Source organism: Nicotiana tabacum, chromosome 12, assembly GCF_000715075.1.
Source record: "Nicotiana tabacum cultivar K326 chromosome 12, ASM71507v2, whole genome shotgun sequence".
NCBI classification, from domain to species: Eukaryota; Viridiplantae; Streptophyta; class Magnoliopsida; order Solanales; family Solanaceae; genus Nicotiana; species Nicotiana tabacum.
In genome coordinates, this window is record NC_134091.1 from 36,589,503 (window position 1) to 36,661,591 (window position 72,089).

The 72,089-nt window shown below is 39.1% G+C and overlaps 1 pseudogene; it reads right to left on the reverse strand.

Annotated features, from left to right (window-relative positions):
• Positions 1-10,080: 10,080 nt before the first annotated feature.
• LOC107761913 (sugar transport protein 5-like) lies at positions 10,081-41,004 on the reverse strand (annotated as a pseudogene).
• Between the last annotated feature and the right edge of the window lie 31,085 nt (positions 41,005-72,089).

A 72,089-nucleotide genomic window follows, 5' to 3' on the forward strand; every position in this document is an offset into this window, starting at 1 on the left:
TCACAACATTTTCAGTGGCTTCTTTTCTTTTAAATCTTTTGTCAGGAACCAGGTTCCTTTTGGCTGCTTTGTCTGTATTGTGCTTGTACTGGTCTTGCTTGAGGAGGGGACAATCCTTGATGAAATGTCCTGGCTTCCTGCACTTATGACATAAGTCATATCCTCTTGGCTTGCTTGATCTTCCCTTCTTTGGAATACCTCCATTTTTGCGGACCATCTTCTGAAATCTCTTTGTAAAGTAAGTCATATCAGCATCTTCACCACTTGATTCATTGTTGTCTGTCTTGATGACCAGGTTCTTCTCCCTTTTGGGATCTCTTCTCTCATGATCCTTTTTCTTCTTAATTTCATAAGTTTTCAAATTACCAATGAGTTCATCAACGGTCAGCTTTTGTAGATCCTTTGCCTCCGTGATAGCATTTACTTTGCTTTCCCAGGAACTAGGTAATACACTGAGTACTTTTGTGACAAGTTTGTTGCTTAGAATGATTTTTTCCCAGATAATGGAGCTCATTGGTGATAGAGGTGAAGCGAGTGTGCATGTCATGAATGTACTCATCGTCCTTCATCCTGAAGATTTCATACTCAATGGTTAGCATATCAATCTTCGACTGCTTGACTTGTGTTGTCCCTTCGTGTGCTATTTGGAGAGCTTCCCAGATCTCCTTGGCAGATTGACAGGTAGAAATCTTATTGTATTCATCTGGCCCAATGCCACATACGAGGATTTTCTTTGCTCGAAAGTTATTATCTATAGCCTTGCGGTCAGCATCGCTGTATTCCTTCCTAGTCTTAGGAACTGTCACTGCTGGTTCCCCAATGGTTTTCATAGGAATGACGGGACCATCACAGATAACATCCTAGAACTCTGAATCTTTCCGTAGTATTGGCCATTGAATCTTGGTGATCTGTAGGTGGATTGAACTTCTTAGAAGTTTGGTGGAGTAGCCATGAGGATCTTTTCTAGGTGTTAGCCTGATAGAAAGAACCATCTCTGATACCAATTAATAGAAACTAAGGGTCCACCAAACTATATAGAGAACCATGTTCTCTATTAGTTCTCACAGAACACACACACACAACAGTAAGTAAATAACACAATAGAGTTTTACGTGGAAAACTCCAAACTCACGAGATTAAAAACCACGACCTATCTCGTAGGATTTCAACTTCACTACTGAGCAAAAATCAGATTATAAACTATTGTAACCTAGGAATTAACCTTTTAATCCCTCACTAACTTGTAATAACTCTATTACAAGCCCTTTTGTAATAACTCTATTACAAAGCTTACAACTCGACTAACTCTAGCCAAGATACAAATGCAAGGTTTATGGTTTTACAAAAAGGTTTCCTACACAATGCTTCTAACTAAGCTAAGTAGGAATTTCAAGTAAATCACTTTAACAAAGGTACAATACAACTAAGAACATATAATGACCCAATGCAGGAAATAAGTCCTTCGTTATGTTGTTCTTTGTTCTTGATGCCTTGAATGCCACTTACAAGTTGGCAACACACTTGAGATGAAGCTTGATGAATTATGGAATGTGCAAGTGTGATGTTTTGCCTTTGCTTCATGTTAATATTATATAAGTGACATCACTTGAATGATGTAAGCATGTTTGGTACACGGGCATTCCTCATAAAGTGACTGCTCCACTATTTGCACTGTTGTGTATGTACAGAGGAACAATTGCAACCACTTTACAGCTGTCAGGAGTTGACTGGTACTGTCAGCAAGGGAACTGATGTCAATATGTTGCCTCTATTGTTTCTTGGACTCTGAATGTTGGAACATGTCCTAGACTTGAAACTTGTTGATCTTGAGCACTTTGAGGATGTGGAACAGGTTCCCCATCTAGTTCTTAATATTAAGTTTGTTAGATCGTTAAAATATAACAGGACACATAACTTATCAATACCCTAGCTGCTATCACATAACCTCCGCAAAAAATGGCACATCTATACATGCGACGGTCTGTCTAAAACTCTTTTTGCTTAAACTTTTCTCCAATTTAGCTCTAAAGTTAAGACATCTTGCCCATTTTTTATATTCTCCAATTTCAAAGTTCTCACAAATCTTCAGAACCTAAAAATATACCATTCAAAGCACAATTATCCAATTTATTCCAACAAATGGGGCATTAAACTCTATCAAAACATAAGAACAATTAGCTAAAAGGCTAACGAATCAACTCTCCCAAACTTACACTTTTGCTTGTGCTCAAGGAAATCAAGACTTAGACTGCTACTAAATATTTAAGCTCACAAGCTAAAGCTAGCATCACAACCAAGCGAAAAAGTATTCAAGCACAAAAACTCATGACTTCAGTTGGTACCACAACTATACTCAACTACATGACTCCTCAACAACTTCCATAGGATTCAGTTTCAAAATCACATGAGTACCAAGCAGGTCAAAAAGATTTTCAAACTATGATCTCAAAGCTTCTAAAGTTATCTTTAAGTCACAAGGACACTATCTTTTGTTCATGTGTCTCATTTGAGAAAAGAAACATTAATCACACTCGAGTTTTCATGTGCCCACACAAATAAAGAGAGATTCCCACACACGTTACTATATTTTCAAAGGAAAAGTGGGATATGAACAAAAAAAATAAGCACTCTCTCTCACAAAAGAATTTCAAATGAACAAAAACAGAACAATAGGCTTGCCCATCGCGTAGATCTCCACTAATGTAGGTGTGTCTAGTTTAAAATCATTTAGGACTTGCGGGAATGTGTTGTAGGCTTTTGGTTGGAGGTAGGATATCAATATGGGTAAAGAGTGGCTACTACCTTCCGAAGCACTATAATCTTGACAATTCAAAACACAATTCTTTTCAAAATTTCACTATTTTTGCTCTCCTTTTCAACTAGGCGATATGATTAAATTACACCATTAGAGCTCCTTAGTTCGTAAGGATTTCTTTTTGTGATCACCACCTTTGTCATGAGTCTAGTATTACCTTTTTATTTCAACTCTTTTTTTTCTTCAAATTTCTGTCTTTTTATATATAGATTATTTTTAGTGCTCTTGTTGCTTCACCTTCAAGTAGCTTCCACATCACACTTTTTTTTTCACCTCCTCCCCCAAGCTTAGGCTTTTGGTCTAGATTATAATTTCACGTGCGTAAGAAAGTCGGGGCATCAAAAGAGGTTATCATAAGAAGGGAAAAATGGCTTGTATTGTGGTTGACAATAAAAGGCTAAATGATCAAAAGGGTCGACTAGGATAATCTTGTCCTGGGTAGGTAATTAAAGGCGCAGGCGGTCCAAAGACAGCCTCAACTCATTTTCTAAACCAAGCACAACTAGAATTTCGCTTCGAAACACACTTGGGGCAAGTTCTAGACCACAATTGACACATAAGAACTCAACAACAACCTCACCTCATATGACTCATGCATACTCAAAGCAAATGTATGTATTCAAAGCCCAATTGAAACACATAAATGCAAAAAGTTGTCATAACCTAAAACCTATATAGTGACATTAAAGCTAACAATGGAACCTAAGGATCATGCCAAGAATAATCAACTCAACTAATTTCTGGAATTGTCAAAAGCATGCATTTCATGGAAAGTTGTTTCAAGGCATACACATCTAAGAAGTGTTGGTACCAAAGAAGTCACAAGTTGACTTTTCGACTCCTACACTATTTTATTCATTACTACCTACTAATCAAAAGCTAGAAACAATTAAGATTGCCAGTTTGATATTGCATCTTTGGGAAAGAACCATGGAGAAGAAAACTGAAAGAGGTTATTGCTAATTCATAGAAAATACAAAACAAAATATAAACAAAAATAACAAAAAAGAAAAGACAAAAAAAAACTAACATTAAATAATGGCATCAGAAAGTGTTAAGCATACCAAAACTCATCAATGCCTCTCCCCCGTACATAAAAATTTCCATTGCTCTCAATGCAATTAAAACAAGTATAAGGGCAGGGTAAAGAAATACTCCCTCAATCCGAGCAGGGTGGCAGGCTCAACCGCTGCCAACAGTTGATGAAACAGTGGCCAATGATTGGTAGTGGAGCACAGATGGAGCAAGCTGGAAATTGACACGGTTTAGCTCACGGTTTGGTTCAATTGTTCCCATGTTGCTTTATCTTTTCTTAGATAATTTTGCTCAACCTCTTCACTTTGAACCTGCACCCTACACACATTTAATGCCCAAAATACATCAAAACAAGGGGAAAAAAAGAACATACTACACTACCAATACAAAATCAAAATGCAAGAATAAAAGGAAAAAGAGCTTGGGTTGCCTCTCAAGAAGCGCCTTATTTAACGTCGTGGCACGACGCAAAGTCCAATACCAATCAAGTCATTAGGGGTTCCCCCAATTGAATTTTTGAAACTACTTTCCTCTATCAAATTGGCCTAAATAATGTCGGATTCTATGCCCATGCACTTTGAAGATTCTAAGACCATCCCCATATTTTAAATTCACGACACTAGAGGGATAAATATGCATAACCTTGAATGACCCAGGCCATTTTGATTTCAACTTGCTCGGGAATAACTTAAACCTTGAATTGTAGAGAATAACTATGTCCCCGGGGTGAAACTCCCTTTTGATGATCTTCTTGCTATGGAGGAACTTCGTTCTTTGCTTATACAAAAAATCACTCTCATATGCTTGAAATTGAAATTCATCCATTGCATTGAGTTGAGGCACTCTTAAGTTTGTTGGATCAATCCAATTTGGCTTGAACTTTAGTGTCTTAATGGTAGAAGTTTTGGTTCGAGGAATAACTAGATTTTCCAAGTCAAGGGACATCTTCTCGAGCTTGTAAGAATATGAACTGAGTCCCTCCTAGACATCACGGCTTCATTGTACCCTTCCATGGACTCATTATTCGAATTGATGAGAACCGCTTGTAGAGCTTCTTCCATGCAAATATCTTCCATGTCATCGTCAACCACATCATCCACCACATCAACTATGAATATCACACCATAGTCATGTGTTTGTTTCATTGACTTTTGTATATGAAAAATTGCCTCTTCATCATTCAATATAAATTTGAGCTATCCCACTTCAACATCACAAATAGCTCGCCCGGTAGCCAAGAAAGGCCTGCCAAGGATGATTGAAATTTCTACATCCACTTCACAATCAAGAATCATAAAATCTGCGGGGAAATAGAATCGATCCACTTTGACAAGAATATCATCAATCACACTAAGTGGTCTCTTCAAAGTACGATCCGCCATTAATAATTTCATTGATGTAGGCCTTGGGTCACCCAAGCCCAACTTCTTAAAAAGGGCATAAGACATCAATTTGATACTTGCCCCCAAATCACACAAAGCTTTTGCAAAGCTTGTAAACCCAATAGCACAAAGAATAGTAAAAGTCCCCGGGTCTTCCATCTTCTTAACCCCGGTTTGTGAGATGATTGCACTACATTGGTGGCTAACCTTGATGGTCTCAAAATTAACATTCTTGTTCTTAGTGACCAAGTCCTTCATGAATTTAGAATAACCCGACATCTTTTCAAGAGCATCCACAAAAGGCACATTGATGGTGATTTGATTCAACATATCATAGAACTTTTGAAATTTACCTTCTTGTTGTTGCTTTGCAAATCTTGGTGGAAACAGAGGAGGCGGTCTCGGTAATTTCTTGTACACTCTAGGTGTCTCCTTGCTTTCCTCATTGCTTGGTTCGTTCTCTTTTAAAGGAACTTCTTTGGCATTTTGAGAAGTGCTTGGTTCTTGGTGCACCTCTTCAACAACAATTGGACTCACTATTGGCACTTCATACTTGGGAATTTCAACCACCTCGGGTATCTCATTGACCATGAGAGGTACATTTTGCTTAGGAACTTCATCAACTTTAGGAGGATCATCAACATTGGGAAGAGAAACCTTAGGAACTTTGGGATTCTTGACTTTATGAAAAACATATTTGAGAGGCAACTCCTCTTCGTCATCATCATCCTCAACCACAATGGATCTCTTCTTTAAGATTTTGCCCCGCCTTGTGGTAATGGAAAACAAGCACTTTATTCCCTCATCTCTCTTTGGATTTGGAACTGTATCACTAGATAATGACCTTTGTGATCTCACATTCAATTGAGAAGCGATTTGACCCAATTGAGTCTTAATTTGCTTGATTGAAGTGGTATGAGAAGTCACCACTTGATTCATTTTTCGCCTCTCTTTATCGGATTGCTCTTGATTCTTGAGCATCCTTTTCATCATCCCTAAAAGTTGGTTATCACTTGAAAAGTTACCTTGGTTGTTGTATGGAGGAGGTTGGTAGGATCTTTGTTGATGTTGTTGGGAAGATCCACTACCTCGATTACCTTGATTACTGCCACTCCAACCTTGGTTTCCTTGATTGTTGTTCCCCCATTTTCCTTGACTGTTAGTGCCCCAATTGCCTTGGTTATAACTCGGCCTCCATTGTCCTTGAATAGATCCTTGAAAGTTACCTCGTTTATTTTGATAGTTACTCACAAACCGAACTTCCTTATTTTTCTCTTGATAAGAATCATCTTGAGTGTAGCGTCCATCATCTTGTGTGTACATCTTCTCTTGAGGTTGGCGTTGATTACCTTTCATCTTTTGCATAGAACCCAAGACATGAACATCTTCCATGGCATGTACTTGCCGTGATGTTTGAGTTTGTTGAAGTTGCACTTTTGCATGTTAATTCATAGTGGTGGTCAACTCGGTAATGGCTTGACCATGATCTTGCAACTCTTTATTGAGGTGAATCATATTCGGATCCCCTTGAAGAACATTTGCTTGCGATTGCCAAGCGGATGATGTCTCCGACATCTCATCAAGTATGGCACAATCCTCAGGGTAAGGCGTGGTCATGAAATTTTTACCAGCAAATTGGTTCACTACACATTGATTGGTTGTGTTAATTCCACGGCAGAAGGTTTGTTGCAACATGTTCTCGGTCATATTGTTATTAGGACATTCATTCACCATGGTTCTATAGCATTCCCAAATTTCGTGTAGTGTCTCATTCCGTTCTTGCTTGAATGCCAAGATTTCATCCCTCAAAGTAGCCATGTGCCCGTGTGAGAAGAATTTGGCAATAAACCTTTCGCGAACTCATCCCAAGTATGGATAGAATAGTTTGGTAAGCGCTCCAACCAATCTAAGGCTTTTCCTTTTAGGGAGAAAGGAAATAACCTCAATTTCAAAGCGTCCTCGGACACATTTGTTTGATTACTTCCCCAACAAGCATCTACGAATCCCTTTAAGTGCTTGTATGCATTTTGATGAGGTGCTCCGGTTAAGTAGCCTCTTTGCTCAAGCAAAGTGAGCATGAAATTTGTAATTTGAAATTTTTCCGCCCTAATATAAGGGGGGACAATTGCACTTGCATAGCCATCATTTAGTGCGTCATGTTGTTGAGCTGGTTAGCCATGTGAAGGTTGTGGTGGTGGAGGCGGCGGAGGTTGGTGTTGGTTTTGACCTCAACCACGCCGGTTGTCGCTTCTTCATCTACCATATCTTCATAAATGGCCCCAAAAGGCAAATCACGAATTTCATTGTTGTTTGCCATTGGTAACCTATAACAAGCACACACGAATCAAAGTATCACGAAGAAAAAATAAGAACTCAAGAAAACACACAATAACAAAGTAACACAAGAACACCGTACTCCCGGCAACGTCGCCAAAAATTGGTGTCGTCCAATCCTACTCTCTATATGAAAGTAGCACGGTCGTTAGCAATAATAAACCCAACAAAGGTTGGGGTCGAATCCCACAAGGAATAGGTGTGTGTTAGAGTATCCAAATGCATGCAAACTCAATGATTCTTAATGTAATCTTCAAACAAAGAGTGGTTATTCAATTATGTCTACAATTACTACTAAAGTTTGACTAAGGATTTCTATCAAACACGTAAAGTGCAAATAAGATGATGTAGTTCTAACAAATAAGAGAAATACGCTAGGGTTGCTTCCCCTTCGTATAGGCTATGCTTTTGGGTATATAAATGTTAAATTCTAGTTAATTAAGCATGTCTTATGGCCTCAATTTCTATTCTACCAACTTAATGTCTTCCAACACTAAAGAGGTTTTTACCCCAAATCACTCTTCCAAGTCAACTAAGGCTCAATGATGAACAATTGATTAGCCCAAGTGAAAATCACATTATTCCTAGTTACATTCATTAATCAAGTGATTAACCTACCTAATTCCTTTCTAATAACCTTATACCTAAGCTAAGTTCCACTTTTCCAAGTTAGAACAAGCAAAATAGGCATGGATTTAGTGTTTGTAACCACAAAATCAATCAATAATGCATGGAGTAATTAGAGATGGAGTAATTAGAGAACACAAAGCTTAATCAAATATAGACATAATATTAATAACCCAAAAACATAACCACACTTAAGGTTCACAATCCTAGCTTAATAAACTTAGCTAGACCTATTAAGAAAGAAAATACAAAAAGAGATGAAAATCTAAGCATAATAGCTAAAGAGGAAAGAAAGATTGTGTAGAACAATGGTGATGACTAAAAATCCTTTTGCCTCAATTTTTCTCCAATTTTAGCTCTAAAGTGATGACTTCTTGCCCATTTTTTATATTCTCCAATTCCAAAGTTCTCACAAAATTTCAAAACTTGAAAATACACCTTTCAAAGCACAATTATTCAATTTATTCCAACAAATGGGGCATTAAACTCTATCAAAGCATAAGAACAATTAGCTAAAAAGCTAACGAATCAATGTCACTGGAAAGTTCTACGGTGATTTCTAAAACAATTGCCAAAGACCATCAACACCAAAAAGCAGCATCAATTTGATAGGCTATCATCTAACAGCAACAAAAGATCTACATAGATCAGCTAGACATGTTGCCATGTGTGTTACCACTTAGAAAGGACTCCTCAAATTTGATGGAACTGAGTTCCGCAAAATATTCACTGTTGGATGATTAGTTACTACTAACATTACTGGTATGGTCTTATTGTTCTGAAATATTGATGCTTTTTTGTGTGTGCGCGTGACACAGACTTTGAGCAGGGATGATGAACATATTAACCCTTTATATATTTTCTTCATTCTCGACAACATATTATTTATAGCTCTTTTAAAATGCCATTGTTGATGTTATAACACGAAAACCTAGCTATTGTATAGGGTATAGTCAGGACAGATCAGATGTGATGTGTAAAAGGATGCTTGCGAAGGAGTCTCAAATGACATGCCCATATGCCCCTCAACAAAATCATATACACCCATCTTTCTTTATGTGCTGCGGAACCAAGTGTAATTCCACTCTGAATTTTAGTTCCCCTTCACAAGCAACCTTTTTCACGTTGTTGAAAAGCATATAGACGATTGAATTTTGGTAAAATCTGGAATTCCCTTGATTTAGTAAACTATCGGCAGAGAGAAAAGGGTCAAAACTGCCCAAAAGACAACACAATATTTACCATAAAATTGCCACCCGACGATATTGATTAGAACATGAATATGCCCTTGCACTGTAACATAAGTATTCATGGTTATAACATGACAACAAGGTAGGAATAATACATTTTCCCTCTACAGAGCTATACAATCCGGTATAGAATTTTGGTACTATAAATTACCAAGATTTTGGTGTAAGCTTTATACCAATTTTAGTTAAGCTAATACCAAGAGAAGGCCCATATGAGGAAATATAGACACTAGTAGAATCAGGTGAAACAAACTGGATAAAATCAAAACAGCAAAAGGGTTCAGTATTCCCTCTTTCGTTTCTTGGAAATGACCATCGGAAAAAATAAATTACAAATCTTCGATGCCTTTAAATACTTCTGCACAAAGTATGTTCTTGCACTTTGTATGTATATGACCTAAATGCATATCGAGTAACATCAATGGAATACTACTTTCCTTATAGATACATTTATTATCAAGGGATGATCGTGAGCATTTTAAAATGTGGGTACACCGGTGATAAAAAGAAATTTAAGTGAATTATACTTAGCAAACTCTAACTTAAAATTCTGAATTAGTCTTATTGCAAATATAAAGTTTTATCTGTTAGAGAAAAAATACTTTTACTTAATTATGTGTTTATCATTGACCCACTTATGATAAATCTTTCTAGATCACAGGAACATCTAACAGTATAAAACTTTTGTATAATCCATTCAACTTCTTTGCTCGCTCTGTTGCGGCACTAGCTCAGATCTTTAACATATCTACCCCAAAACCAGTGCCGCTCCCACAGTTGATGCATGGAATTCAAAGCAACACCTTTAGTCTCTGGCATAAACATCACAGCAAAAATGGTCATAACAGCAATCCAACCAGCAAAGAAAAAGAAAGCCCCATACTAGAAGTGACAAAGCATGGCCAAGAATGTCTGAGACAACACAAAAGTGGTGGCAAAGTTCACGGCCACACTAATGCTCTGTCCCATTGATCGAATGTTCATCGGAAATATTTCGCTTGGAATGAGCCAACTTAGAGGACCCCATGACCAACCAAAACCAGCAGCATAGATGCACATCAGGTTTTGCTAGAGATTGTTTTGCCTGCTCCAATTTTCCACGCTCAACTAGGCTGCTAGGTGTGTCTGAAATGAGAAGTGCACCTGCACCCTAAAGTGTGACTTTGTGCCAATAAACTGTAATAAATAGAAGAATTAACTCAAATAGCCACTCACACAACCAATTAAACTAAAGATAGCCAGTGGAGGTATAATATATGCATAGTTCATGTATTGTATGTGTATAATCGTGTATAACTAATGTATAATCTATGTATATGACTAAAAAAAAGTAAACAGTGAACCGGCTATTTGTGTAAAGATCCCTTGTTTTTTATGAAGTATCATGGTTCAAATCTCAGGAGAGATAAACAAACGCTAAGTGTATGATATAACACGGTTCCTGTACTAACGAGAAATAACATATAGGCAGTGAACTAACTAATCGAGGTGCGTACAAGCCGATCTAGATGCCACTATTATATGTAAAGGAGAAAATGAACAAAAATAAATGAGAAGTGCACCTGTGGTCATTGTCGCGGCTGGAACTATGGCCAGGCCGAGGGAGAGGCGCCATCCCCAGCTGAGCTTAGAGGTGACATAGTTTATGCAACTTGCAATAACAATGCCAAGGCCTATGAAAAATTGGAAGCCTGTGCTGAATGCACCTAGCCATTTTGAAGGTGCCATTTCTGAGAGATATACAGGAGTAGCCTTCAAAGGTATACATAATTAAAGAGAAAGTTAAATTACTACATAAGTCTTGATTTTAGTTCACGGAAAGACAGGATTGTGTCTAGAAAGAGTAGGCTGGGGAAGAGGCCTAAAACGCATACTCTTCTCACCCCAGTTTGTTTAACAAGTATTAATTTTCCAAATTACATAAACTCTGTCACTCGTTACCTGGTTAGTAAAGCCAACACCAAAGCCTAGTAAAATGCAGCCCAAAATGAGCATAGAAATATTTTGAGCAGCACCATTCATAGCAGCACCAGCAAAGAAAGTGCATCCTCCTACTACCATTATGTTTCTTCGTCCTATGGCTTCCGTGAGGCGACCAGCTACTAGAGACGCAACCAAGCCAGCAATGTAGAGTCATGAAGTAAATGCTGTTAAAACCTTGCTGTCGTACACACAATACACGTTTGTTTCAGCACCAGCAGATGCTGCTTTCTTCAAAATTGATGGGAAGAATTTTTCAAGGAATGGCCTCATTGTTGTCACTCCTCCTGTTGTACAAATTAAAGTGATTAGACGAAATAACATACACATCATAGAAATAACGAGTCCGTATAGGAAATTATGTAACAAATGCGGCTACGGTGGAAGACACATTTGGAGAGTTGGCAAATTACCTTTGGGACCCCGGAAAGATGCTTATATATAGAAGAGAAACATAATCTATTAGGGATCATGCTATGTAATATGGCCAAATTTTCATGATATTTGCTATGACATAATATCCATTATAACTAATTTGTGGATCATGACATTTGCCATGACATAATATCCATTATTAGGCCAAGGATTTCTTGCTATAAATAGAGAAGTTTCTCCTTATTTGTAAACACACCAATTCAAGAGCTTTTCACTCTTGTCTTTCTTTCTCCTCCTTTATTTCATTATAGAGCATTTTGTAAGAGAGTAGTGTTGGAAAACACTTGTGTGAACCCTTTCTTTGGAGTGATATTGTGAGGTTATTATCTTGGGGTATTTGGGATTAATTAGAGTATTTACTCTAATTTTGTACTCTCTTTTGTACTCTTGTTGGTATAGTGAAATTGTTCATCTCTGCTTGTGGACGTAGGTCACCTTGACCGAACCACGTTAAATTTGTGTCTTCTTTATATTCTTTAATTGTCGTTATTATCAACTTTCATTGTCTTTGTTATTGTCATTATACCCTTGTTTGGCTAAATTTCGTACTACCCGGGTTCCCGATCCTAACAAATTGGTATCAGAGCCAGATCTAATCGGGTTAGTTTAAAAGGCCAAAATGACTCTAACAAAGTCTTATGTTAAGAAATTTGACCGAAGTGCAAACTTCGGAATGTGGTAATTAAAGATGGAAGCTATCCTAATTCAGGATGGCTTAGATTTGGCACTGCAAGGAAAGGAGAAGATGCCGGATAAAAAGACAGACGAAGAGTTTGTCGTCATAGACAAAAAGGCAAAAGCAGGTATTATTTTAAATCTTTCAAATAAGTTTTTGCGTGAAGTTGCAGCAGAAAGCTCAGCCAAAGGCATATGGGAAAAGCTTAAAACCCTATATATGAAAAGAACAGTAGAAAACAGGCATTACCTAAAGCAAAAACTCTACACTTTTCGTATGGCTGAAGGTACCTCTATACTTACACATCTTGATACTTTTGATTCTCTTCTTATGGATTTAAGTAACATAGATGCTGAAATCAAAGATGAGGATCAAGCTGTGTTATTGCTTGTTTCCTTACCCCAGTCGTTTAAACATATAAGAGATACTATGCTTTATGGAAAGGATAATATCTCTTATAAAGATATCAAATCTATTTTGAAATCAAAAGAACAAATAGATAGAGATATTACTGGAAAAACTAGTGGGAACCAAGGGGAAGACATATTAATAAGAGGTAGATCCAATAAGAAAGATTCAAGTAGTGAGAAACCTAAATCAAGGTCAAAATCCAGATACAAAATGTCATGTGCAAATATTATCACAAGAAAGGTCATATTATTTCTGAATGCTTTAAATTGAAAAACAAAGAAAAGCATAGAGAAAAGAAAAATGAGCACAAAAATGCTGACACTGCCGAAGCAAGTGTAGCTGCTGATGAGATTGAGGGAACGATTTTTTTAGCAACTAATAATAATTTCAAATCTAACAATGAATGGATTTTAGATTAGGGTAGTTCTTATCATATGTGTCCAAGTCGAAATTTATTTACCACATATGAATCTATTGGAGGTGGAGTTGTCTTGATGGGCAACAATGCTGCCTGCAAAGTTATTAAAAAATGTACAGTCCAAATCAAAATGCACGATGGTGTGGTGAGAACTCTCACCGATGTTAGACATGTTCCTAACTTGAAGAAAAATCTCATCTCTTTGGGCACTCTAGAATCTCTTGGGTGCAAGTACACAGGTGAAGGTGGAGTTCTGAAAATTTCTCATGGTGCTCTTGTGATCATGAAAGCACGCAGATCTGGTACGTTGTATACTCTTTTGGGATCTACTGTTACAGGTGCTGCTGCAGTTTCAATATCAGAAAAATCAGATTCTGACATCACCAAATTGTGGCATATGCGATTGGGGCATATGAGTGAAAAAGGTCTTTCCATCCTCAGCAAAAGAGGTCTCTTATGTGGTCAAAGTACCGAAAATATGGAGTTCTATGAACATTGTATGTTTGGGAAGCAGAAAAGAGTCAGCTTCAAATCTCCAGCGATTCATAGAACAAACGGTACTTTGGATTACATTCATTCATATCTTTGGGGTCCTTCACGTACCCCATCAAAATGTGGTGCCAGGTATATGTTAACTTTCATTGATGATTATTCAAGGAAAGTTTGGGTTTATTTCCTGAAAAATAAAAGTGATGTTTTCTTAAATTTCAAACAATGGAAAGTTTTGATTGAGAAGCAAATAGGAAAACATGTTAAACGGCTTAGAACAGATAATGGCTTGAAATTTTGTAATGATGAATTCAACGAATTTTGCAAGAATGAAGGAATTGCTCGACATCGTACTGTGAGAATGACACCTCAGCAAAATGGTGTGGCAGAAAGGATGAATAGAACTCTTTTGGAAAGGGCTCGTTGCATGATTTCAAATGTTGGGTTGACAAACGCCTTTTGGGCAGAAGCTATCTCTATAGCTTGTTATATTGTCAATCGAGCTCCTTCTGCACCTTTGAACTTTAAGACTCCAGAGGAAATGTGGTCTGATACTCATGCTAATTATTCTGATTTAAAGATATTTGGTTGCCCTGCATACATGCATGTAAATGATAGAAAACTAGAGCCAAGGGCTAAAAAGTGCATTTTCCTTGGGTATGCATCTGAGGTGAAAGGATACCGACTATGGTATCCTGATCCCATGGCACCAAAATTTATAATTAGCAGAGATGTAACCTTTAATGAATCCTCTATGTTACATTCTAGAAAAGAGTCTTCTAGTTCTTGTGATACAGATAAAGGAAAGAGTACACCGAACCAGGTGGATATTGAGATTGGCATTCCTTCTGAGCCAAGCTCATCAACTTTGGAGCAAAATACAGTTGAAACTCCTGAAGTTGAGACAGAAGCTGAAATTCCTGAAGTTGAGACTCCTGAAGTTGAACGAGAAGAAGAGGAGTATTCTATAGCCAAACATAGACCAAGAAGAGAAGGTAAATAACCATTAAGGTTTGGAGATTATGTTGCATTTGATTTTTCAGTTGCATAGGAAACTGAAGAAATTGGAGAACCATCAAAATATTCAGAAGCAGTTTCTGGTGCTGACTCAACCAAGTGGCTGATTGCAATGAATAAAGAAATTGAGTCTCTCCACAAGAATGGTACTTGGTCTCTTATGAAGCCACCATCAGGAAAAAGAATTATTGGTTGCAAATGGGTCTTCAAGTAAAAGTATGGCATTTCAGGGGTTGAAGATGCAAGGTATAAGGCACGATTAGTTGCAAAGGGCTCTAATCAGGTACAAGGAGTTGTTTTTAATGATATTTTCTCACATATTATTAAACATAGCTCTATTCGTGTCTTGCTTGCCTTCGTTGCCATGTATGATCTGGAATTAGAACAACTTGATGTTAAGACAACTTTCTTACATGGCAAACTTGAGGAACAAATATACATGCATCAACCTAAAGGATTTGAAATTGAAGGAAAAGAAGATCATGTTTGCTTGTTGAAGAAATTCTTGTACATATTAAAGCAATCTCCAAGACAATGGTATAAAAGGTTTGATTCCTTTATGTTGGGTCATAGTTATTCTAGGAGCATGTATGATAGTTATGTTTACTTACGGAAGTTAAATGATGGTTCATTTGTGTACCTATTATTATATGTTGATGACATGCTCATTACTGCTAAGGATTTAACATAAATTCACAATTTGAAAAGTCTGTTATAAAGTAAATTTGAGATGAAAGATTTGGGAGCAACGAAGAAAATTCTTGGCATGGATATCAAAAGAGATCGAAAAGCCAACAAGCTATTTTTGACCCAGAAGAAGTACTTGGAGAAAATTTTGGAGAGGTTTGGCATGAAAGATGCTAAACCAGTTAGTACCCCTCTTGCTGCTCATTTTAAGTTATCAGCTGCTCAGTCCCCGCAGTCAGAGGAAGAAGAGAGGTACATGGCACAGGTTCCTTATTCCAGTGTCGTCGGCAGTATTATGTATGCAATGGTTTGTACACGTCCAGACATTTCACAAGTAGTGAGCATGGTAAGTTGGTATATGGCTTGCCCTGGTAAAGCACATTGGTATGCTATGAAATGGATTCTCAGATATTTGTGAAGAACTTCAAACACATGTTTGGAGTTTGGGAAAAATACTAACACTTTGGTTGGTTTTGTAGACTCAGATTATGCAGGTGATCTTGACAAAAGAAGATCACTGACAGGCTATGTATTTTGCATCGGTGGTTGCACTATTAGTTGGAAAGCTACATTATAACATGCAGTAGATTTATCTACTACCGAAGCAGAATATATGGCAGTGACCGAGGCGATCAAAGAAGCTTTATGGTTGAAGGGTCTATTTGCAGAACTTAGTTTACACCAAGGTGGTATTACCATTTTCTGTGATAGTCAAAGTGACATTCATTTGACTAAAGATCAAATGTATCATCAGAGGACGAAGCACATTGATATAAAGTATCATTTCATCCGAGAACCAATTGCTGAAAGAAAAGTCTCTGTTAAGAAGATCAACACTAGAGACAATCTTGCTGACATGTTCACAAAACCTCTTCCAGTGTCCAAGTTCAAGCTTTGCCTGAACTTGATTGGCATTTATGAAGAATGGTTTTGCCCATTGGGGTTTTTGCGGAGAAGGTGGAGAAAATTTACTGTATATAAGCCGAAATTAGGCCAAGGTGGAGATTTGGAATATGGCCAAATTTTCATGACATTTTCCATGACATAATATCCATTATAACAAATTTGTGGTTCATGACATTTGCCATGACATAATATCCATTATAACAAATTTGTGGATCATGACATTTGCCATGACATAATATCCATTATTAGGCCAAGAATTTCTTGCTATAAATAGAGGAGTTTCTCCTAATTTGTAAACACATCAATTCAAGAGCTTTTCACTCTTATCTTTCTTTCTCCTCCTTTATTTTATTATAGAGTATTTTGTAAGAGAGTAAGTGTTGGAAAATACTTGTGTGAACCCTTTCTTTGAAGTGATCTTGTGAGGTTATTCTCATGGGGTATTTGGGATTAATTAGAGTATTTACTCTAATTTTGTACTCTTGTTGGTATAGTGAAATTTCTCATCTCCGCTTGTGGACGTAGGTCACCTTGACCGAACCACGTTAAATTTGTGTCTTCTTTATATTCTTTAATTGCCGTTATTATTAACTTCGATTGTCTTTGTTATTGTCATTATACCGTTATTTGGTTAAATTCCGCACTACCCGGATTCCCGATCTTAACATGCTATAAAGTCGTCTCTTTATATTCTTAGTTGGTTAGATTAACTCTGGAACCTCCCTCCCTTCTTCCTTTTCTGTTTCTTCTTTCCTTGGAAGTTGGAAGATTTGGTTATTAAATTGGAGTAATTGTAATAGTTTGAAGATGAACTCTTATATTAATGTACATGATTTCAATTCTCCCTAACAATACAATTCCTCCTCATTACAAATTATCAGTTTTTCTTTTTGTTCTCTCATATCTTCATTTGATTTATACACCAGTCTGATACAAAAGAATGATACAATGTCCAGATTGTTTTTTCTATAATTTCGAGGAAAGTTGTTTATCGGAAATGAAAAATGTATCTTCTCTTTCCTTGAATATGGATAACTTATAGTTACTTTTTGGATGACTCCATAGTCAGAGGCGAAATCAGAATTAAAATTCGGTTCATCTTTTAAGGTTTTTAATATTGAACCCTTGGATTTTTAAAGTTACAAGTTCATATCTAATAAGTTTGTAATTTTAATGAATTTTTACATAGAGTAAAACTTTTACTCATGTCCAAAGTTATGAGTGCAATTGAACCCGTTATTAATACACTACATACACCCATGTTCATAGTGTTACACTATCACCGCATAAAAGTTAAGGATGTATGAGTTTAACTTCTATACACAAATAGTACACTATCATATCATCTAAAAGATAATTATAGGTACCTAACCATTAAAAGTGAAATTAATAAGCCAAAAAATAATAGTGTAAATTTTTATACTCTGTATACACAAGTTAAGTCAAATGATATAATTAAATAACTCTCCTTCATAGGGACTTTTTCATAGAAAACACTGTTGATCATGAGCTACCCCTAACACAAAAATTGGAGTGGAATAAAAAAATGAAAAAGTAAACACTTACCTGAAATTCCAGTGTCAAATCCAAATAGATGCGGATCCAGGATTTAAATCATATGGGTTCAATTTTAAGATTTTTAACATTGAACTCATTATATTTTTAAAGTTATGGGTTCATATCTACTATTTTTGCAATTGTAACTTGTATTTATTTAGTACGCAGCAGTACTGCAAGAGAAGGGTAGGTAAGAGAAGTAAAGGCCGAATAACAGAAGAAGATGCACAAGCGGAAAAAGATCAGAAGTGCTTGTTGTGAAACTAGATGTCTATTTTCTTGGTGTCATTTTTCTAAGTTGGCTATTTAGTTTTACTCTATTCTGAATTTGGAGATGTCCACTTACACAGAAAAATGATAGTGGGACGAATTTATCTTTATAAACAATAGTGACTCTGTCACTTGGCTCGAAGCAATTATGTAACGACCCAAAATTCAACTAGCCGTGATGGCACCTAATCTCACCCGCTAGCAGAGGCGGACCTACGTTACATGTAGAGGGGTCACGGGACCCCGTTAGTCTCGAAAAAAATCTTGTAAATATACGTTATATATATCTGTACATATATATATAGGACCCCTTAAATATTTTAATTGTGCCCCCAGACACTAAAAGGTGGACGGAAGAAGTGGATATATTGGGCGCTTCAATTCCCTTGTTTGCTGGATGATCCGGCTTAGAATCCCATATTTAGTTTTTTTAGTTAATTGAATACAACATACTTTCATACTTAATAACATATTATTTTATTTTTTTCTTTAGTCTTTTTTTTTTTTTTGAATTCAATTATAGTTTAGTTCTAACTTCTAATACATAATAGTCAACTTAATTTTAAAAAAAAAGTTTAAATTTATCCCTTAAAATTAAAAGCTTTAAATTGCAACTTATCACTCCAGAAATAGAAAAATACAAATACTTATGCCTCAACCTTCTTCATCAATCACTTTGACTCTGACTCGGCAGTGGAAACTAAGAGTTTAAGACTTTTCTTTGGTTTTGTTTTTTACTATTAACATACCCTTAATCTTGATTTCTTTAAAGTTTGAATGCCCTTTTGATCACTGGTCCTTCATTTTATTTAAAAAAAAACTAGAAATTTTAAAATGCGAAACATGCTTAATCAAACATTTTTCCTTCCCATAGCATCCATTTTGCGATGAAATCTCTCTTTTTTCGATGCTTTCTTTTCTTTAGAACTTCTTTTGTTTATATGTGGATGATAAGTCATTATAATCATTAAGTTTTCAAAGAGTTGCGCGCCGAATTTTATCGCTAGTGATTAGCACACAATGGTGCCCCCGTCGTGCTCAAATATTGGGTTCGCCTCTGCCCGCTAGGTAAGTCAAATAACAACAATCCAATTCAATTAATATTTAACTGACTCTAATACACTCCCAAAGACTGGTAGTACAAATCATGAGTTTCTAATATTAGAATTTACAAATGTGATGTGAAATACAAATACGTCATTTGTTTGAAATATACATGAACAGATTAAAAATTCTAAAGCTACCGTGTGCAAGAGGTAGCAATGACTGGAATGCAGGTACATCTTCAGATCCAACTCCCGTCGTACACAACTACATCAACATCAGAAATATGCACGCAAGGTGCAGAAGTATAGTAGAAGTACAACCGACCCCGTGTACACAATAAGTAACAAACTTAACCTTAGGTTAAAAGTAGTGACGAGTTGGGACAAGGGTTAGAGTCCAACTCTAATAACTAATAACATCTCAATAATAATACAATTTAAAGCAACACAAGTAGTAACTCAATAATAAAATGACCAGCTCGTAAAAAATTATAAACATTTTCTTTTCAATATAGCAGTAAAACTCAAATATTTTTGCCGAAAGTCACTGAAAATATGAGTAAGTCAAAAATATGTGATTTTTCTCAAAAACTTTAACGACAGATAAGAAATCTCATTATCAGATGGCATGATGAAAAATGCTTCTTTATGCCTACATGTCAAGTATGCATGTCTAATGCAATGCAACGCAGTGATGAACTCGTCTACTCACACTCTCAGTTGAACCCGTATATAGTATACTACATCCGCCTGAATCCAAATATGAGGCCACCTGATGCAGCAACAATGCTAGTGATGACAATGACGAATGTTATCTTCCCGTTAAAGTGGTTATCACTACCTTGTCCCTCAGCAGCCATGCCCCCAATTGCCTTTTTTTCTTCTCGGCTACTTGAAGAGATCGAAAACAAAGGTTTACAGAGTTTAATTATATTTCCTATAGTCTACAGAGCGAGTAGCTTCACATATATACGAACACAAAGTTATACACTAAAGTAAGAAGTTGCTAATTGATGGCATATAGAAACAGAACATGTGCCACCTAGGTCAATAAATTAATGAACTAGTTAGAAGTATCTTGACATTTTAAACATTGTTAAAAATGGAAGTGATGAAGGAATTTCTGATGACTTTTAGCTCTGTGCAACTTCCTCTTCTGTTCATTTCCTCCCCCTTCTATATACTATAGCTTGTATTTATTTAGTACGCAGCAGTTTTGCAAGAGAAGGGTAGGTAAGAGAAGTAAAGGCTGAATAACAGAAGAAGATGCACAAGCGAAAAAAGATCAGAAGTGCTTGTTGTGAAACTAGATGTCTACTTTCTTGGTGTCATTTTTCTAAGTTGGCTATTTAGTTTTACTCTATTCTGAATTTGGAGATGTCCACTTACACAGAAAAATGATAGTGGGACGAATTTATCTTTATAAACATTAGTGACTCTGTCACTTGGCTCGAAACAATTATATAATGACCCAAAATCCAACTAGTCGTTATGACACCTAACCTCGCCCGCTAGGTAAGCCAAATAATAACAATCCAATTCAATTAATATTTAACTGACTCTAATACACTCTCAAAGATTTATAGTACAAATAATGAGTTTCTAAGATTAGAATTTACAAAGGTGGTGTGAAATACAAATACGTCATTTGTTTGAAATATACATGAACAGATTAAAAATTCTAAAGCTACCGTGTGCAAGAGGCAGCAATGACTGGAACGCAGGTACATCTTCAGATCCATCTCTCACCGTACTGTGGCGACCCGGCCTGTCGTTTTGAATATTATAACCCCGTTCCCACATTTACTGCTCAATTTATGTCTTGCAATTGATTTATGACTTGTTGGGTTAGTTGGTTCGGGTCCGGAAGAAACTCGAAGTGAAATGAACACTTAGTCTCTTAGTTAGAAAGCTAAGTTAGAAAAAGTCAACCATAAGTTGACTTATGAGTAAACAAATTCGGATTTGAATTTTTATGATTTCAATAGATCCGTATTAAAATTTTGGAGCCATAGCAAAAAGAATCGTCGAATTCGGACATCGTATGAGAGAGTTATGCCTATTTCTGTATCGGAGGAGATTTTCCGTCGCCGCGAGTGCCCAGGGTAGCGTGGGGCGCTAGCCCTGGCGCTGAGAATTTTTTGGGTCCTGGAAACTGCGCCACAAGCAGCGCCCCACGCTACCTGTGATGCTCAAAACACCAGAGGCTCTATAAACGGGTTTTTTGACCATTTTTGACAAAAATAGAGTTGGGGAGCTCGGTTTGGGCGATTTTCACGGGTAAACATTAAGGTAAGTGTTCCTTATCCTATATTGATTATATTTCATGATCCAATACTCATTTACATCATGAATCCGTGAATTTATGGAAGCAAAATCAGATTTTTGTAAAATCTTCCAAAAATATAAAATGAAGATTTGAAGGTCAATCTGATATCGGAATTTGATAAAATTGGTATGGGTGGACTTGTAATTGAATGGGTTATCGAATTTTGTGTGTTTTGTCAGATTCCGAGACATGAGTCCCACGGGTGATTTTTGAGTTAAATTTCGGATTTTGTTGGAAAAATTTGTATTCTCATATGGAATTAATTCCTACGATTCGTGTTGAGTATATTGAATTAATTGTGAATAGATTTGGAACTTTTGGAGACCGTGTCCAGAGACGAGGGCATCTCGGAGTAGGATTTTACGCTGTTTAGGTAAGTAACAGTTTTAACTCTGGCTTTGAGGATATAAACCTAGAGATTTGACATCACGTGATTGTTTGAAAGTGATACCCACGCTAGGTGACGAGCATGTAAGTGTGCACCATGAGGGATTGAGACTTGGTCTATCCTGTGAGGTTGTGAGGCCTAATGGCTATTATCTGTGGTTATGTATTTATTTGTTGTTGAACTTGTTTGCCTTCACGTTAGAGATCATTCTTAGACTTTATTCATGCTCACATTATTGGTACTAAGTCAGAGAAAATATTGTACATGTTACCTCAGTCTCTATTATTTGCTATAATGTGGTGGTACTTGATGTGAGCTGTGTTCCCTTATTTGTTGGTGATGATGAGGCTAGTGAGGTACATGATTGAGTGAGGCCGGGGGCCTGGTTGTAAGGATATTAATACCATAGTGCGTGAGTTGTCCGCGTAGCACGTGAGTTGACCGTGCGGGTCCAAGTAGTGATACCATAGCGCGTGAGTTGTCCGCGTAGCACGTGAGTTGACCGTGCGGATCCAGGTATTGATATTGATTGAGTGAGGCAGAGGGCCTGGTTGTGAGGATATTAATACCATAGCGCGTGAGTTGTCCGCGTAGCACGTGAGTTGACCGTGCGGGTCCAGGTAGTGATACCATAGCGCGTGAGTTGTCTGCGTAGCACGTGAGTTGACCGTGCGGATCCAGGTATTGATATTGATTGAGTGAGGCAGAGGGCCTGGTTGTGAGGATATTAATACCATAGCGCGTGAGTTGTCCACGTAGAACGTGAGTTGACCGTGCGGGTCCAGGTATTGATACCATAGCGCGTGAGTTGTCCGCGTAGCACGTGAGTTGACCGTGCGAATCTAGGTAATGATATGATGGCACGTGAGTTGTCCGTGCTTAACGCTTGGGCTTTGGGAGCCCCTCCGGAGTCTGTACACACCCCTAGTGAGCGCAGAGTGTTGAGTGTTTTGAGTATTGAGTGCTGAGTACGAGTGATGAGTGATGGAGTGACACTGCTGTGAGGTTGTATTTATTTGTGTTGTTGCTGCATTTAACTGTTAAACTTCTTTGTGGCATTTACTGAGTTATGGAATTTACCTGTTTATTTCCGTTTATTTTTTTAAATGGTGAAAATAAATAACTGGACTATTTTAGTTAGCTCGTTACTATTGCTCAGTTCCTTAGTTATTTATGTTACTTGCTGAGGTGGTTGTACTCATGCTACACCCTGCACTTTATGTGCAGATTCACGTGAGTTAGAGCGCGGCGATCGTTGAATTCTGTGGAGATTGCAAGGTAGCTGCTAGCGTTCGCAGGACCTTGTTACGACTTTTATCATTTCTTCTTTTGGATTGTATTGACAATTAGACAGTTTTATTTCTTAGTTCATAGATTTAGACGCTCATGACTTAGTGACACCCCGATGTTTGGGGCTCATTTTCGTATTTCTAAAAATATATTTAGAGTTGATTTAGTTATAAGAAATTCAAGTGTTGAAATATTTTATTAAATTCTTATAATCGGGTTAGTAGAAATATTTTGGGAAGTAGGCTTGCCTTGTAACATGATAGGCGCCATCATGAGCATGGTCAGATTTTGGGTCGTGACACGTACACAACTACATCAGCATCAGAAATATGCACGCAAGGTGCAGAAGTTTAGTATAAGTACAACCGACCCCGTGCACTCAATAAGTAACAAACTTAACCTTAGGTTGAAAATAGTGACGAGCTAGGACAAGGGTTAGAGTCCAACTCTAATAACTACTAACATCTCAATAATAATACAATTTAAAGCAACACAAGTAGTAAATAATAAAATGCCCAGCTCGTAAAACATTATAAACATTTTCTTTTCAATATAGCAGTAAGACTCAAATATTTTGCCGAAAGTCACTGAAAATATGAGTAAGTCTGAAATATGTGATTTTTCTCAAAAACTTTAACGACAGATAAGAAATATCATTATCAGATAGCATGAGAAAAAATACTTATTTATGCCTACTTGTCAAGTATGCATGTCTAACGCAATGCAACGCAGTGATGAACTCATCTACTCACACTCTCAGAGTACTAAATCTCATAATATTATATATGGTCAATCTATCCCATGGAAGATCCATCCCAAATATATATACATAATAACTGACATTCAGTCACTCAGTACTGTACATGGCCAATCCAGCCCAAGGAACTCCATCCCAAATATAAAGAAATAAGGCAACTCCATGTCCAAAAAACTCCATCCCAAATATAATGTATAGGACAACTCCATACCCAGGGAACTCCATCCCGATTATAATGTATAGGGCAACTCCATGCCCAGGGAACTCCATCCCATAAGTGAATATATATGGCAACTCCATGCCTAGGGAACTCCATCCCAAATATATTATCCATTGCGCTCACTGTGGGGGGTGCAGACTCCGGATGGGCTCCTTCAGCCCAAGCACTATAATAAGCCAAGTCCAGGCATAAATAAATAAAAACGTGTTACGGCGTGTAGCCCGATCCCATAATATCCTCACAATCAGGTCCCAGTCCTCACTTAATCATCAATCTCTCCAGTCTCTCGGGCTCACTATGTCATGAAACTAGCCAAAATAATGATATGATGTATCAATAAATAACAACAGAGACTGAGATATGATATGCAATGAATGAATATGACTGAGTTTGAAATTACAGTTTAAACATAAAATTTGACAGCAGAAATGACCTCAGTGGGTCCCAATAATACCAACATTTGTCTAAGCATGATTTCAAACATGAGTCACAACTCAGTTTCTCTAACACATAAAAAATACATGAAAAAATACAAGTTAATTGACTACACAGCTCTACGGAATCGACTGAGTCACAATTTCTACGGTGCACGCCCACACGCCCGTCACCTAGCATATATGTCACCTCCAAACAAATCACATAACACGTATAATCAGGGTTCATACTCTCAGCTCCAAGTTTAAAAGTGTTACTTATCTCGAACAAGCCGAATTCGATGCCAGGCAAGTTAAACAATACTCCGAAAATTTCATATATACGAACACAAAGTTATCCACTAAAGTAAGAAGTTGCTAATTAATGGCGTATAGAAACAGAACATGTGCCAACTAGGTCAATAAATTAATGAACTAGTTAGAAGTATATATCTTGACGTTTTAAACATTGTTAAAAATGGAAGCGATGAAGGAATTTCTGGTGACTTTTAGCTCTGTGCAATTTCCTCTTCTGTTCGCTTCCTCTCCTCCCCCTTCTATATACTGTAGCTTGTATTTATTTAGTACGCAGCAGTACTGCAAGAGAAGGGTAGGTAAGAGGAGTAAAGGCTGGATAACAGAAGAAGATGCACAAGCGAAAAAAGTTCAGAAGTGCTTGTTGTGAAACTAGATGTCTACTTATATCAAACTTTTCTTGGTGTCATTTTTCTAAAGTTGGCTATTTAGTTTTACTCTATTCTGAGTTTGGAGATGACCACTTACACAGAAAAATGATGGCGGGGTGAATTTATCTTTATAAACAATAGTGACTCTGTCACTTGGCTTGAAGCAATTATATAACGACCCAAAATTCAACTAGCCGTGATGGCACCTAACCTCACCCGCTAGGTAAGCCAAATAACAATAATCTAATTTAATTAATATTTAACTGACTCTAATACATTCCTAAGGACCGATAGTACAAATCATGATATTCTAAGATTAGAATTTACAAACGTGGTGTGAAATACAAATACGTCATTTGTTTGAAATATACATTAACAGATTAAAAATTCTAAAGTTACCATATATAAGAGGCAGGAATGACTGGAACGCAGGTACAACTTCAGATCCATCTCTCGTCGTACGCATCTACATCAGCATCAGAAATCTGCACGCAAGGTGCAAAAGTGTAGTATGAGTACAATCGATCTTATATACTCAATAAGTAACAAAGCGAAACTTAGGTTGAAAGTAGTGACGAACTGCGGCAAGGGTTAAAGTCCAACTCCAATAACTAATAACATTTCAATAATAATACAATTTAAAACAGCACTAGTAATAACTCAATAATAAAATGCCCAGCTCGTAAAAAATTATAAACATTTTATTTTCAATATAGCTGTAAAACTCAAATCTTTTGCCGAAAGTGACCTAACATATGAGTAAGTATGAAATCTATAATTTTTCTTAAAACCTTTAACGACAGATAAGAAATCTCATTATGAGATGGCATGAGAAAAAGTACTTCTTTATGCCTACATGTCAAGTATGCATGTCTAATGCAATGCAGCGTAGTGATAAACTCATGTACTCACACTCTCAGAGTACTAAATCTCACAATACTATATATGGCCAATCCAGCCCATGGAAGATCCATCCCAAATATATATACATAATAACTGACATTCAGTCACTCGGTACTGTACAGGTCCAATCCAGCTCATAGAACTCCATCCCAAATATAAAAAAATAAGGCAATTACATGCCCAAGAAACTACATCCCAAATATAATATATAGGGCAACTCCATGCCCAGGGAACTCCATCCCAAATATAATGTATAGGGAAACTCCATGCCCAAGGAACTCCATCCCAAAAGTGAATATATATGGCACTCCATGCCCAGGGAGCTCCATCCCAAATATAATATGCAATGCACTCACTATGTGGGGATGCAGACTCCGGATGGGCTCCTTTAGCCCAAGTGCTATAATAAGCCAGGTTCATGCATACATAAATAAAAATATGTTGCAGCGTGTAGCCCGATCCCATAATATCCTCACAATCAGGCCCTCGCCCTTACTCAATCATCTATCTCTCCAGTCTCGCGGGCTCACCATATCATACAACTAGCCCAAAATGATGATATGATGTATCAATAAATAACAACAGAGACTTAGATATGATATGCAATGAATGAATATGACTGAGTATGAAATTACAGTTTAAACATATAATTCGATAGCAGAAATGACCTCAGTGGGTACCAATAATACCAGCATTCGTCTAAGCATGATTTCTAACATGAGTCACAGCTCAGTTTCTCTAACACATGAAAAATACATGAAAACATACAAGTTAATTGACTACACAGCTCTATGGAAGCAACTGAGTCACAATTTCTACGGTGCACGCCCACACGCCCGTCACCTTGCATATGTGTTACCTCCAAACAAATCACATAACACGTATAATCAGGGTTCATACCCTCAGCTCCAAGTTTAGAAGTGTTACTTATCTCGAACAAGCCGAATTCGATGCCGAGCAAGCTTAACAATACTCCGAAAATTACATTCTGCGCGTATCAACCTCCGAACGCCTTCATATCTCCTCAACTCCAAGCCAAACTATTCGAAACTAGTCAAACAATGTGCAAATTAATCAAAATATACTCTGATGCTTATAATTTAACAATTTATAAATATTTCCAACTCCGTTAGAAAATTCGACAGTGGGGTCCACGTCTCGGATTCCAGCAAAAGTTACAAAATACGAACGTCCATTCAACCACGAGTCCAACCATACCAAATTTACAAAATTCCGACAACAATTCGGCCCTCAATTCCTCAATCTTAACCTTAGGGGATTTCAAAATTTTTCAACTTAAAACACCAATTAAATGCTAAAGATAACAATAGATTCAGGTAATTTAACCAAAATTGAGTGAAGAACTCTTACTCCAATATTTTTCTTGAAAATCGCCTCTCCCCGAGCTCCAAATCGTCAAAAATTTTAAATGAGATTAAGTTCTCTACCCAGCGATTCCTTCTTCGCAAACGCGGAAAATGCCTCGCGTTCGCGAAGCACAAAATTTGCACAACTGCCAAAATCCTCTTCGCATGTGGAGATAGCCCACGCGAACGGGATGCACATTGAGCCAGACCTTCGTGAATGCATCCCCTTCTTCGTGAATGCGAAAAACGATCTCACCTAGCCCCCCAATAACCCTTCGCGAACGCAGGTCTCCCTCCGCAAACGCGAAGTTTAAAATCTCCCAGGTCAAGTTTTCCCTTTGCGAACGCGATGTTCCAATCACGAACGCATAGTTTTGCTCCCCAAATCTACGTAAACGCGTGCCCATAGTCGCGAATGTGAAGCACAAATATCCTGCAGCCAACATCCTTCTACGCGAATGTGATAACACATACGCGTTCGCGGTGAACAACACCAGAACCAGCAACAGCAGCAGCAAGACATGAAGGAATGATCCGAAACCATCCCGGAACTCACCCGAGGCCTCGGGACCTCAACCAAATACACCAACAAGTTCTAATACGAACTTAGTCGAGGTCTCAAATCACATCAAATAACCCTAAAACCACAAATCGCACCCCAATTCAAGCCTAATGAAAACTAACGAATTCCAACTTCTACATTCGATGTCCAAAACCTATCAAATCAAGTCCGATTGAGTTCAAATTTTGCCCACAAGTCATAAATGACATAACGGACCTATAAAATTTTTTAGAACTGGATTTTGACCCCGATATCAATAAAGTCAACTCCCGATCAAACTTTTAAACCTTTCATTTCCTAATTTTGCCATTTCAAGCCAAAATCAACTACGGACTTCCAAATAATTATCCTGACACACTCCTTAGTCCAAAATCACCATACAAATCTATTGGAATCATCAAAACTCTATTCCGAAGTCGTTTGCACAAAAGTCAAATTCCGGTCAACCTTTTTCATTTAAGCTTCCTACGTGAAATTCATTCTTCCGAACTAATCCTGAAACACCTGAAAATCAAAGACGATGATTCACACACGTCCTAATACATCATATGAAGATATTCAATACTTCAAATAGTTGGAAGGAGCGTAAAGTTTCAAAACGGCAAGTCGAGTTGTTACATTCTCCCCCACTTAAACATACGTTCATCCTCGGACGTGCTAGGAGTTGTTCCTAAGCCTTCAAATTACTATGCCATCTTACCACGCACGTACCCGGGGGTGAGCCCACGTCACCCTATTCCATATAGGCCTGGCAACACAAAGTAATTGAAGATCATTACTTAAATCTTAGTCCATAAACCTTGGAATTCAATTTCCAAAATTCAGAATTTCTTTTCAAGACCGAATCTCACATCTACATACTGTATATGTTTGAACAAGCTTTATTAAGCCTTAACTATAACCCCAAATGTAATCAAATAACATACTACACAACTCGCATACTCGCCGCACCAGTTCTGCTCGCGAATGCTAGCATCGCTTTTGCGAGTTATGTATCGCATTTGCGAAGCTGGGTTAGGGGCTGAAACTCCGATAATGAAAGAAACACGTGAAATCTCATAACCACTTATCAGATCAACAAGTCATGGAGCTCTCTCGCCCCAACCAGAACCATAATCGCTCTCTAAGCCGACTTTCGATATTACCCTCCCAATATATCGTAATTAAACCTGATCGTACCCATTCTAGGTCCAATGACCTTATATTATCAAACATAACTATTCCACATACATGCCACACCAATATAACTCAAGCCACAAATTGCGCAATCCGTGCACCCTAAAATAGGAAATGCCTCCAAGAAGAGAACTGTTTCGCAAGTTCAACAAGCACTACCACAACCGCAATGCTATGAGCTCATCATACATAGTAGAACCAAGACACACAAATCTAATAACGGTAACCAGCTCTTCTAAAGCTCACATTAACATCAACCGCACGGATAACTCACGTGCTATAGTATCAATATTTGGACCCGCTCGGACAACTCACGTGCAAATAACATAATCCGCCCATCATGGTCATAGGCCTCCAGTCCAAGCATATCATACAGGAGCAATCAAACAAGTACACATGTATATACTAAAAGAAATAAGATTCTCATGCTCATGGACTGGTATAAATAATACGCCATAGAGTAGGCATATGCAAAGTGTGCTATCACAACTCAAATCGGCAAGTTAAAGCAGAAATAGCAACTACCAAGTTTATTCGGGGAATTACCCTTTTTGTAACCTCAAGTATGACTCAGATAGTTCTCCACAAAGGTACAAATACGAGAACATTATAACTTTAAGCTTAACAGTCAACTCTAGGTATATCATAACCTAAGCATTTTTCGACTATGAATACTTGCCCCGATGCCCGCACATGGGCTCAAACCTTACCTATATATACGCACTCGTAGCGCGTAGCTATCACAAATAATTAGCGCAACTAGTGCCTCCACTGAGTTTAAATAAAATGCTCACCTCAAACAGGCCACAACCCTAAAACAATATGCTTTTGAGAACTTTCGGTGTCCAAATTCATAGAACACATAAATCACCGTAACTGGTCCCAACTCCAGCACTCGAATGACTAACATATCTTTCATTCACGATTATCCCACGAGGAATACTTCCATAATTCTTTTGTGACACATAGCAATAATTGGAATATCAGCAATCTATCAACCAGGAGAGTACCGCAATACCACTGAACATCCGTAAGTCAAAACATAATGCGCCTTCTGAAATACGCACCCTTCTCAGGGATTACCGAGCAGTTATAACATTCATCTAAATATCTGAAACTGACCATTCTGTCCAAAATTCGTGACCTTCCCTTCAAGACTGAACTACCACCTTGTACAAGTAAATCTTAATCCCGCACAACACACCACATCTACCGTGCCATCATGTTAAAAGCACGAGAATCTCATTATCAACTTTGAGTCACTAACAAAATACATACCCGATTTTCCCCCATCCAGGTGGAAATGACAATACACAACATATTCCTTATGCCGGTAGAAAATATCCATCTCAAACCATGGTAGAAACCATCGAGAACTCTTCGAAACCCATTTGCACATAACCAAGCTATCATAATTGAATTCCTCTAACTCGACCAAGCCACGTAGGTCACCAAACCCAAGAATATTACCACCAAAACATCTATAAAGTCTCACCACATCATAATAACCCCCATAAATACCACAATCAAAATTCCCACTCTGAAAATACCTTATGTGAATTTAAAATTATTCTTTTTACCTTTCTTATACTGGAATGTAGGATCCATAGTGATACAGAATTACCACAAGTCCCGGCACCATCAAATGCAAATCTGAGATTCTATCCACACACAAGTCCGGAAAAATTCACAATTGCTATATATAAATCTAGAAGCCATTAGAACCTTCTCGGGAGTCACCCACTTTACTAAAATCTAAATTGCACCGCCCAAACGGGCCGAAAGACACGTGCCCCATGTCGCGCCCCATTTTCTAGCGAAAGCGGATTTCGACGTGTGACAACTCTTTTAAAGAAGGTATTAAAATAGAAGAGTCGCCATCTAATGATTTTTAAGGAGCGTTAGGGCACCTATTTGCAAATAACTTTGTTTGACTAGTCTATGTCACAAAAGATCGGGTAAGGGCTCAAGTTACTTCGAAGAGAAGGTGTTAGGCATTCTTTGAAGTCCACAATTGTGGGTCCTGACCGAACTTTAAACTATGTGCATTATGTAATTAGGATAGGTGATCAAATAGACAAAGGAAAATTTTGTAGTCAAAGAGTCTTACTATAACACATGAGAATTGCTATGAATCTTAAAGATTACAAAGATATAACTACATTGGTCTATATTAAATGACTAAGTATAAATAACGAGTACATAAAGAAAAGGGGGTCCTAAGTTTTTTAGCCTAAGGGATCACCCCGTGCAACATAAATAATACTTCGCAACTCCCTTAAGGTAGTGGTTGCTTATATTATTTAGCGGGCACAGAGTATCATCTCCTGCTACCCAATTACTATGTTGAAGTTGTTACTTAAAGGCTCTAATTCAGTTCTAAATCATATCCTATGCGTGCACTACCCGTCCTATACCTATGGTCCAGGAGGCTTTGGAACTACTATTTGGATAGTTTTAGACTTCTCAAATGTTGCTTAAAATGATAAAACTAGGCGACAATCAAAACAGATAGGACTTCACATAAAGACAATTAAGGGCCCAAGTAAGCCTCCACACATAAACAACAAATGCACGTGGGCAGTTTAGGCAGTACACAGTTTCAGAATCAAGACTTAAAATCTTATATGCATGGTTTCTAGGTGATTCTAAATTCCAGTATCGTATATTCATCATTATTGTTCTGAATGACTTAGGCGAGTAGACAGTAAACTATTTGCGAACTCATGATTATTAGCACTGATTTTATAGATAGGCGTCTTAGGCGAGTGACATTGTCCTATATGTATGATTTTTAAGTTGTTTTCACGATAGGCAGTGAAAGATATTAAAACTCGGACTTACCAGCGTTTGATTTTATAAACATGCTTTCTAGGCGAATAACAGTATCCTATACGCAAAATTTCTAATAGGTGGTATTTGAACTGGCTTTTATCATAATTATTCCTATAGGCATGCTATCCAAGCGGCAGTATAATAAAACAACAGAAACAATCGATTAATCAATTAGTTAAGACCATATAGTCATGGTATCTAGATGAGTATTAATAAAGGTATGTATTATTATAACCCTATAGGCATGTTATCTAATAATCATACAGAAGTAGACATGAGAGCAGGTAAAATATTTAGTCAAACAGTCATGCTTTAAATAATGTTAGGTATTATGCAAGTTGAGTGAAGTGTGTGATTTCCTATATATATGATTTCAACTAGCGTGCAGAAGTAGAGCAAGATAACAAGATAGCAAATAAAGCACGTAGACCCTATAGGCATGTTCTCTACCCTTTATGCAAGAACAATGTACACCCATTACCCAATTTCACTAACACCCCAATTATTCGTTATTACAAGTGATAGGACCAAAATAGAATAATACAAACTCAAAGATAACAAAAATACATGCTGAAACAAGTATAGGCCCCCATCAAATATTACATGCCCGCTATAAAATAACCCAGTGAATTTCTGGGCCTTCAGCAGCCTCACCAACCAACAGACCTAAATCTCAGGCTCATAAGGACAGTAGAATCTTCCTGAATCGAATGCCTAGGTCCAACAACACATATGGCCCAACATCAGGCCAAACGAATGCCTTACTTGTATTCTCAGAAACAAAGCTAAAGGATCACAAGATTGTGAACTATTCCAAAGAGTTTCAAAAATAAAATGATTCAGGATTAGCCTAAAAGAACTTTAGACACGAGATTTAAACATGAAATCTAATAGAGTCATATGCAAGAACAAGTATAGCATAGCCTCCACATGAAAGGTTTAACATGAAGGCCTAGTGAAAATAACATAACATAATAGGTTCATGATCGAGTAGTCACTTAGTTAAGAATGAGAAAACTTTAACATGCTGAGTATCAGTTACAATAACAGAAAGACTTATAGTAAACAAAAACATGTCAACTTCAAATCAATAGGACAGACAAACATTAAACCTTGTACTAGCTGGCCACATATAGGAAGAAAATGCTGGTTATGAGATTTACTCTAAAGGTCTCAACTAATAATGAAGAACACGAGATTGAGCAACTCAAACAAAAGAACACAATAGGGTTACATATAGCATGGGAACATGTCATAGCTAACAGTAGAACTCCGTAAAGATAAAGTTAGGCATAGATGTCTCAACATGAATTAGAACACATTCTGGGCATGAGTTGATTATCATAATAGTACAAAACAATGTAAGAAACCAAACATTGAATAAGCAACATGTATAAGTAACCAACTACTCCTAGACATAATGATTAGATATCGTTCAGGTTGGACAAATATAATGGGCATGCATTCAGGTTAGCATATTAGGCTAAGTATTCAGATAGCATTGTCATATGACTTGCAAAGAAATAGTCCATTATGCATACATGATGCAACATGAAAAGAGCAATTTTGAGCAGGAACATAGTTTCCTAAGAGTTAGTACAAAGTTCAACAACCATCACTCATGTTTCAATTACGAATCAGGCAGGCATCGTGAATCAACTTAACTATCTACATATTAGTTAAGATCAGGACTTGCATAGAATTGAAGCTATTGGAACTATAGAGTAGTACTAAAACAAACAGAATTGTATACGAAGTGGCATAACATTGAAATTAACTCAGGGAAATCCAAATAGCACTAAGGCACATAACACAAACACGAACAGAAAGAAGTAGAAGTGCGAGTGTATAGGGCACTAACAAGTTGCAGAAAAACTAAACAAAAGATGAAGAACTCAAAATTCTCAGGAATAGCTGTGATTGTTGAAGACCAGTAAAAATCTCAACTCCCTAGTGCTTTAAAGTTCACAGGAGCCTCGAAATGGACTCCGAGCAGTGCTTGCATTGGAGGAAGGTAAACAAAATCCAGTAACCTTGGCTTTCAGCCGACCAAGAGCTCAATTTCAGAATAGTATAAAATAAGTAAGAGTGAGAGAATAGTTCCTAAGGTGATTCGAGTCTCTCCAAAGGGGAAATTGGAGAGGGGTTTATATACTAGCAAAATTAAAGACACAAACAAGGAAAAATATTCAATTAAACATAAAAAAGGAAATAATAGCATGCAAAATCGATTAGAATCAATTTAAGAAGAATCAGGCAAACCCTAGTTTAAAACGAAGAAAAAATATAGTAAAAACTCTCACTGAATCGGACCCATATGGCCTGGTAGTGAGTGTATCAGGTCAGAAACATAAAGATAATACAGAATCGGAGTTGAACGAACACCAGTGATTCAATTTCCATAAATAATTGAGTACCAAATGCTAGTAACATTTAAGAGATGGTAAGCGTCTCTCTGTGTGCAAGAAAGGAAAGGAATCATGGAAGATTTCGATGTGATTATCGGATTGGGACTGGGATTTGAATGGGGCGGCTAGAGTTTGCAGAAGAGAGGAGAAGGTTCGCGAGAGTATAGAGGCGACTGGTTTGAGAAGTGTGGTCTTTAGATTTTCAGGGGTTTGGTTAATTAAAAGGGGTGGAGTGATCTTGGGCCGTTGATCTTAAGAGATCAACGGCCATGATTAAGGAATAGGCGGGTCGGGTTGTTAAATGGGTCGCGACCAGGTCAGTTGTAGGGGTCGTTTGGATAGGACTTTGGGGATTATTAGACTAAGGTGTGGGTGTTTGGGCCATTAAATTGGTCCGGAAGTGGCTCCAAATTTGGGTTACAAATTAAATACACAAAATTATTTAAATAAAAATAATTAATAAATAATAAAATATTACTTATGCAATAAAATAATTGAAAATAATAACATAACATTATTAAAAATATAAAAGTGCTATTTTAGAATGAATAATGTAATAATTGTATTTATACATAGCATATAGGCTATTATTGCAAAATTATGTGAATAACTTAAAAATACAAATATATTTATATGAAATGAAGTACAAATATTATGAAACATATATGTGGATGAAAATAATAAATTAAGTCATCACAAAATAATTTAAAGAGGTAATTAATACATATTCAAGTAATTTAAATGCAAGACAATCAATTTTAAAGCTTCAAAAATTATGGAATATTATAGAAAATATTGGTGATGATGCATGAATGATATTTAAAAGCATATAAAAATATGAGGGCAAAATTGGATATCAACAGCTGCCCCTCTTTACCCATGAATGATGAAAGAGTTGTCCGGTAAAGAAAATGATGACCAATTTTGTCAGAAGTGAGTGAGGAATGATGTATTTTGGAAACAAAATGGGGGCCGAACCCTGGTTCTTGAGTTGCCTACATTTCCTTGGTGTTACGTGAATCAGTCCGTGTGTAGTTCTGGATCCAACGACGGACGAAACCGATGAAATTATTATAAAAGTGGTCGTGTGTTTCGAAAAAGGATCTTTTGGATGCGATAGTATCGTGAGTAACGAATGATTTCAGGTGGGGTTATAAATGCAAATTGAATGTTACGGGTGTACAAGGCAGATATTTAGACGGTCATATAACAAAGGGTAATCAATTGCTGACTATCAGTTACGTTTGAAGTGATCGAAGGATGTGAACATTGTAAACGGAAACCGGAGCTAGAATTACTCCTGTTTGTAGAACGGTTACCTCCCGAGTTACCTGTAAAACTTAAAACACGATGCATGCGAATATATATGGTTTATTGTGAACATTTAAACATGATGCAAATTCCCTTCAGACCATGAGAGTTGTCTCTGGATGACGAGGATGATGTCCTTAGACTATGATGTCCTGGGCCATGGAGTTTTTGATAAGAGATTCGCATGCCATGAAATGATGTCCTCGAACTATGAGGATGGTGCCTCTGGACTATGACGCCTTTGAATAATGATGTGCAATTTTGAGAGATCCTCAGGCCATGGAATGGTGTCTTCCCAGGCTATGAGGATGGTGCCTTTGGACTATGACGCCTTCGGACAATGTGGCAGTGTTTCAGCCCATGAAATGCATGTATATGGTAATATTGATCGCTTGATAAAGAAAACAGGTGATGCATAGTCATTTGCTAAAACGAGATAAGACATGGATTAGTCTTATATGAGATGAGGGTAACGCTTAGTCCGTTACGAAGAAAGGAGATAATGCTTAATCTTATGCAGTGTAGCGGAGACAGAGTTTAGTCTCATGCAAGGGAAGGCGATGCTTATCTTTATGAAATAATGGAGGCATTGCTTATCCTCGTGACAAAAAGAGAGACAATGCTTAGTCTCATGCGAGGAAGGTACTGTTTAGCCTTATGCAATAATGGAGATAGTGCTTAGTCTCATGCGCGGAAAGGCAATGCTTAGCCTTATGCAATAAAGAAAGGCAGTGTTTAGCCTTATGCAATAATAGATACAATGCTTAGTCTCATGCAAGGAAAGGCAATGCTTAGCCTTATGCAATAATGGAGGCAGTGCTTAGCCTCATACAAGGAATGGAAACAATGCTTAGCCCCATGCAAGGAAAGGCAATGCTTAGCCTTATGCGGTAATGGATGCAGTGCTTAGCCTCATGCAAGGAATGGAGACAATGCTTAGTCTCAAAGAAAGACAGTATTTAGCCTTATGCGATGATGTAGGAAGCGCTTAGCCCTATGCAAGAAGAGTAATGTTTAAATATGAGAGGGTAAAGTATTTCTTAGCTTGACGCATTTGTGTTTGGCGACTTCTGTCGGTATGAATATAGGGATCTTGTTGTATGTATATATTTGTGGACGTTCTTGTTACGTCCATCGTGCCTGCATCCACAGAAAAATCATGAGTTTGGAGGGGGGGAAGGTTGGTTCGTGCTATCGATTCCTTGCTTTGCCTTTGCTCTTGTCTTGAGGTCCTATTTGAGTCAACACGGGTAGAGTCTGGCTACTGTAGAAAAAATAAACAAATTCGAAAAATATGCATTTGTGATAAATCATTTGTAGTTGTTTGAAATATGTGATAATGCCTGAGAGTAAACAATTTTGTCGAATTGGCGACTGTGACATGCTTTTGAGACATTTCAACCTCCTTAACCCGAAATTTTGAGGATCCTCCTCAAACTTATGCCCCAGTTTAAATGCATACTTCTGGCGATATATTCCTTGGTGATTCTAAACATGATGAGATCGGGTGAGCTCGAGATCTTTCCCCAGTTTCTGACCATAGGGGGAATGAAGATTTTATTATGATGTGACCGAACCCACAGGGCTTCCTACGTATCCCTTCTTAAATGGGAATCAGGTCAAGCGTAGTTCAGGTTACATCAAATAGAAAGTGCAAACATAATATTAAACATAATATCTCTTGACTGCATCTGAATTGATAGGTTTTGGCCATATCTCTCCATCCATCTCTGCAGGTATAAGTTCTCCTCCTGTCAGTACTCGATAAACCATGTAGGGGCTTTGCCAGTTGGGTGAGAATTTTCCCTTTGCTTCATCCTGATGTGGGAAGACCCATTTCAGTACCAATTGCCCTGGTGTGAATTGCCTTAACCTAACCTTTTTGTTGAAAGCTCTTGCCATTATGTTCTGTTACAGTTGACCGTGACATTGCGTTTATTCTGTTACCATCAATGAGAACTAGTTGTTCATACCGGTTCCGTACCCATTTTGCGACACCGAGCTCGACTTCTTCTATGATTCTTAAGAAAGGGATCCCCACTTTGGCAGGAATAACGGCTTCAGTATCGTAAACCAAAAGATAGGGAGTTTCCCCAATTGATGTACGAACTGTGGTTCGATACCCGAGTAAAGCAAATGGTAGCTTTTTGTGCCATTGTTTGTAGTTGTCCACCATTTTCCTCAATATCTTCTTGATGTTCTTATTGGCGGCTTCTACGGCTCCATTCATTTACGGCCTGTATGCTGTGGAATTCTGATGCTTGATCTTGAATGTTTCACATATGACTTTATTGTCAATGATGATTGACTCAGGTACTCCAAATCGACAAACAATGCAATCTCGGACAAAATCCGCTACGACCTTCTTAGTCATAGCCTTATAGGGCGCGACTTCAACCCATTTTTTAAAGTAGTCTATAGCCACCAAAATGAACATATGTTCATTTAAAGCAGTGGGTTCGATTGGTCCGATGACATCCATGCCCCAAGAAGAGAAAGGCCAGGGAAAACTCATTGTATTGAGTTCATTTGGTGGCACTCATATCATATCAGCATGTATCTGGCATTGGTGACACTTTTGAACATATTTTATGCAATTTGTTTCCATAGCCAACTAGAAATACCCTCCTCTTAATATCTTCTGGCCAAAACGAAATCATTCATGTGAGGTCCGTAAGTTCCAACATGTATTTCTTCAAGCAATCCAGATGCCTCCTTGGCATTGACACATCACAATAATCCCAAATTAGGAGTCCTTCTATACAAAATTCCTCTAGTTTGAAAGAAATGATTGGCCAATCTTCGGAGCGTACACTTCTAAGTATGTGTAGCATTCTCTGGATATTTTCCCCTTTTCAAGTACTCCTTGATGTCGCGGAACCACGGATTTTTTTAAAATGCTTCTTCAACATGAGCACAATAAGCTGGCTGCTTATGAATTCCTTTTGGGATAGGATCGATGAAATTCTTGTCTGGATGTTGTATCATGGAAGACAAGGTGGCTAATGCATCTGCAAATTCATTCTGAATCCTTGGATCATGCTTGAATTCTATTTTCGTGAATCACTTGATCAACTCTTGTACACAATGCAAGTATGGCAATATCTTGGTATTATTAGTAGCCCATTCTCCTAGAACCTGGTGCACCAATAGATCTGAATCTCCGATTATCAGCAACTTCTGAATGTCCATGTCGATGGATAACTTGAGTCCCAAGATGCAGGCCTCGTATTCTGCCATATTGTTAGTGTGCGGGAACCTGAGTTTTGCGGATACCGGGTAATGTTGACCAGTTTCTGATACTAAGACAGCTCTGATGCCCGCTCCCTTAAAGTTTTCTGCTCCGTCAAAGAACATCCTCCAACCGTCGTATGCTTCGGTATTATCTTCGCCTACAAATGATCCTCTTCATCGGGAAAATACGTCTTCAATAGTTCGTATTCTCTGTCTATGGGATTTTATGCCAAATAATATGCCAATTCTTTTCCTTTGACTGCCTTCTGAGTTAAATGGATGATCTCAAACTCACTCAGCAATATCTGCCACTTTGCTAACTTACCCGTAGGCATGAGCTTCTGAAAGATGTATTTTGGCGGATCCATCCTTGATATGAGATATGTAGTATACGCACAGAAATAATGTCTCAACTTCTGGGCTATTCATGTCAAAGCATAGTAGGTGCGTTCCAACAAAGAGTACTTCACTTCGTAAGGCGTGAACTTCTTGCTCAGATAATATATCGACTGATCCTTCCTCCTAGTTTCATCATGTTGTCCTAGAACACAACTAAAGGTCCCATCCAACATAGACATATAAAGTAGCATAGGTCTTCCTGGTTCTGGTGGGACCATCACGGGTGGTTTAGACAAATTCTCCTTGATTTTGTCGAAGGCTTTCTGGTACTCTTCAGTCTAGCTTGTGGGAGCATCTTTCCTCAGCATTTTGAATATTGGCTCACATATCACCGTTGATTGTGCTATAATATGGCTAATATAATTGTGGCGCCCTAGAAAACTCATCACATCTTACTTATTCTTTGGTGGTGGCAAGTCCTGGATAGCTTTGATTTTTGACGGGTGTAGCTCAATAACTCAGCGGATGACGATGAAACCTAACAATTTTCCAGCAGGGACTCTGAAGGCACATTTTGCAGGGTTCAACTTCAAGTTGTATTTTCGAAGTCGATCGAAAAATTTCTTCAGGTCTGATATGTGATCCGAACTCCTTTTAGATTTGATGATAACATCATCCACATACACCACTATTTCCTTGTGTATCGTATCATGGAAGATAGTCATCATGGCCCTCATGTAGGTGCCCCCAGCATTCTTCAAACCAAACGACATCATTTTGTAATAATATATCCCCCGTGGTGTGATAAAGGTGGTTCTTTCGGCATCCTCTTCATCCATCCAAATCTGATGGTATCCTGTGAAGCAATCCACAAAGGATTGGAGTTCATGTTTGGCGCAGTTGTCAATCAGTATGTGTATGTTAGGCAGCAAAAAATCATCCTTCGAACTTTCTCTATTCAGATCTCGGTAATCGACACATACTGTAACTTTCCCATCTTTCTTTGGAACCGGCACAATGTTGGCTAACCAGGTTGGGTATTCGACCACTCGGAGAACCTTGGCTTTAATTTGTTTGGTGACCTCCTCTTTTATCTTCAAACTCATATCCATTTTGAACTTTCTGAGCTTCTGTTTTATCGGTGGACACATGGGATCTGTAGGTAGCTTGTGAGCTACTATGGATGTGCTCAACCTAATCATATCGTCATAGGACCATGCGAAAATATACTCATATTCTTTTAGAAACCTGACTTACTCTTCCTTTTCTATCGACGATTGATGGATGCTTATGCGAGTTTCCTTGACTGTTTCAGAATCTCCTAAGTTAATGGCCTCAGTTTTCTCCAAATTAGACTTCGGTTTGTTTTCAAAATTCTCTACTTCTTTGACAATTTCCTTAGGTATTACATCATCCTCTAGATCTTCCGAATAACTATGCTTATGTAGCATTGTCTCAATATATGTCACAGTCGTAGGTTCATCAGGATATGTAATAATTATGCTGAAAAGAATGTAGAAAGATAATAATAAATATAAAAAGTAATAATGCATTAACAAAAAATTTTAAAATGTCAACAAGTACGACTCGATGACTCGAGTAATTATTTTCAAAACAAAATACTGAAAAATGTCTTAAATGCTCAAAACAATTTGAAAATAAGTCATGCTAATTTGCCAGGCTACCCAGGAACGCAGCGAGCCGGGGATGGTGCATCGGTCCAATTCTTGAGAACAACTCCTTCCATTGTCTGAATGGTAAGGTCTTCCTCCTCGACAATTGCACTACAACCCATGTTGTTTTCATCTAGAAACAGCTTCATCATGCCAGCCAAAATCTCATCTTTCTCAGATCCCCACATTATGTCAGCCTGATGGAATGTCTGGTGTAGAGGTGGTATGAGTTGTTCCAGCGGATAATAAGGGGCGCGCCATGGTTTGTCCAATCCTGATATTCTTGCACGGTATATTCATACCCCAGTCCAAAGGTCGTGCCATGATACTATGGTTGTATGGGTTTGGTGATCCCCTGAAGCTTTTTACCAAGACCCTTGCCTGGTTCATATCTAGTCCACAGCAATATGCGTTCTATCTTGTTGCTCCACCATCGATCCTTTTCAATTTCATTAACTCGTTCAATGAGATGATATGTTTCTCCGCCCAACTTCCTCCTATTTTTGATGACTGGGATGGAATGATTGGTGTAAATGGGGTTGCTTCCATCTTCATGAATGATCACCTTCTGATGATTCCACTCGAACATCAAAACCTGGTACTAAGTAAAAGTCACTGCCCCATCCACATGTATCCATGACCGTCCCAACAATAGGTTGTAGTTAGCCGATATATCTAGCACTTGGAAATCAACATCAAACCAAGTCGGACCCATCTGTAGATCAAGGTTGATTTCTCCGATAGTGGCTCTCTGAGATCCATCGAATACCTTTACATTCATGCTTCCCATTCATATCTCGTGCAGGAACTTACCTAATCTCTTCAGAGTGGTCAGTGGACATATGTTTAGAATCGAACCTCCATCTATCAGGACCCTGGCAATGAACTTGTCCTCAAATTGCACTGTGATGTGAAACGTCTTGTTGTGACTCATTCCTTATGGTGGTAACTCATCTTCGTGAAAAGTGATTTTGTGCCTCTCTAATACTTGTCTGACCATGTTAGCCATCTATCCGTTAGTGATGTTGGTGGGTACATAAGCTTCACTTAACACCTTCATCAAATCATTCTTGTGCGCATCTGAGTTTTGGAACAATGATAAGATGGATATCTGAGAAGGAGTCTTATTCAGGTAGTCAACAACATAGTATTCCCTTGCTTGTATCTTCCTCCAAAGATCATCAGTGCCAGTCTCAACAACGGGCGACTTAGGTGTAGCTTCCTTTCTTTTTCCTCCTAGATTCTCAGGTGTGTAAACTCTGTCAGTTCTAGTCATACCTTGTGCAACACCTGTTTCTTCCATTTTGGCTTTTCCTTTTCTTCCTACTCCCACAACATAATCCCATGTGATGACATCAGGCTTGTAAGATGGTGTGGGAGCTACCATTACAGTGAAGGGTATAGCTACCTCAACTTCAAATGGTGCTTTTGTTTGTACCACAACTGGCGTGAGGGTGTACAGAGATGTTTTAGGAGCGTATCCCTCTCGAATAAGTCCAATGGACCCTTCTTGATCCCACTCTTCATTAGGTTCTATCATGTTCACTCCCTCACCTTTGTGATCCGGGAGAGGGTTGTTGCGGACGTTCGGTGCAGTTTTCTTTGCTTGTATAACCTTAGTGTCGATCAACGTCTGAATCTTGTATTTCAACGTACGACATTCTCAATGGTATGACTCTTCGTGCCTAAATGATAAGCACATGGTTTTGTTAGGGTTGATCCATTGGGAAGGATTTTCCACAACAACAACATGAATATGGGTGACATAACCAACGAGCTTTATCCTTTCATACAGTTGTGCTATGGGTTCAGCAATTGGGGTGTATTGTCTAGAAGGTCTGCGGTCAAAATTTGGACGTGGCTTTGGGTAGCTTTGGCGGGCGGGTGGAGGTGAATGGTAATATGCAGGTTGAGTGTTGTAGGTATGGTAGGTGGTGGCAGGGTATTGGTATTTTAGGGGTGAGGGTTGATATGTAGATGGAGGTGTTTGGTATGTGATGGGAGATTTAGGGCCCTGGGCTACCATCATGGCACCCACTTCTTTCTTCTTTGAAATACCTCCTGATTGCAAAGCTTTATTCGTGTCCTGCAGCATCTCGAAATTAGTTACCATCCCACTTTTGATTCCTTTTTCTATTCTTTCCCTTAACTTGATGATGTCTGAGAACTTGTGATTTTCGATGACCATCAACCATTCATAATATTGCGGATCTTGTGCTCTAACAATGAACTTGTTCATTTGTTCCTCTTCAAATGCTGGCCTTACTTTTGTAGCCTCTGATCTCTAACGAGTAGCATACTCGTGGAAGGTTTCTGTCAGCTTCTTGTTGATGTTTTGAATGTAGAAACTGTCAGGCGCATTTTCGTGTTGAACCTAAATCTGTCCATGAAATATTGTTCCATACTTACCTAACTAACCCACTTCTTTGGATTTTGACTGATATACCAAGATAAAGCATCTCCTGTAAGGCTTCGCATGGACAGTTTCATGCAGATTTGTTCATTCTTACCCACTTCTATAAGCTTATCACAATATGTTCTTAGATGCACCTTCGGATCACTAGTGCCTTCAAACATTGGAGGTTTGTAACCCTCTGGCAGTTCCACATCTGGCTTAATACACATATATTCATAATTCAGATCTTCAACGACTTTCCTACCTTCAACAATCTGGACTCTCCCTGTAAGTTTCTTGAGTTCCTCTGCTATGTTTCTAATGAGCAGGTCCTTCTCAATCGGTTTGGGTAGGTATAGGGTTTGCTGTGGGGTATGGGGGTAAGGTTTCTATATATATCAGATTGCTTTGATGAGTCCCTGGAACTTGGGTATATGGGTGATTGTTGGTCGAGTTTTGAGGATCAGGAGTAGGTTGTGGTGCATTTTGGGGAGTGTGATATGTAGTGGTTTACGGGTATTGAATTGGATGATAGTGATGTTGTTGAGGGGTTTGCACTGGTGGTAGGTTAAGGTTCTGGGGAAGTGCAAGATTATGATACTGGTGTTGTGCGGGAGGATTCAGAGCTATGGGTGGTGGATTCTGAGTTTTGTGTGTTTTGTGGTGGTGTTTGGTTTTGGGTAGTCATGTTTTGCTGGTTGATGTCGGGAACATTGAGAGTAAGGGAAAGGTTTGCCATATTTCAGACCTGCTCGAGTTTGCCCTGTAGTTCTAGGATTTTCTGCTCCAAACGAAAGACCAACTCGTTCCGCCACAGCAACATCATCTTACCGGATACCACGTAAATCATCCATTTTCTCTTTGCCCTTGCTTTTGCCTTTCGGATCGCTAGGTAGAAGAGGAGGTGGAGGACCTCTGGATCTAGTGTGGTATGATGATGATGTCAGTATGCACGAACCAACCTTTGGTAATAGGAGTAATCAGAAAGAAAGAAAAGCAAAAGGTAACCAAGTCAGTAAGGTGAAATAAAAGAGTGTTCGCAATATTTAAGCGTGTTTTATAAAGTCATACAATAATTCGAGTCCTAATTTGGGGTCCTTATTGTGCCTGAGGTAGGCCTAAGCGACACATAGACTTGGAGAAAATTGGTGCCAACGTTTGCTTCATTTCATTAATGCGAAAGTGAGCCAAAACAATCTTTTACCAAATCGACAATAATATAATAAAGTTACTAATGGAATTTAGCCTTATTACATTGAAATATAATCTAAGCTAGAAAGAAATAAAGAACATCATCTCCTAATCTACTTGGTCCCTGAAGGACCTTCTCCATGATTGGCTCTTTTGACCCCATCAATCATGTTTCCCAGATCGCGCATATCTAGCAATAAGTAAGCCTTTGCCAGATTTCCTCCTTCATTGTCATCCATGCCTTGACAATCCGAAAGTCTCTTTCCCATCTTCCCTTCTAGCTCCATCAGTCCTTGTTCTAGGTATTCCAATCTTTTTGTTGACTTAGTGGCAATCTCTTTCCATTTTTTTATCGCCTCCATGTTCATTTTGTGCTGCTCCAGATGTTTAGCTTCCGCCTCGAACACCCTTTTGCGTAGCCTCTTGTACTTCATATGTGACTCAACCACTTCATCTATGATTCTATCCTTCAGATTGACTCCTGGTTTGACGTCCCCAATTACGTCATCTTCCATCCATAATAAATAGTAGTACATATGACATGCGCGATACCTATTTGGCTTAATAGTTTCCCCTTCCACAATGATCTTTTGGTTCCACATATGTTGCGCTTCGAACTTAAATGGGATGACATCTCCCTTGAAATTTGCCTTGTACTCGACCATATTGGAAACCCGAGGTATGACTTGTTTTCTTCCAGCTTGCCTCATTACCCTTATAGGAGCGTAAGGGTAGATGCCTCGCAGCCCGATCAGAACCAAGTGAGTAGTTCCTTTTGATCTGATGATGAACTCTCTACTAGAAAACTATTCAAACATCCAATGCACTTGCTCGTCTATCAGATTGCTGAAGAAAAGCACCCAACTTACAGTATTTCCAGGCTTTGCAAACCTGTATGGAATAAATGTCATTTTCTTTGGGTGATGGTTGGCTATGTAGTCATTTAGTGGCCTTCGCAAAAGCTGTTGGCGATATTCCACCCTCTGAAAGTGTTCCAGTAGCCAGACTTGTAGCAATAGATTGCAACCCTCAAATTGTCCAAACACATGCTTGCACCGATCTAGAGCACCGTACGTCTCAGCTAAGATCATTGGAATGATAGTATAAGTTTTCCCTTCGATACCATCCATTAAGGTCCTGGCGACCATGGCTAAACGAGTATGAATTCTTCCTACTTTTATTTGAAAGATCAACAACCCCAGGAAGTAGATAATGAAAACATAAACCCGGCGATGCACCCATCCCAAAGAAGTAATGGCTAGTTCATCATGATGAAGACAATATGACTTGTTATGCCCATAACGCTCCTAAAGAAACTCAAAAGGGATGTATGATTTCTTTAGACATAGCAGTTCATCATTCCTCTTTAAACCCAACATTTTCAAAAAACTGCAAGGAGTGCAATTCTCTGGTACTAGCAGTCCCAGAATATCCCATGGTAACATGGCGAAACCCCTTATTTCTTCCAAGAGAGGAGTCATTTATATATTACCAAATCGAAAAACAACTCTTTTCTCCTACCAGAACATGGTAGCGGCCTCAATCAATTCTCTATTTGGTTGAATGCTCAGCAAAGATGGCAGGTCGACAAGTACTCTCCTTACATGATTTTTTTCACAAGGTGTAAGGTCTTTACACCAGTCAAGTAGAAAAGGAGGGATGTTCTGGACCATACCGAACCTGGGGATTTCGTGCTTCATTTCTGCAAAACAATAAAGTTAACCCTTTTTTCCCCTCTAGATTCGGCTAGTTACGTAATAATGATCAACATTTTGGCGCATTTTCTCCATGTAATGCACATAACATGAGAGTGTCCTTTGGGATTATGGAAATCCCATCGGACTTTGGACAAGGTTTATCTAAGCGAGTTATTACGTTAATAACCTTCAACCCATACTAGGTTTAGCATGATGCATGTAAATTTAAAATTGGAGTGGGGTTTCTAAAAGGGTCTAGACTGGTACTCCCAAGTGAACAACTTGAGAGGGAAAGGCACGAGACCGTCGACTGCACCGCTGATCGACTAGTCTGCCGCAAATAAGCCTTTTCGATTTAAAAAGGGTAATTTCAGGAAAGAGCGGACACTCATCAAGTGCAGCTATGTTGATAACTGGCACGAGTGAAGTATGATGCGGAGCATGCTTTATGCAGGAATAATAACATATTGCCAAGTATTTGCATGATAAAATTACGTAAAAGTAGTAAATAATATAGCAAAGGTGAACATGAAAAGAAGAGAAAAGAAAAGAAAGACAAAAGAGAGAAGTCAGTTTAGCTCATGAAAATGTGTGAGAACGTAAAGAAGCAGGTAGAGAAATAGGGATGGGAGAGTCATAATATAGCAGTCTTAGGCAAGATGAAAGAGATGGAGAGAGGTCATACATGTCATAGCAAATAAAGGAGAATAAGGGAAGGGATGTGCATGTCATAGCATTTTAAAACAAATAAAGGTGAATAATGAAAGGGATGTGCATGTCATAGCAATTAAAACAAATAAGGGATAATAAGGGAAGGGGTGTGCATGTCATAGTAGTTTAAAAAAAATAAAGAAAGTAATCCATATAAATCAAGTTCGTCATGGTAAGAGCCTAAGTACATGGGATATCCCCAGCATAGTCGCTATGCCTTCGCGCCCCGTTTTCTCGCGAAAGCAGGTTTCGACGTGTGACAACTCTTTAAAGGAAGGTATTAAAAGAGAAGATTCGCCACCTAACGATTTTTAAGGTGTGTTAGGGCACCTATTTGCAAATAACTCTGTTTGACTAGTCCGTGTCACCAAAGATCGGGTAAGGGCTCAAGTTACTTTGAAGAGGAGGTGTTAGGCATTCTTCGAAGTCCACAACTGTGGGTCCAGGACAAACTTTAAACTATGTGGATTATGTGATTAGGCTAGGTGATCAAATAGACAAAGAGAAATTTAGAAGTCGAAGAGTCTTACTATAACACATGAGAATCGGTTATATTACAAGGATATAACTACATTGGTCTATATTAAATGACTAAGTGTAAATAACGAGTATATAAAGAAAGGGGGTCCTAAATTTTTTAGTCTAAAGGATTATAAACAATACTTCACAACACCATTAAGGCAGGGGTTGCTCATATAATTCAGCAGGCACAGACTATCATCTCTTGCTACCCAATTACTATATTGAAGTTGTTACTTAAAGGCTCTCTAATTCAGTTTAAAATTGTATCCTATGCGTTCACTACCCGTCCCAGACCTATGGTCCAGGAGGGTTTGAACCTACTATTTATACAGTTCTAGACTTCTCCTAGGTTGCTTAAAATGATAAAACTAAGAGACATTCAAAATAGATAGGACTTTACATAAAGACAATTAAAGGCCTAAGTTAGCCTCCACACATAAACAACAAATGCACGCGGGCAGTTAAGGCAGCACACAATTTCAGAATCAAGACTTAAAATCCTATAGGCATGGTTTCTAGGTAATTTTAAATTCCAGTATCGTATATTCATCATTATTATTCTAAATGACTTAGACGAGGAGGTAGTAAACTATTTGCGAACTCACGATTATTAGCACTGATATTATAGATAGACGTCTTAGGGGAGTGACACTGTCCTATATGTATGATTTCTAAGTTGTTTGCACAATAGGCAGTGAAAGATAATAAAACTCCGAATTACCAGCGTTTGATTCTATAGACATGTTTTCTAAGCGAATAGCAGTATCCTATACCCAAGATTTCTAATAGGCGGTATTTGAACTCGCTTTTATCATAGTTATTCCTATAGGCATTCTATCTAGGCGACAGTGTAATAAAACAACAGAAACAATCAATTAATCAATTAGTTAAGACCCTATAGTCATGGTATCTAGATGTGTATTAATAAAGGTATGTATTATTATAACCCTATAGGCGTGCTATCTAATAATCATACAGAAGTAGACATGAGAGCAGGTAAAATATTTAGTCAAACAATCATGCTTTGAATAATGTCAGGTATTAGGCAAGTTGAGTGAAGTGTGTTTCTATATGCATGATTTCGACTAGCGTGCAGAAGTAGAGTAAGATAACAAGATAGCAAATAAAGCACGTAGACTCTATAGGCATGTTCTCTATCCTTTATGCAAGAACAACATACACCCATTACCCAATTTAACTAACACCCCAATTATTCGTTATTACAAGTTATAGGACCAAAATGGAATAATACAAACTCAAATATGACAAAAATACAGGCTGAAACAAGTACATGCCCCCATCAAATAGTACATGCCCGCTATAAAATAACCCAGTGAATTTCTGGGCCTTCAGCAGCCTCACTAACAAACAGACCCAAATATCAGGCTCATAAGGACAGTAGAATCTTCCTGAATCGAATGCCTAGGTTCAACAACACATATGGCCGAACATCAGGCCCAACGAATGACATACTTAGCCAAATGGATGCCAAACTTAACCAAACAGGTGACAGACCACTCGTGGAATTAATTAATTAACTCCTAAAACTATAAGTAATCAACAGTTCTAGCCAAAGCATATAGACAAGATCACAAGAAATACTGACAAGTTTACAAGGAAGGTTCATGCTTGTATTCTCAGAAACAAAGCTAAAGGATCACAGGATAGTGAACTATTCCAAAGAGTTTCAAAAATAAAATGATTCAGGATTAGCCTAAAAGAACTTTAGACACGAGATTTAAACATGAAATCTAATAGAATCATATATAAGAACAAGTAGAGCATAGACTTCACATGAAAGGTTTAACATGAAGGCCTAGTGAAAACAACATAACATAACATGTTCATGATCGAGCAGTAACTTAGTTGAGAATGAGAAAACATTAACATGTTGAGTATCAGTTACAATAACATAAAGACTTATAGTAAACAATAACATGTCAACTTCACATCAATAGGACAGACAAGCATTAAACCTTGTACTAGCTGGCCACATATAGGAGAAAATGCTGGTTATGAGATTTACTCTAAAGGTCTCAACTAATAATGAAGAACATAGGATTGAGCAAGTCAAACAAAAGCACACAATAGGGTTACATATAGCATGGAATAAGTCATAGCTAACAGTAGAACTCCAGAAAGATAAAGTTGGGTATGGATGTCTCAGTAGGAATTAGAACACATTTTTGGGAATGATTTGATTATCATAATAGTACAGAATAAGGTAAGAAACCAAACTTAGAATAAGCAACAGGTATAAGTAACCAACTACTCCTATACATATTTATTAGAAATCGTTCAGGTTGGATACACATAATGGGTATGCATTCAGGATAGCATATTAAGCCAAGTATTCAGATAGCATTGTCATATGACTTGTAGAGAAATAGTCCATTATGAATACAAGATTCAACATGAAAAGAGAAATTTTGAGTAGGAACAAAGTTTCCTAAGGGTTTTAGTACAAAGTTCAACAACTATCACTCAGGTTTCAATTACGAATCACGCAGGCATCATGAATCAACTTAACTATCAACATATGAGTTAAGATCAGGACTTGCATAGAATTGAAGCTAGTGGAACTACAGAGTAGTACTAAAACAAATGGAATTGTATACAAAAGGGCATAACATTCAAATTAACTCATGGAAATCCAAATAGCACTAATGCACATAACACAAACACAAACAGAAAGAAGTATAAGTGAGAAAGTATAGAGCACTAACCAGTTATAGACAAACTAAATAAAGGATGAAGAACTAAAAAATCTCAAGAATAGCTGTGATTATTGAAGACCAACAAAAATCTCAACTCCAGTACTTCAGAATTCATAGAAGCCTCGAAATGGACTCCTAGCAGTGCTTTCACTGGAGGAAGGTGAATAAAATCTGGTGGCCTTGGCTTTTAGCCGGCCAAGAGCTCAATTTCAGAATAGTATAGAATAAGTGAGAGTGAGAGAATAGTTCCTAAGGTGATTAGAGTCTCTCCAAAGGGGAAATTGTGGAGGGGTTTATATAGTAGCAAAATTAAAGACACAAATAAGGAAAACATAGTCAATTAAACATAAAAAGGAAAGAATAGCATGCAAAATCGATTAGAATCGGACCCATAGGGCCTGGTAGTGAGTGTATCAGGTCAAAAACATGAAGATAATACAGAATCGGAGTTGAACGAATACCAGTGATTCGATTTCCATAAATAATCGAGTACCAAATGCTTGTAATGTTTAAGAGATGGTAAGCGTCTTAGTGTGTACAAGAAAGGAAAGGAATCATGGAATATTTCCATATGATTATCGGATTGGGACTAGGATTTGAGTGGGGCAGCTAGGGTTTGTAGAAGAGAGGTGAAGGTTAGAGAGAGTATATGTAACGACCCGACCGGTCGTTTTGAGCTCTAGCATGTCATTCAGCGGTTTGAGGCATTGAGTAGCTTCACTTCATGTATTATCACTTGTATGTGTGGTCGAAATTGAATTTCGGGAAGTTCAGAATTGATTTTGAAGAAAATTCTCACTTCGGAAGCTTTAAGTTGGAAGAGTTGACTAAGGTTTGACTTTTGAGTAAACGACCTCGGAATTGAGAATTGAAAGTTCTAATAGGTTCGTATGATGATTTAGGACTTGGGCATATGTACGGAGAGCATTTTGGTGCTTATTATGGAAAGTTAGCATATTGGAAGAATTTTATAAATTTGGGTTGAAGTGTATCTTGATGTTATCGATGTCTGTTTGGGGTTCCAAGCCTGAGAATAGCTCCATATGGTGATTGTGGTTTTAGGGCGCATTCGGATGTGGATTTGGGGTCTGTAGGTCATTTCGGGGTCATTTGGTGCAACATTGGAATTTGGAGGTTTTTGGGAAGTTTGACCGGGAGTGGACTTTTTTATATCGAGTTTGAATTCCTATTCCGGAAGTTGAAGTAGGCCCGTAAAGTCAATTATGACTTGTGTGCAAAATTTGAGGTCAATCGGACTTGATTTGATAGGTTTCGGCGTCGAATGTAGAAGTTTGATGTTCAAAAGTTCACTAAGCTTGAATTGGGGTGCGATTCGTGTTTTTAGCATTGTTCGATGCGATTGAGGCCTCGAGCAGATTCATGTCATGTATTGGGACTGGTTGGTAAGATTGGGAGGGGGTTCTCGGGGGGCCTCGGGTGAGTTTCGGGGTGGTTTCAGATCAATTCTCCTTGTTTTGTCACTAATGTGTTGGTGTCTGGTTTCCTCCTTCGCGATTGCGAAGGGTCTCATGCGTTTGTGAAGAGGAATTTTGGGGCTACTGGGAATTGGCCATCGTGAACCCGATTAAGGAGACGCGGATGCGAGGCAGAAGCTAGGAAGCCTACACGAACGAGAGCTGGAGGCTGCGAATGCGAAGAGGAAGGGAGAGCTGGGGGCTGCCAGGCATTAAGCCTTCGTGAATGTGGCTAGTGGCCCACGAACGTGAAGGGTAGTGGTCACAAGGCTTCGCGAATGTGATGGCCTTTCTATGAATGCAAAGAGGAGAAGTCTTGGGCAAACTGGTTTTAAAATGAGGTTTGGGTTCATTTCATCCATTTTCCACACGACTTGGGCGATTGTTGGAGCTCTTCAAGGGGGTATTTTCATCATCTAATACAAGGTAAGTGACTCCCACATTATGTTAGTGAAATACTTGGATTATATATAGACTTTAACATGGAAATTCATGGAAAATAAGTGGAAATTTGTGATTTTGAAGAAAAACCTAGAAATTGATATTTTGGAAATTTGACCACGAAATTGGACATGAAATTTGGAATAAATTATATATTTGTGTTTGTGGTGTTATGGGTAAAGTTTATATTCGAATATTTTTGGAATCCGGGCACGTGGGCCTGATGGTTGACTTTATTGAGTTTTCGAGCGGAGTTGGGAATTTGTTTAAATTGTTTTATTATGGGTATTAGAGTATATTTTGATTGGTTTGCACCTTGTTTGACTAGTTTTAGATCGACGGGCATCGGTTTAAGGTGTTAGAGAGGTTTTGGAGCCGATTATGGAACTTCGGAGCGAGGTAAGTCTCGTGCTATAATTGACCACGAAAGTCTGTACGTAGCTAAATTCATGCTATTTTCCAGGGATACTTAGGTTATCACCATGCTATAATCATACTATAGGGGTTATTTTTGCTCGTTTAATTCCTTTATTTCGCATTACGACTTGAGAACGGACTTGCGTAGAGTGATAGACTTGCTTTTGTAGAGATTTAACGGGCTTCATGACTAGCCATGGAATAATTGTACTCCTTATACGAATTTCTCCCACACTATGTGTTTTCATTGAAAGGTTTTCCTTAAATATTTATAACTCACACGTCTATTCGTGAGTGGGGTCAATGGCCCATTAAAGCTTCTTATTCTAATGGGATCGGGTCATTCGCCTCGGCAGGATTATGTACCACACTTTCATTGGAGCGAGCCATTCGCCTCGGTAGTATAATAGATGCATCTATGGTTCGTGTCGTTCGACCCTCGTCAGTGCACAGATTATGACAGGATCGGGTCGTACGCCTCGACATTTATGTAAAATACTCTCATGGAATCGTGCATAATAATTGACAAGAAGTCAGTGTATCTATGAGTCTTCCCGGTCTAAATTAAGATGACCTATCTGGTGAGGTCCATTATATATTTATCCTCCGGTTGAGGAGGTGATTTCTAGTTGAGAGCTTGAGCTTATCGTAGAGAGGATGATCGTATCACGTATTTACACTTGTTTATTTCATTTGTTTACTCTGCCCCATATCTGTTTACTTCTTATTATAACTGTCTTATTGGACCACTAGTAAGTGTCGATATCGACCCCTCGTCACTACTTCTCTGGGGTTAGGCTAGATACTTACTGGGTACGCATTGATTTACGTACTCATGCTACACTTGCTGCACTTATTTGTGCAGGTACATATATGTCTGGTGGTCTTTTGGGCGTAGAGACGCGGATGGTGTGGGGACTTACCGTGAGCTGCATTTCATGTTACGATCCGTAGCCTGCAGAGTCTCCATCAGAGCTATTTATATTATCCTGTCTAATTTGTATTCCAGACAGATGTTGTATTTTATTACATTTCCTTGTTGATACTCATGCACTTGTGAAACCGGGTTTGAGGGTTCCTTATAAGGGTGGTTCATCATTATAATTCGCATAAATCTCATCATTTACCCTGTAAGTTCTATTTCATACTATTTAATTAAATGTTCTCTTGGGTCTCACGAGTCATAAGCAAGTCTAGTAGAGTCTTACGGATCGGTACAGAGACGTATGTACTTATCTTCAAGAGGCTACAGGCTGTTAGGAGCACTTCCCTTCTTGATTCATCATTGTGAGATTTGATTCCTTCGAGGCTTATGCCTTATTTCCTTCCTATTCATTCTTGTATGGTATTGAGCAATCGTGTGAATTGGGCATCGAGGAGTTGCAGTGGTACTATATACATGGAGCAGGATGTTTCTCCCTACGCATTCGAGCAAGTTATTATCGTCTTCTTACAGAAGGATGTTCTGTCATTTCAGCTCAGTAGCTGTATTTTCAATGGGATCTAGGCTACGCACAGATTGCTATGATGTTCATACGTTATTATCGCACAATGTTGGTGCAATGGTAGGGTGTTTGTTTATGTGTCGAGGCAGTGAATAACTTGAAAGGAGGATTTCTCAGCACATGATTTAGAGGTTCAACATTTATTTCCAGCAAAGGAAAGGCAATCTGTTACAACCCAAATTCGCATACCATAGATCACGCCATAAGTTAGTCGACGTAAATCCAAGAAGAGATTATCTTTGAGATGATAAGAAGTTAATCCTATTGGTCTTAAACGATACAAGGGTGTATAAGAGTGGTTAACAAGTATTAGAAGTTAAACGAATTAAGGATGTTGTAACCCGTATTTTTGAGTAACACTAGAGGTGATTAACTGTCCCAAGAGGTCTTGTTTTAATTTATTTGAATCATATAATATCCGTATCATAAGTCTTGAAGTCAAGCGAGTTATGAAACAAAAGTCGATAAAAGTTGTCGCAACTTAGGTTTATAATTTTACTTAAACTTTAGGTCAAATGTTACTGCATTTTTCTCCCAATGTGCTTGGAATTATGGGGTGATCTACCTATCAAATTGAATATCTATGAGTCTAGTTTCCAACGCATTAAACCGTTTGTTGATACGATCTCGGAATAGAGAGATATTCGCATTTTCGCGAGAGTGCGCCAAGCTGCTCTCTATGGGGCCCACAAAGGCGGTTTAAGACATATGGACATATATAAGATACCTCAACCCCGTTTTAAGTCATTATTTTTCAGTATATTCAGATCTTATAACCCTAAAAACAGTCTCTCAAGGTTCTCTCATGATCCAAGACCCAAACAAAGGGCAAACAACACAAATCAAATGTCGGGAATCCCGTGGCGCTAGTAAGTTTCTTGTTCTTCTTGTTGTTGCTGATTTTTGTGTTATTCCAGCTCGTGTGGGAGGTTGTTTTAAGTGTTTTATGTTCTGTAAATACACCTTCAAGTTTTTAATATCAACCCTAGGTGATTTCAAGTCTTCTAAAGTAATTCTAGTGCCGAAAAACCCGAATTAATTGCTAGTTTCGCTTCCTTGTTCTTGTGGCAGAATTGAAGGGATATTTCATGGAAAATTAAGGTCAAATTGGAGTTGTTCTTTCTGTTTAAAGGTAAGGAACCTCTTACTCTATATATATTTAAGATTATCCAAGTTGTGGCTAAGTCATTGATGCTAGAACTTGTGAAATATATATCAAAAGGCTTGGTAGTAATGTTGTTAGTTGGTGGACTGTTTTGGAGGCTCAATATGATTATTAATGATGTTGTTTGGGCTGTTTGGTGATTGTATTGACTTGTGGGAAGTCATATAAATAGGGGAGGTGCTGTCCGTTTCATCGTAAAATAGGTTGCGGTCGATACATAATAGTTACGACGCTTAAACGATAATGATAGTGTCATTTCTCTTATTGTAGACTAAGGAGTCGTGACATTTGCATAGCTTGAGGTTGGGCAGTATATACAAGGTATGTGAGGCTATCCCCTTCATTCTTTTGCACGACTCCGATTGTACATAATGTAATGAACGAGCTCCCAAAGATACTCTACTCTTAGAAGCTAGCAGTACTTACATTGCTGCCCTTCTTATGAAACGATTGATATTGATGTTACTTCTCTTATTCTTATATTATCAATGTTGTTGGTAGTTCCTGATTCTTATAAGATTCTTGATGAAGAGTTAATCCTAATAACGTGTACGAAGGATACCGACCTTACGTCACTCCGAAAGGTTCAAAATGTGATTCCAATGAGTCCAGCATGCATCATATATATGTATCTATTTTACTCTACCGAGCCGCGCTATAGTCGGCCGGGTATGGCACCTATTGTGCAACCACTGATCAGTTGGGTTTTACCGAGCTCCACGTGGCCGGGTACGATTCTACCGAGCCCTATGATGGCCGGGTACGTTTTACCGAGCCTATTACGGCCGGGTACGATATGATGATGATGATGCCCACAAAGGCGTATGTTTTAAAAGTTTATGTATATATATATGTATGTATCATGTATTTCATGTCAGTAGCCCTCAGAGGTACCCAGATGTCACAGGTTGTATATTCCCTATCACTGTTTACATTATTGTTCTTACTTATGCTTTCCTGCCTTACATACTCAGTACTTTATTCGTACTGACGTCCTTTTTATTTGTGGACGCTGCATGTCATGCTGCAGGTCCTGATAGACGGGTAGACGCAGCTCCCCCATCACAGTAGGCTATCCGGTTCAGCGGTTATTGGCAAGATCCCTTCTCCGGACTTGCCGTGGTCTTGGTATGCATTTTTGTTATAGACATTATGGGTATGTCGGGGCCCTGTTCCGGCAATGTTGTAGCACTTATGTTCTTTTAGAGGCTCATAGACAGGTGTCGACTCATGTATGGTTTGGAATGCCTTGTCGGCTGATTTTTGTTGTATAGTCTTTCATGGCACCATGGTAGCTCGTACCTTATATATAGTTTCTTGACAGTCTTGTCGTCCCATGTTACGTATGTTCATGACATTATCTTTCATTGTTGGATGTTCATGATCCATGTCTACCATTTATATTGGTCTTGTCGGCCCTTAAAGATAATAAGGAAGGTTAGATAAAATGTACGTTGGTGCTCGGCAAGTATGGCCCGGGTTCTAGTCATGACCTTCCAGTTGGGTCGTGACAAACTTGGTATCAGAGCAAGTCTGTCCTAGGGGATGTCTATGAGCCGTGTCTAGTAGAGTTTTGATTATGGATGTGTAGCGCGCCACATTTATAATCAGGAGGCTACGTGACATCTAGGGTTGTTACCTTCTTCCTGAATCTAGATCGTGCGTAGAGTTGAGTCGTAAGTGTTCATATCTAATATTCACCTTGTTTTCTTTCAGCGATGCCTTCGACTAGGAAGCAAGCGATTAGTAAACGGCTTGATACAGCTGTGGGAGAGGGTAACATTCAGGTGCCTCCAGCCAGAGCAGGCCAAAGTGAGGCTCAGAGTGAGATGCCGTCTCATACCTCTCCGTCTCCTCCAGAGGATATTAGGAGGCACCCAGTACATCCAGTTCCTCCGTCTGGCACTACAGACCATGATATGCGCAAGTGCGGTGCAGTTGTTGACTAGCTTGGTAGCTGCTCAGGCTCAGAGGCAGAATACCGGTGCTGCTGATAAACCGGTTAGTGCGAGAGTTCGTGATTTTATTAATCTAGACCCTCCAGTGTTTACCGGATCAGACCCCAAGGAGGACCCACAAACATTTATTGATCAGGTTCATCGTACATTGCGGGTTATGCATGCTAGTGATACGGAGGCAGTAGAGTTGGCTTCTTATCGGTTACGGGATTTAGCGGTTTTCTGGTATGATAGTTGGGAGAGATCTAGGGGTCCGAACGCTCCTCCAGCCGTGTGGAAGGAATTTTCTGAGGCCTTTCTTCGTCACTACTTGCCAGTTGAGATACGACGAGCTAGAGCTGATAAGTTCTTGAACCTTCGACAGGGTAATATGAGTGTACGAGAGTATAGTATACAGTTTGATTCTTTAGCAAGGTATGCTCCCCATATGGTGTCCGAGATGAGTGATAGGGTGCATCTGTTCGTGAACGGGTTGGGACCACATCTGATAAATGAGTGCACAACAGCCTCCTTGGTAGAGGGCATGGATATTTCCCGTATTCAGGCTTATGCCCAGACCCTAGAGGATCGTAAGCGCCAGCAAAGGGCAGATAGGGAGCAGGATAGGGGCCAGCATAAGAGGGCGAGATTTGCAGGGTATTCTGATGAGTTCAGAGGCAGTATCAGGCCCCAATCTTCGAGGAGTTCGGCGCCACCTGTAGCTAGTGCTCCTCCACAGTTTCAGAGGCCTCGGTATGATCGATTTACCTATTCTGGTTCAGGTCAGAGTTCGAGGGCATCAGGCTCACAATTTCATAGAGATACTAGTCAGACGAGACCCCCAACACCTCGTTGTGATCAGTGCGGCAAGGCCCACTTTGGACTGTGCCGTCGAGGTTCCGATGCGTGCTATTCTTGCGGACAGCCTGGCCATATGATGCGGGATTGTCCTAACAGAGGAGGTGGTGGTATGGCTCAACCGACTGGATCTGTGTCTGGTTCTTCCTCATCAGTTCGACCTCCAGCACAAGGTTTTCAACAGTCGACAGGTCGTGGTAGAGGTAGAGGTTCAGTGCCGAGTTCGAGTGGTGCTCAAAATCGAACCTATGCTCTAGTAGGTCGACAAGATCTCGAGTCGTCTCCGGATGTTGTTACAGGTATATTGTCTGTGTTTTCTTATGATGTATATGCGCTAATTGATCCAGGATCTACCTTATCATATGTTACACCCTTTGTGGCTAATAAGTTTGGCATTGAACCTGAATTGATAAGTAAACCACTTGCGGTATCCACTCCGATAGGAGATTCTGTGATTGCTAGAAGGGTATATAAAGGTTGCACTGTGATGATTTGTAGTCGTCAAACCTCGGCAAATTTATTTGAGTTAGAAATGGTTGATTTCGATGTGATAATGGGAATGGACTGGTTGGCCTCATGCTATGCAAATGTTGACTGTCGTACGAAGATGGTTAGGTTTCAGTTTCCGGGTGAACCCGCCATTGAATGGAAGGGGAACATTGCTACGCCGAAAGGTAGGTTTATTTCCTATCTTAAGGCAAGGAAGATGATCTCAAAAGGTTACATTTATCATCTTGTTCGCGTTAGGGATGCGGAGGCGAAGCCGCCTACTCTACAATCAATCCCCGTGGTCAATGAATTTCCAGATGTTTTCCCAGATGAACTCCCAGGCCTTCCTCCTGAAAGGGAGATTGAGTTTAGCATTGATGTGTTGCCTGACACTCAACCGATCTCTATCCCTCCATACAGGATGGCCCCGGCAGAGTTGCGAGAGTTGAAGGTGCAGTTGAAGGACTTGCTGGATAAGGGTTTCATTAGGCCTAGCACTTCACCTTGGGGTGCACCAGTCTTGTTCGTGCAGAAGAAAGATGGGTCGTTAAGGATGTGTATCGATTATCGACAGTTGAATAAGTTTACAATAAAGAACAAGTATCCACTTCCAAGGATTGATGACCTGTTTGACCAACTCCAGGGTGCCAAGTATTTCTCCAAGATTGACTTGCGTTCAGGGTATCATCAGGTAAGGGTTAAGGAGAAGGATATTCCAAAGACGGCCTTCCGGACAAGATATGGGCACTTTGAGTTCTTGGTGATGTCGTTCGGGCTAACAAATGCCCCAGCAGCTTTTATGGATCTCATGAATAGTGTATTCAGGCCCTATCTTGATGTGTTCGTGATCGTATTCATTGATGACATTCTGGTGTATTCTCGTTCGGAGGCGGAACATGCGGGCCACTTGCGGATAGTATTACAGACCCTTCAGGATCATAAGTTATATGCTAAGCTCTCTAAATGTGAATTCTGGCTGAACTCAGTAGCATTCCTTGGCCATGTGATATCTGATGAGGGTATTAGTGTCGACACTCAGAAGATCGATGCAGTGAAGAATTGGCCGAGACCTACAACACCGTCAGAAGTCCGCAGCTTCCTGGGGCTAGCAGGATATTATAGGCAGTTTGTAGAAGGGTTTTCCTCTATATCAGCACCATTGACTAAGTTAACACAGAAAGCTACCAAGTTCCAGTGGTCTGATGCTTGTGAACATAGTTTTCAGGAGCTAAAGAATCGATTGACATCTGCGCCAGTGCTCACTCTCCCAGAAGGAACAGAAGGTTATGTGGTATATTGTGATGCCTCAGGTATAGGTTTGGGGTGCGTATTGATGCAACGTGGGAAGGTGATTGCTTATGCATCAAGACAATTGAAGAAGCATGAAAAGAATTACCCGACTCATGATTTGGAATTGGCTACAGTAATATATGCTTTGAAGATATGGCGGCACTACTTATACGGCGTCCATGTTGACATCTACACAGATCACAAGAGTTTACAATACATCTTCAAGCAGAAGGAGTTGAATTTGAGGCAGCGTAGGTGGCTTGAATTACTGAAAGACTATGACGTCGAGATATTGTACCATCCCGGTAAAGCCAATGTTGTGGCAGACGCTCTCAGCCGTAAGTCAATGGGAAGCTTAATACATATTGAGGCAGGTAGACAAGGGTTGACCAAAGAGCTTCACCAGCTGGCCAATATGAGAATCAGATTGTTGGACTCTGATGACGGAGGTGTTACTGTACAGAATACAGCAGAATCATCTTTGGTAGCCGAGGTAAAAGCACGGCAATATGAAGATCCTACCTTAGTAAGATTGAGAGAGGGAATTCAGCAGTGTAAGATTACAGCTTTCAAGATCGGAGGAGATGGGACACTGAGATACCAGGGCCGATTATGTGTGCCTAGTGTGGCAGGGTTGCGAGAGAAGATTATGATTGAGATTCATCAGTCCCGATATTCTATCCATCCTGGCTCGACAAAGATGTATCATGACGTTAAGGAGCAGTATTGGTGGGATAACATGAAGAAGTCTATTGCAGAATTTGTAGCCCAGTGTCCTAATTGTCAACAAGTAAAGATCGAGCATCAGAAACCCAGTGGATTGATTCAGAATATAGAGATTCCGACCTGGAAATGGGAGGTGATTAATATGGACTTCATTATTGGATTACCTCGCTCTTATCATAAGTTTGACTCCATCTGGGTGATAGTTGATCGACTTACAAAATCTGCCCATTTTCTACCAGTTAAGACAACTTACACGGCTGAAGATTATGCGAAGTTGTATATCAAGGAGATTGTTAGGCTTCATGGTGTGCCGGTATCTATTATATCAGACCGAGGAGCTCAATTTACGGCTAACTTTTGGAGGTCTTTTCAGAAGGGTTTAGGCACACAAGTAAATCTCAGCACTGCATTCCATCCGCAGACTGACGGACAGGCTGAACGTACCATCCAGACGCTTGAAGATATGCTACGAGCATGTGTTCTAGATTTCAAGGGGAATTGGGATGACCATCTGGCACTTATAGAATTTGCCTACAATAATAGCTACCATTCCAGTATTAAAATGGCCCCGTATGAGGCACTGTACGGGAGGAGATGTAGATCACCAGTTGGATGGTTCGAAGTCGGTGAGACAGAATTATATGGGCCAGATTTGATTCACCAAGCCATTGAGAAGGTGAAAGTGATACAAGAGCGACTGAGGACGGCACAAAGCAGGCAAAAGTCTTATTCCGATGTCCGACGTCGTGATCTGGAATTTGAGGTTGGTGATTGGGTTTTCCTGAAGATCTCGCCGATGAAGGGTGTTATGCGTTTTGGGAAGAAGGGTAAGTTGAGTCCGCGGTATATTGGGCCGTACAAAATTCTTCGACGAATTGGACAGGTTGCTTACGAGTTAGAATTGCCATCTAAATTGGAATTTGTCCACCCGGTATTCCATGTATCTATGTTGAGGAAATGTATTGGAGACCCTTCTCGGGTCGTCCCTATCAAAGATGTACAAGTTACAAAGGATCTATCATATGATGAAGTGCCAGTGGCTATATTAGATCGACAAGTCCGCAAGCTGAGAACAAAGGATGTAGCTTCCGTGAAAGTATTATGGAGGAACAAGAATATAGAAGAAATAACATGGGAAGCAGAAGAGGAGATGAAGTCTAAATACCCTTACCTATTCCAGAGTGAAGATAACGAGGATGCCGGGGGAAAGAAGGACGCATTATAAGGTGAAACGGCTCTATGAGGTAAGCAATAGCTTGTGAATACTCTTTTTTTAATACAAAATGGTGATATGCAGATAATGTACATATCCATAATGCTTTGTATAGTCTTGTAAGGCCATAGGTTGGGTTTAACTGCTTGCAAGTTTGGCTAGTGTCCATTTTATAGGGGAAACTCAGCCGGAAATCTCCGTCGGAATCCACGATGAGTTAGACACCCCATAAACCCTTACATTCGAGGACGAATGTTCCTAAGGGGAGAGGATGCTACAACCCAAATTTGCATACCATAGATCACGCCGTAATTTAGTCGACGTAAATCCAAGAAGAGATTATCTTTGAGATGATAAGAAGTTAATCCTATTGGTCTTAAACGATACAAGGGTGTATAAGAGTGGTTAACAAGAGAATTAGAAGTTAAACGAATCAAGGATGTTGTAACCCGTATTTTCGAGTAACACTAGAGGTGATTAACTATCCCAAGAGGTCTTGTTTTAATGTATTTGAATCATATAATATCCGTATCATAAGTCTTGAAGTCAAGCGAGTTATGAAACAAAAGTCGATAAAAGTTGTCGCAACTTAGGTTTATAATTTTACTTAAACTTTAGGTCAAATGTTACTGCATTTTTCTCCCAATGTGCTTGGAATTATGGGGTGATCTACCTATCAAATTGAATATCTATGAGTCTAGTTTCCAACGCATTAAACCGTTCATCGATACGATCTCGGAATAGAGAGATATTCGCGTTTTCGCGAGAGTGCGCCAAGCTACTCTCTATGGGGCCCACAAAGGCGGTTTAAGACATATGGACATATATAAGATACCTCAACCCCGTTTTAAGTCATTATTTTTCAGTATATTCAGACTTTATAACCCAAAAAACAGTCTCTCAAGGTTCTCTCATGATCCAAGACCCAAACAAAGGGCAAACAACACAAATCAAATGTCGGGAATCCCGTGGCGCTAGTAAGTTTCTTGTTCTTCTTGTTGTTGCTATTTTTGTGTTGTTCCAGCTCGTGTGGGAGGTTGTTTTAAGTGTTTTATGTTCTGTAAATACACCTTCAAGTTTTTAATATCAACCCTAGGTGATTTCAAGTCTTCTAAAGTAATTCTAGTGCCGAAAAACCCGAATTTAATTGCTAGTTTCGCTTCCTTGTTCTTGTGGCAGAATTGAAGGGATATTTCGTAGAAAATTAAGGTAAAATTGGAGTTGTTCTTTCTGTTTAAAGGTAAGGAACCTCTTACTCTATATATATTTAAGATTATCCAAGTTGTGGCTAAGTCATTTGATGCTAGAACTTGTGAAATATATATCGAAAGGCTTGGTAGTAATGTTGTTAGTTGGTGGACTATTTTGGAGGCTCAATATGATTATTAATGATGTTGTTTGGGCTGTTTGGTGATTGTATTGACTTGTGGGAAGTCATATAAATAGGGGAGGTGCTGTCCGTTTCATCGTAAAATAGGTTGCGGTCGATATATAATAGTTACGACGCTTAAACGATAATGATAGTGTCATTTCTCTTATTGTAGACTAAGGAGTCGTGACATTTGCATAGCTTGAGGTTGGGCAGTATATACAAGGTATGTGAGGCTATCCCCTTCATTCTTTTGCACGACTCCGATTATACATAATGTAATGAACGAGCTCCCAAAGATACTCTACTCTTAGAAGCTAGTAGTACTTACATTGCTGCCCTTCTTATGAAACGATTGATATTGATGTTACTTCTCTTATTCTTATATTATCAATGTTGTTGGTAGTTCCTGATTCTTATAAGATTCTTGATGAAGAGTTAGTCCTATTAACGTGTACGAAGGATACCGACCTTACGTCACTCCGAAAGGTTCAAAATGTAATTCCAATGAGTCCAGCATGCATCATATATATGTATCTATTTTACTCTACCGAGCTGTGCTATAGTCGTCCGGGTATGGCACCTATTGTGCAACCACTGATCAGTTGGGTTTTACCGAGCTCCACGTGGCCGGGCACAATTCTACCGAGCCCTATGATGGCCGGGTACATTTTACCGAGCCTATTACGGCCGGGTACGATATGATGATGATGATGCCTACAAAGGCGTATGTTTTAAAAGTTTATGTATATATATATGTATGTATCATGTATTTTATGTCAGTAGCCCTCAGAGGTACCCAGATGTCACAGGTTGTATATTCCCTATCACTGTTTACATTATTGTTCTTACTTATGCTTTCCTGCCTTACATACTCAGTACTTTATTCGTACTGACGTCCTTTTTATTTGTGGACGCTGCATGTCGTGCTGCAGGTCCTGATAGACAGGCAGACGTAGCTCCCCCATAACAGTAGGCTATCCGGTTTAGCGGTTATTGGCAAGATCCCTTCTCCGGACTTGCCGTGGTCTTGGTATGCATTTTTGTTATAGACATTATGGGTATGTCGGGGCCCTGTTCCGGCAATGTTGTAGCACTTATGTTCTTTTAGAGGCTCATAGACAGGTGTCGACTCATGTATGGTTTGGAATGCCTTGTCGGCTAATTTTTGTTGTATAGTCTTTCATGGCACCATGGTAGCTCGTACCTTATATATAGTTTCTTGATAGTCTTGTCGTCCCATGTTACGTATGTTCATGATATTATCTTTCATTGTTGGATGTTCATGATCCATGTCTACCATTTATATTGGTCTTGCCGGCCCTTAAAGATAATAAGGAAGGTTAGATAAAATGTACGTTGGTGCTCGGCAAGTATGGCCCGGGTTCTAGTCATGACCTTCCAGTTGGGTCGTGACATAATCGGACTGTGAATATTCAGGTTTGGGTTGATAGAGTAACGAGACTTTGTATTTTTAAGCGTGGTGGAATTTTCATCTGTGATGTGGTGTCGTTGTCCTTGTTTGAATGCATTAAGTTTTCCGGTGTTATGGTCTTCTTCAATTTTTCCTTCGGGGCAGGGTGTTGTGAAATGGTGCCTGAGAAGCGGTTGTCGGGGATGGCAGTGTGTAGCGGTTTTGGAAATCGAATTAGTGTTTCTAATATTGATGGCTCGGGAAATCGAATTAGTGTTTCTACAGAGATGGATTTTGATCTGATGCAACATTTGGGTAGCGAAAAATCAGGAAAGACGTGTGGGAGGTGTCTTGCTGTGGTTGAATTACTAGCAGGTCAAAGTATGAAGAGCGGAAGTCGAGAAGTTGCTTAAAAGAGAGGGTTTAACCCAAGTAGGAGAGTGGCAGAGTAGCATATGGGTTATGTGGTAGGGTAGCCACACGCCTTGAGGAAAGTTTAGAGCAATTTGGGAATTCATGGTGGATAGTGACTAGGTCCACGGATTTTATTTGGATGCAATATGACATCGAGTTTGGAATGTATTGTTGTACTTTCAGTTGATGTCAATTGGTAAGGAGGAATCTTGGTGGGTTCTGGGGTTATATAATTGTAGCTTCAAGCTAAGTGGGGAAGCCCCACCGTCTATGATTGGATTGCGTGATTGTCTACTTGTGCGGTTTCTGGTTATCGGTGTATTGGTGGGTTATTAGGACTAGGAAAGAAAACATCAGTGGTAATTCGAGAAAAGGATTTGAGGAATGTTTGCTATATTTGGCCTTATCGATTCATGCTCAAGTTTTGGGAAGACTCAGAGTTTATGCTTCATGTAGATGTGGTGTACAAGGAAAGTGATTCATCCAAGTGCTTCTTGAGAGGGTGTTCATGTGCTAGCAGAGCCTTGGAGTTGATTATATTCGGGACCAAGTCAAAGTGGGTGACTCTTAACAACGGTCCTAGTAGATTCAAAATATAAGTGCGGTGCCTTAGGATTTCGAGTATGTGGTATGGTTGAGTATCGAGTTGTTGTTGTGGATTATGAGAGGGACTTGGAGTGTTCTATGTTATCATTGGTCTGCGGTGCAGCATTGGAAAAATAGGAGAAAAGAACTTCCGATTTGTAGAGGGATTATCGGAAGGGGTGTACCAGTTGGAGAGCTATTGTGCGCGTAAGAAGAATATGATATGATTTATGAGTAATAAGACGATGTGGTCTCGTGATACGGGTCACTCGGGATGAGTGCGAATTTGGTTCGTTACGTTTGAATTGAGCTATTATTATTTCTAAGGCATGTCGAGAATAAATTGGAAGAAGTTGGGTCGGTTAGTAATGGTTGAATCAGTATGATTGTGGCAGCGATCAGTTTCTTCATCGCGAATTTATCATGTAGTTTGTGGTTGTACACTTGGGCTTGAGCCCCACCACAACTTGGTTGATTTGGTAGGTATTTGATTCGAATGGCTTTATTGTGTAAATGGATTCCGAAAGAGTTATGGCAGTCTAGATCACGATTTGAGGTTTGTATTTTCTGTGGTTTGAGAATTCAGTTGCGTGTTGCGTTAGTTCTTCTGAAATGAGCTGAGTGAAAGGTTTTATAGCCAACGAAGTGTTTATTTAACTAGTAGTTCAGGAGTTATGATGAGTTCTGGTAATCTCGTATAGCGGCATGATAGGTGCAGTGAGCGGCATGGGGACTGGAAACTCATTCGGTGTTGATAGAATGTTACGAGCTGTTGATAGAATGTTACGAGCTCGAATGTGCAGGAGTGAATTTAGATGTTCAGAGTAAGCTGACATTCTCTTTAGTGTCACCTGAGGATGGTGTTATAGGGAAGAGGCTTTATGTATTAACTTGCAGATTTTTGATTCGTTTTACATAATTTGAACGGTTGGTGGTATGGATGTGCGGACCTTTCTACCTGAGAGGAAGGTCGTGGGAGAGTACCCCACGGAGGATTTGTATAAGTGTGACATGATGGTCACTTGATTGTTACAGATTAAAACCAAGTACAGAGATTATGGTAATATCGCAAATGCGAGTGTTGATGCCTGCAAGGAATTTTATTCCTTGGGTGTGGACCATGTGAGTTTGTTCCGAATTTGACAGTTGTTCTTATGTGTCATGAATAGGTCATTGTGGGTCCTTGAAAGGTTATTTTCCCAGCATGGTATGATCAGAATCGGCTTGAGGTCCATTAGTTGGTCTAAATGTGGATGTGTGCTCTACACCAGGCCGGGTGGGTTCATTCAGCATAGCATTTCTTATTGAGGAGTCTTCGGACATTGGATATTATTTCTGTTGTCAACTATTCCACGTAACCCTCTACTGTGCCATTTGGGTTGTGACACGGCTTGATTATTCGCACGTATGATGTGGTCCCGTGTAGATTGTGGTTTTATATGAGCAAGATGGCTCTCGAGATACAGGTCATTCATCACACCTTAGTTGTGATTGGGTTTTATAGCGTATGGCACTATCCGTCTCCCCAGGATTGTATTTTTGCACTTGGTGTGCTCGTGGTCGATATTCGGGTATTTTGTAGGTATGAGCATTTTGGCTTGATAGGTACTTCCTCATTTATTGTCATGTACAGATCGGGTGGCACACCGCCACGGGTATGTTGTTTGGATCGAGTTGCATGCCGCAACAGTATCATGGTGGATCGGGTTGCACGCCGTAACAGTAAGATGTTGAGTACGGTTCCATATAGTTATTCTTTTGTATTTTGTTTTCCATTCTCTAAGAAGGGTTCATAGCATCTATTCGACCGTCTATTTCATTACACTCGCTAGGAAGCTCCTTTCCAGAGTTGATTTTTCCTTATGTATCGCATTCAAGTGGGTAGCTTGTCGGTGCATTATTGGCATCATATGAGATTTTGGGCAGTGTTTGAGACGACTTATTGCCTGAGCAGCTTATACTGGGTGAGACGAGGTTATTGGACCTGGGATCAGTGCAATCAGATTTACATAAGGTACATTAAAGAGAAGATATCGTTGTTCAGTTCAAAAATAGGTAATGGCTCTTGTCAGGATGAGAGACCCCATAATTTATGGTTCGGTCAGATGGCTATGAGTTCCTACGCATCTCTTTCATCGTTGCAGTATTATGAGGGTTGAGACCAGGTTTATATGTGTTATCAGGTATACTACGGGCATCGGGTCGGTGAATTTGCAGTTGTTGTGCTTGGAGAGGGATTACCATGGGCAAAAGAGTTATGCAATGCATTGTGTGGTATCACCATGGGTGCTTGATCAAGTGCTGGTTCAGCGTGTGGAGATTGATACGGTGATCGTATGTTAGAATCGGGTATCGGGGAGAATTCCGGATGTTGGAATTTAGTTCTAAAGCTTGTTAGCTAAGGTAGCAGGGAGGATTTTCAGTCTGGCTCAAGCAAAGGTGCTCACATGGGTTGTGGTGGCACGGGTAGGTGCACGATGTGCTAAATAGTGATTTTGGACAACTCCGGAGCTGTTCTTAGCACGTTCAAGGACGGACGTATGCTTAAGTGGGAGAGAATGTAACAACCTGACCTCTCGTTTTGAGCTCTAGCTCGTCATTTAGTGGTTTGAGGCCTTGAGTAGCTTCAGTTCAGGTAGTATGACTTGTACGTGTGGTCGGAATTGAATTTCGGGATGTTCGGAGTTTATTTGGAAGAAAATTCTCATTTCGAAAGCTTTAAGTTGGAAGAGATGACTAAGGTTTGACTTTTGAATAAACGACCTCGGAATTGAGATTTGAAAGTTCCAATAGGTTCGTATGATAATTTCGGACTTGGGCATATGTCCGTATCGGGTTTTGGGTGACTCGGGAGCATTTCGGTGCTTATTATGGAAAGTTAGCATATTAGAAGAATTTCAAAAATTTGGGTTGAAGTGTATTTTGATGTTATCGATGTGCGTTTGAGATTCCAAGCCTGGGAATAGCTCTGTATGGTGATTCTGGTCTTAGGGGTGCATCCGGATGTGGATTTGGGGATCTATAGGTCATTTCGGGGTCATTTGGCTAAAAATTGGAATTTTGTGGTTTTGGGGAAGTTTGACCAGTAGTGGACTTTTTTATATCGAGTTCGGATTCCAATTCCGGAAGTTGGAGTAGGTTCGTAATGTCAATTATGACTTGTGTGCAAAATTGGAGGTCAATCGGACTTGATTTGATAGGTTTCGGCGTCGAATATAGAAGTTTGAAGTTCTAAAGTTCACTAAGCTTGAATTGGAGAGCGATTCATGTTTTTAGCATTGTTCGATGCGATTTGAGGCATCAAGCAGGTTCGTGTCATGTATTGGGACTGCTTGGTAAGATTGGACGGGGCCTCGTGTGAGTTTCGGGGTGGTTTCGGATCGATTTTCCTTGTTTTGTCACTTCTGTGCTAGTGTCTGGTTTCCTCCTTCACGAACACGAAGGGTCTCATATGTTCGCGAAGAGGAATTTTGGGGCTACTGGGAATTGGCCATCGCGAACGCGATTAAGGAGACACGAATGCGAGGCAGAAGCTGGGAAGTCTACGCGAACGCGAGCTGGAGGCGACGAACGCGAAGAGGAAGAGAGAGTTGGGGGCTGCCAGGCGTTAAGCCTCGCGAATGCGGCTAGTGGCCCGCGAACGCGAAGGGTAGTGGTCACAAGACTTCGCGAATGCGATGGCCTTTACGCGAATGCGAAGAGGAGCCGGCCTGGGCAGACTGGTTTTAAAATGAGGTTTGGGTTATTTTCACCCATTTTCCACACGGCTTGGGTGATTGTTGGAGCTCTTCAAGGGGGTATTTTCATCATCTAATGCAAGGTAAGTGACTCCCACATTATGTTAGTGAAATACATGGATTATATGTAGACTTTAACATGGAAATTCATGGAAAATTAGTGGAAATTTGGGATTTTGAAGAAAAATCTAAAAATTGGTATTTTTGAAATTTGACCACGAAATTGGACATGAAATTTGGAGTAAATTATATATTTGAGTTCCTGGTGATATGGGTAAAGTTTATCTTCGAAATTGTTTGGAATCCAGGCACGTGGGCCCGAGGGTTGACTTTTTTGACTTTTCGAGCGAAGTTGGGAATTTGTTTAAATTGATTGATTATGAGTATTAGAGTATATTTTGATTGGTTTGCACCTTATTTGATAGTTTTAGATCGACGGGCATTGGTTTGAGGTGTTAGAGAGGCTTTGGAGCCGGTTATGAAACTTCGTAGCGAGGTAAGTCTCCTGTCTAACTCTGTGAGGGGGAAACTACCCGTAGGTGATGTAATTGTTATGTGTTACTTATTGCGGGGGCTATGTACGCAAAAGGTGACGAGAGTCCGTACATAGCTAAATTCATGCTATTGTCCGGGTGGACTTAGGTTCACACCATGCTATAATTGTATTATAGGGGTTATTTTTGCTCGTTTAATTCCTTTATTTCGCATTACGACTTGAGACCAGACTTGCTTTTGTAGAGATTTGACGGGCTTCTAGACTAGCCGTGGAATAATTGTACTCCTTATACAAATTTCTCACGCGTTATGTGTTTTCATTGAAAGGTTTTCCTTAAAAATTTATAACTCACACGTCTATTCGTGAGTGGGGTCAATGACCCATTAAAGCATCTTATTCTAATGGGATCGGGTCATTCGCCTCGGCGGGATTATGTACCACATTTTCATTGGAGCGAGTCATTCGCCTCGGTAGTATAATAGATGCATCTATGGTTCGTGTCGTTCGACCCTCGTCAGTGCACAGATTATGACAGGATCGGGTCGTACGCCTCGACATTTATGTAAAATACTCTCATGGAATCGTGCGTAATAATTGACAAGAAGTCAGTGTATCTATGAGTCTTCCCGGTCTGAATTAAGATGACCTATCTGGTGAGGTCCATTATATATTTATCCTCCGGTTGAGGAGGTGATTTCTAGTTGAGAGCTTGAGCCTATCGTAGAGAGGAGGATCATATCACATATTTACACTTGTTTATTTTGTTTGTTTACTCTTCCCCATATATGTTTACTTCTTATTATAACTGTCTTATTGGACCACTAGTAAGTGTCGATATCGACCCCTCGTCACTACTTCTCTGGGGTTAGGCTAGATACTTACTGGGTACGCATTGATTTACGTACTCATGCTACACTTGCTGCACATTTTTGTGCAGGTACATATATATCTGGTGGTCTTTTGGGCGTAGAGACGCGGATGGTGCGGGGACTTACCGTGAGCTGCATTTCATGTTACGATCCGTAGCCTGCAGAGTCTCCATCAGAGCTATTTATATTATCCTGTCTAATTTGTATTCCAGACAGATGTTGTATTTTATTACATTTCCTTGTTGATGCTCATGCACTTGTGACACCGGGTTTTGGGGGTTCCTAAGAGTGGTTCATCATTGTAATTCGCGTAAATCTCATCATTTACCCTGTAAGTTCTATTTCATACTATTTAATTAAATGAGAAATTTTATTTCAAAATACTAAAATGAGTAAGTAGGTTAATCATTCGCCGTTGGCTTACCTGACGGTGGTGTTAGGCGTCATCATGACCTTTAGTGGATTTTTGGTCGTGACAGTATAGAGGCGACTGGTTTGAGAAGAGTGGTCTTTAGGGTTTCAGAGGTTTGGTTAATTAAAAGGGGTGAGGTGATCATGGGTCGTTGATCTCTCAAGATCAACGGCCGGGATTAAGGAATAAGCGGGGCGGGTCGTTAAATGGGTCACGATCGGGTCAGTAGCAGGGGTCGTTTGGATAGGACTTTGGGGATTATTGGGCTAAGGTGTGGGTGTTTGGGTCATTAAATTTGTTTAGAATTGGCTCCAAATTAAATACACGAAATTGTTTTAAAATAAAAATAATTAATATATAATAAAATGTTACTTATGCAATATAATGATTGAAAATAATAACATAACATTATAAAAAAAATATAAAATTACTATTTAGCATGAATAATGTAATGATTGTAATTATGCATAGCATATGGGCTATTATTGCAAAATTATGTAAATAGCTTAAAAATACAAATATAATTATATGAAATGAAGTAAAAATATTATGAAACATATATGTGGATGCAAATAATAAATTAATTCATTAAAAATAATTTAAAGGGGTAATTAATATATATTCAAGTAATTTAAATGCAAGAAAATTAATTTTAAAGCATAAAAAATTATGAAAAATTATAGAAAATATTGTTGATGATGCATGAATGATATTTTAAAAGCATATAAATATATGAGGGCAATATTGGGTATCAACACCCCATTAGCACAACAACTGTCAAAGAAGTAACCCTGCTTTAATACCACCAATCAAATTCA